A 72,089-nucleotide genomic window follows, 5' to 3' on the forward strand; every position below is an offset into this window, starting at 1 on the left:
CAACTGATCCCATATTAATACCTTCCTTTTATAGCTACCTGTCTGATACTTATTACTCAAAGCTTACTTTGGCATTTCATGTGCAGAATTACCAAGAGATCTTCAAGGAGTATATGAACCAGAAAAAATAAAAATAAGAAAATAAAAAAAAACTTCTAAATTTTTGATTTACATGTCAATAAATATTTCAAACAGATCAGAGGATCCATTGAAAGGACAAATTCTATGCATATTCATTGGCTCTGGTTTTCTACATATGATGTGGTGCAAAACTCTCCTCTTCTTGCATTTAATAAATCCATCATACGTTTGGAGTTTCTCTCAGACTCTTCTATGTGCTTTTACTTCAAAGAAAAGAACCCTAAAAACAGCCTTAATTTCTTCCCAAACTGACATGACAGGAATGAGGAAGAGGTTTAGGTATTCTTTTCTGGAGATTATACAGGTTGCAAAGAGAGGAAAAGTTTGAATAGAAACCTGGGAAAGAACATTTGTACAATAATTTACTTTCTTAATTTTTTGAAGTTCTCTGATTCTCTATGTCCATGCTCTATATTTGTTCATGCCTTTAACATTTGTTGAACAAACACTGTGAACTTGATACTGTGATAGACAATGAGGATAGAGCACAGTAGAGAATGAGAAACAAAGATGCTAAAACAGATGCTTCAGGGAACTCATGTTCTAATGGGAGAGAAAGATAAGTGACTACAAAAGTTTGTAGTTAAATTTATTTTATGGTTAAAAAACATAAAACCATGGGGTGACATAATTGGGGTTCTGATCCAGTCTTCCTTGAGTGAATAATATTTGAACAAACCTCTAGAAGACAAGTGGAAGGTAAATAGGGGACTGGAGAGGAGAGTTTTCTTGACAGAGTTGTGGTGTATAAATGGCCTGAAGAAGGAAGGTCCATAACTCTTTCATAACAAACCTGGAGCAAATTTCTCTCCCAAGTAGATTTGTCAGATCTAGAAGCAGGTAAAGGACTTCTTCTACATTTTATACCCAAGAAAATATAAAGAGTGGAATACTTAGATAATGGGAGGTAAAAGGAGAAAAAAAAAACCTGCAGAAAATCAAAAAGAATGAGAAGGATTTTGGAAAGATAGTCCAAACCTCAACAGCTTGTCTTTATTAGCTTTTCATTCTCCAGTAGAAAAATACAGCACACCTTTTCAAGATTGTGCCACACCTGGAGGTGCATCTCCTCTCTGGTCTAGTTCACATTTTAAAAAGTATAATAAGATAAAAATTTCACAACACCAAGGGACAGACAATTCACAGGTCTTTTTCCACACACGTCTTCCCATTGAATTCCACTACTCATATCGCATTAACTCCTACTTGAATGTTGGAATCTTCATCACCCCTGAAGCCTAGAGCTGCTTTAGCTGGTTGATTGTTTGTGGAGAGAGAGTGTGATGTACACCACGGATGGACCACTGTTTCAGCAAAGGGTGTCGTCTGAAGCTACTACCTATCATGGGAGAGACTGTGGGTCAATAGTGCCTTCGTGGTATAATCACATTTCATTTCCAACTATAGAGATCCTCCATTACTGTTTTATTTTGTGTCATTTAGTAACAAAAAGAACCTCAAGCAAGCACTTTGAATGCTATTTAATCTCTTTTGGTGCAGATCCTTGGATATTTTATCGAAATAGTGTCGTGACCCTGGTTGGCTTACTTGGCTCAAGAACAGTACTACAATTTTATTAAAACTTTTTGTTTTCTTAAGAAGGAAAATTTTTGTAAAGCAGGTGCCAGGAGATTCAGAACCACGTGGAGATTTTGCCAAGATCTCCCAAAGCAAGTTATCTTTCTTTGTTCCTCTTATTTCATTATTAGAAATAATCTTTATAATGGATTCTTTAGAGTCCACATTCCCATGCATAAAGGTAATAGCCTTGAGAGAGGGGTCAATCTGTCACATGCTTTCCTTTTTTAAGTCTGTGAAAGCATTTATGTTATAAAAGCCATAGCAGGGTCATAAATTGCTCCTAGGTTTAGGGAAATTGAAAAAAATATCTATTAGTTGAATCCTCCTTAGCACAACACAATCTTTATTCTTTCAATTTCTCTTCTATTTAAGTCCTCAATAAACAGAGCAAATTATGTATTATTTAAAAGCAACTATTCTTTGATATAAATCTATTATATCCTAAACAATTAAAAGCAGTAAGATTAAATGTGTCAGTTGAGGGAATTACAAAATAGTCAAGCGTATTTTCCTAAAATTTCTACTATAGACAACTGTATAACAATATTCTCTTCTGTTTATTACCGAATTAATATACAATTCCCAAAAACCTACCTCTAAATTGCTGGGCTTTTATGTTTTATATAAGGTGTAAAAAAAATCTGAATTACAGAAATATATGCTTTAAGTTAAAACAAATATGTCATCAGTTACTTTCCTTATCTAAAGAGTGGAAGAAATAAATGAAATAGGCAAATATTCCAGCATCACGATCAGTAAGGAGCTAAGATGAAGATGTCTAATACATGGGCCTTGCTCTCAACGATCTTGATCATATATTCTTGGACTATGAAAAAGAAATGATTTATTGCATTTTAGAATAATTAAACATTCTACCAGTTTAAATATGTTTTAAGTGAAACATATAAGAATATTTTAATGTAACAAAATAAATTGGTCTGAGAACTTCTACCATAAGGATGGTTTGTATAAATGAATTAATTAGTTGCCTAAATTTAGCAAAAAGGAGAACGTACAAAAAATTCATAGGTGGGGCTAGCTTCAGGGACTTGGTTCAAAGGCTCAAACGATGTCAGATGTGCCTGATATATAAGGTTTGCTTCCTCTGGGCCTGTTTCATTTCAAGACTTTTCACTGTAGCCTCTGGCAGCTTCAGGCTTGTGTCAGCAGAACAGCAAGTCCAAGTTAGTCCTCGTTGCAGGTTTAGGGGACTCTAGTCACTGACTGGACACCCGGAGCTCCAGATGAGCTTCTGAGCTACCAGATCTGTGCCAATGCTCAGGCCTGTGAGCAGCCGCAGAGAAGCCTGTCAGGAAAGGGTGGAGGGCACTGCCTGGGACACTGGGCCAGGATGTGTGCATCGTTTGATCCATAACTTTTACTGTTTAGACATATGGCATGTGAACCTCTGTTTGTATTCTTACTCCAAGTTCTTCAAATGTTAGAGGCAGGCCTTCTACAGGCAATTTTGGTCTTTAACCTGAGATCAGGAAGAAAAAGCCATCTGGAGTTTAAGTAGGAAAGAGACAAGATAAGATTTAGATCTTTAAAAATAGTTTTACCATGGCATAATTGCACCCATTTAATTTGTACACCTGATACATTGTTTTTTTGTAAAATTTTATTTATTTATTTATTATTTTTGGGGGTACACCAAGTTCAATCATCTGTTTTTATACACATATCCCCGTATTCCCTCCCTCCTTCGAGTCCCCCCCCACCCTCCCTGTCCCAGTCCTCTAAGGCATCTTCCATCCTCAGTTGAACTCCCTTTGTTATACAACAACTTCCCACTGGCTATCTATTTTACAGTTGGTAGTATACATATGTCTGTGCTACTCTCTCGCTTTGTCTCAGCTTCCCCTTCATCCCCCGCCCCCTCCCATACCTCGAGTTCTCCAGTCCATTCTCTGCACCTGCGTCCTTGTTCTTGTCACTGAGTTCATCAGTACCATTTTTAGATTCCGTATATGTGAGTTAGCATACAATATTTGTCCTTCTCTTTCTGACTTACTTCACTCTGTATGACAGACTCTAGGTCTATCCACCTCATGACATATAGCTCCATCTCATCCCTTTTTATAGCTGAGTAATATTCCATTGCATATATATGCCACATCTTCTGTATCCATTCATTTGTTGATGGGCATTTCGGTTGCTTCCATGTCCAGGCTATTGTAAATAGTGCTGCAATAAACATTACAGTACATGTTTCTTTTGGGATTATGGTTTCTTTGGGTATATGCCCAGGAGTGGGATTACTGGATCATATGGTAGTTCTATTTGTAGTTTTTTAAGGAACCTCCAAATTGTTTTCCATAGTGGCTGTACCAACTTACAGTCCCACCAACAGTGCAGGAGAGTTCCCTTTTCTCCACACCCTCTCCAACATTTGTTGTTTCCAGATTTTGTGATGATGGCCATTCTGATTGTGTACACCTGATAAATTTTGACACACTAATGAAACCATTATCACAATCAAGAAAATGAAAAGAAAAAAAAGTTAAACAACACTTTTTCTTCCTATTTTATTGAGATATAATTGACATACAGCACTGTAAAAGTTTGTGTACAACATAATGATTTGACCTACATACAAGATGAAATGATTATCACAGTAAGTTTAGTGAACATCCATCATCTCATATAAAATTAAAGAAATAGAAAAAATATTTTTTTCCTTGCAATGAGAACTCTTGGGATTTACTCTCTTAACAGCTTTCTCATATAACACACAGCAGTGTCAATTATATTTATCATGTTGTACATTATATCCCTAGTACTTATTCATCTTATAACTGGAAGTTTGTTCATTTTGAGCAGCCTTTATCCCATCCCCTCTTCTCCTACCCTCTGCCTCTGGTAACAACAAATCTGACCTCTTTTCCTAAGTCTGTTCATTTGTTTTTGAAATACATGTGACCTACAACACTGTGTTCATTCGTTCCTATTACACAACACAATGATTTGGTATTTCTATACATTTCAAAATGATCACGATGATAGGTCTAGTTACGACATGTCACATACAAAGATATTACATAGTTATTGATTATATTCCCCACACGGTACATTTCATACTTGTGACATTTATTTTGCAATGTTAGTACCTCTTAATCTCCCTCACTTATTTCTTTCCTCCCTCCAATCCCCCTCCCCTTTGGCAACCACCTTTTTGTTCTCTGTATGTATAACTCTGAACAGAACAAAAGTTTTGAAGAATACATTCAACTAACGACTTTTATATAGAATATATAAAGGACTCTTACAATTCAGTAGACAGAAACAATCCAATTGAAAATAGACAAAAGATTTGAAGGTATATTAACAGCAGAGAAGCAGCTGAAAAGGTACTCAGAACAATTAGTCACTAGAAGATGCAGATTTGTATTTTCAAAGGTCACTCAGGCTTCAGAGCAGTGAAAGGCCAGAGATCAGGCATGGCTGCAGGAAGACCAGTTAAGAGGCTGTTGCCTTAGGACTAGCAAAAGACAGTGGTTGCTTGAATTAAGAAGGTAGCTGTGGGGACAGGGGGAACATGACAAATTAGGGAAATATTCAGGAAGCAAAATAAATAGGCCCTGACACAGACTTTGATTTAGAGGGTAAAATGTTGGAAAGGATTTCAAGTTTCCTGGCTTGTGCAGTTGGGTGGATGATGGTTCCTTTCACAAACATGGTGAAAACCGGAAGAATATGGGAAAGATTGAGTTTATGCTTTGAGGTACCTCTGAGATACCAGAGTAGAATCACAGGGCTGACAGTTGGAGTACGATGGATTCTGAGCCCTGTCTCTTGTATTTGGACCGAAACTGAAAGGCAGTGGGCTGAGGTTGAAATGGGAAGAGAAAGAGAGAAGAGCAGGGATTACCCAGTCAGAGTCCCCTGATCTGTTCCCATGAAAGGGTGGGAACCTGCTTTTCATCAGTGGTCTACACTAGTCAAGCTGGAAGAAACTCTGGGTAAACGGTAAAGGCGGGGTCTGAGTCCTCCTTTAAGTATGGTACTTAGAACCCTGGAGGATCTTGCCGTTCTTGAGATGCTCTAAGTCAGGATGAACTGAAGCCAAAGTCTTCTGATTCCCACCGCTGCTCCAATTCTTGCCCTCCCTCCCTCATTGCTAACACAACTAGTATACCGATGTAGATGTGGCCTCAGGAAATTACAAGGTTTTATAGTGCAGGTCGTTTAAAAGCTTACCAAATGAGCTTCGGTCCAGTTTTTCCGCATGGATTCTACAATCTGTTGAAGGAGTGGGGAAAAGAGAGCGGTCGGCTTTATTTTTGTAGCTCATTAGTGAATCTTACCATACTCTCCCTTAGGTCCCTTTTCTATCTCAGCTTGGTTCTCATATCCTTAGAAAGAAAAATGGGATCTTTAAATTCACTCAGTTTGTGAAAGGCCAAAATTAGTGTCCTATTAGTACTCAGCCCGAGTAGCCTTGCAGCAGTACAATCCAGGGAGGGCATTTACCCCTCCTCCCCCTCCTCGTTCCCTAGTTTGGCATATTCTAGCTCGTGTTTTGCTCTCCCTATAAATATGAGAGAAAATAAAAGACACTATTCAGCCTCCTTTGTCTGAAAAGTCTGGCATTTCAGAGGTTTTCTTTAAGGGGGCGGAGGGGGTCCTCATTTGTAACTAGCTTTGTCATGAACGGAAATCAATCTGAATGTCCCGTTGTGCGTTTTTTTTCTTTCCTCACAGTCTGAAATGGCCTTTGCCAAGTTTTCAAGCTGAACCTGAAAGACTCTCTCATTATACTTTCCCTGCCTCCAGCTTCATTGAATCTTTGCAGAGATTTCTCTGGCAGAAGGGCTGCAATGTGAGGATTGGAGGGAACACGACCTACTCCGCTAACCCAGTGGCCTGAGCCAATCACAAAGAGGATTGGAACCTCGCTGAACGCACCCCCCTCGCCCCCCCCCCCCCCCCCCCCGCCATCCCCTCTCCCTGCAATAGCCTCCTGGGAATAGGGACGCTGGAGGGGTGTGTTTGCAATTCAAATCCTTGGCTTTCTGCCCGCTTCTTTTCTAAATAAGAAGGCAGGAGCTGCTGGGAGGTGCAAAGGGGTCTTCCGAATTGCAGTGGCCCTAAGATCCGAAGATCCTTGCCTCTGCCTCTTTTATCTGATTCTGAAGCTAACGGGAAAAGGGCAAGGATGGTGGAGGCTTTCTGTGCTACATGGAAGCTGACGGACAGTCAGAACTTTGATGAGTACATGAAGGTTCTAGGTAGGTAAAATAAGATGTGCTATTCTCTTCTTAACCTGAAGTTTCAGATACTTGCAGATTCCTTTTTCACCCATCAGATTAGCAAGAGACAAAGATCCCTTTCTCATAATTGGGTGCTAAACTGTGCGTTTTCACAGAATGGATATTTAAATGTGGCGTTTGCCTGCTTTCTTGCCTAGGGCCAAAAAAAGAAGCAGAAGCGACTGCGCCTTTTCCGCTTTTTTCTCCATTATCCTATTATTATTTATGCTTCCAAATGAACATCCACTTATTATTACAGCTCAGTAGTTGTCTTACATAATTGATTGGCTAAACATACTCTAATGAAACTTACACTTTAGGAAATGGATGCCAGAATAGGAAAGTAGATTCCTGCTTTGCGAGCTATTTTGGAAGTTGCAGCCACACTGTATTGCTTCCTTTTTTGCTATTTTAGGTGTGGGCTTTGCCACTAGGCAGGTGGGAAATGTGACTAAACCAACAGTGATCATCAGTCAGGAGGGGGACAAAGTGGTGATTAGGACTCAAAGCACATTCAAGAACACAGAGATTAGTTTCCATTTGGGAGAAGAGTTTGATGAAACCACTGCAGATGACAGAAACTGTAAGGTAAGGAGTTTCTCCTTCTCTGGGATGAGGATGGGAAAGAGAGACAATCTCAATGTTTCTTTTTTTTTTCTAGATGATGGGAAGTGAAAAATGTTCTTAGTATTTTACTTCAGAGAGAAGGACCCAGAGTTAATTTTGCATTCTAGTGTTCACAACTTATATTCTGAACAATGGGCACCTACTATAGCTCAAATCTCAAATCTGTTTCTTTAACATGTGTTTTTCTCATTTTGTATCAAACCTGTATTTCAGAAAGTGTTAATAGTGTTTATTTAAAAAAAAGATTGCATTTTGTTTAATCTCTCTTTTGCCTCAGATTGACTAAATCAATAGCTTGCCTCATTCTAAGGCTTTGTTTAAAGGAGTAGGGTGATTATTCAGAAAGCACTAGTTCAGAATTTTTATTTCTGATACATAAATTTTTGCATCTAGATGTACACATTTCAGTCAAATTATGAATTACTAGAGTTTTCATAATAATGACTCTGGAAGCAACAGAGGAAATGGTACTAATATGGTAATTAGTTGATTACTATTTATTCAATTATTACTCTTTTAAAAATCAATTCATTTGGCTTCTGTATCAGAAACCTGATCTGTACCTGTTGATATATTCTGCATTTTGTTGTTGGTTTCAGTCTGTTGTTAGCCTTGATGGAGACAAGCTTGTTCATGTACAGAAATGGGATGGCAAAGAAACAAATTTTGTAAGAGAGATTAAGGATGGCAAAATGGTCATGGTAAGTAAGAGCAGTTTCCCCTTCCTGGGTCTTTGCCCCCCAGCACTTTCCTGCATTCCCTCCCTCCCTCCTTTTCTCCCATCCTTCTTTAATAATATTAAGTCACGAGCAAGGTTCTTTAATCATGTGTAAAACAGGAGAAATAAAAATATCTTAGCTAATTGTTCCTTCTACTCTGCTTCTTTAATTATAGAAAAAGAGAAAAATTCTACTTAAGTGTAGTTTTAAAAAGTTGCTGTTGGTTTAGCTAAAATTGTGTTAAAAGAGCAGTTTTTGATGCACTACCATAATATCTAATCCTCAAATGAAATCTAAATATAAAACCAATCATCATGAAAATAGAGATGATATTACTATGTTATCATTTGCTGAATCTCAGAAAAATTACTTTATAGCTCCTGTAATAAATAAGAGAGCTTTAAACATTTTATATTTTAGCTTATAAAGGTTACACAAGTTCAGTGCAGATAATTTAGAATATAACAGGGAAGTGTAACAAAAATATAAAAATCCTTTCTAATGTCCCCTCAGCGAGAACAATTTGGTATTACTTCCTTCTAGTCTTTCTTTTTAATGCATAAGATAGCTTTGAAACATGTCTATTTAATACTGGATAGTCATGTAAAAATATAAAATAAAAAATAATTTACAAATAATTTCTCTAATGATGGAGTAGCATCATAAACTGGGAAAAATGTTGCATCTTAATCTAGCACCCCAGATGCTTTTTTTGGTGAGTTTAGTAATGGTATTTGGATGACATCGAAGTAATCAATACATCATTTTGGGGTTTTGGGGGGGATGGAGGGAGGGTTGCTTTACATATTCCTTCTAAGATAATAGCAGGAAGGGTTTTTTGGTTTTGTTATTTAAGACTATTGACTAGTTTTCTTTCCTTCCCTTGACTACCAGCTGTTCTAGGTTGAGATAAAGGGCTTACATATTCATACTTCTTTTCCTGGGTGGAAGTGGGGGTGGGGGGCAGAGGGACAGTTTTCCTTTCATGTTGACAAATATTTGCCCACATTTTCCTCAAGTGATCATCATCAAACAAACAAACAGAAAGATTCATTTGTAAGGGATTCAGTCTGAAGTTCTCCTTTATGTTTTTCTCTTTATTTTTTTCCTGGATACAGAAAAGTGGATAGCTCAGCTTTGCCATGTATGACTGGGATCAGGCAAGACTGAGTTCAAAAAAGGAAATGAAAGTAATGGATAACAAGGGCATACTGCACTCTTGAAAATCACAGGACTCATGAAAATCATGAACACTAAAAAATACTAAATTTTGTAAAGAGGATTTATAGTAATTCTTCAAGTTGGATTAGATACAAGAGCCCATGGTGCACATTACAGCCACATAACCACCAAGGTTCACATAGGCTAAAGCATGACGGCCAAAGCAGTGAGAACATTTGTACATTTACATTTTCCTGCTGATTTTGGAACAAATCATTGCAAATACCATCTGTCCAAATAATTTGGGTTTTCTAAAAACTCTTCACAGTTTATCTAGTTCATGAATTATAAACTATTATGAAAACCTACCATAAACTTTATACACTTTTAAAGCAGATAGCTAATCTGCTCCAATTACTCTAATAATTTAAGGCAAAAGAAATTCTTTTGACTTGAATCTAGATAATCTCAGTTTTTGCTTCATATTTCTTTTAGAGACCTGAACTATGTATGCATGTTATTTACTCAATAAATGTAAGGGTTTCTTTTTATAAAATGAAGAGCTTTCACAGGGTTTGTAAATGCCATTATTCTTTTGTATAATACTTAAATCATATGTAAGATAATCTTTAAAATTTTCAACTACTGATGTACCTGTGTAAAAAGATTTGGTTATCTTTTGAATCTTTCAGACTCTTACTTTTGGTGATGTGGTTGCTGTTCGCCACTATGAGAAGGCATAGAAAACATCTTGATCTGGGGCTGGAGAAGCTCTACAATCTCTGTTTACTCAAGTCTGAATGCTATACTGCCATTACAGCACGATGATCGCTAATTAGAAGGTTATCCTTGGTGTGGAGGTGGAAAATGATGACTTCAAAACTTGTTTTTAAAACTTGTTACTGCAGGCAGTCAAAGCCATTTTTGATCTGCAAATTTATCACATTTTATAATTCACGTTAAAATTTTAGGCTACTTTTAAAAAAAATAAAGGGAATACATTCTATAATTTCCATTGGAATCCAAATCAAATTGGAATAAAACTCTTACACCCATAAGAAATTTGTTGTTGTTGTTAATATCACTAATCCAGCTGGGGATTGTATATTAGAGAGTTTTAAATAAAATAGCCTGTTTTTTTAAAATGATGATGGTAAAATTCACTTATTTATTTAACACAATCCATTTGAAAAAGATTTGGACCCACCCTTTGGTTAGTGGCCTGAAAACCTTGGAATTCCTACTCAACCACCTCCCTCAATGTCACTGTTAAGTCATTTACTAGCCATGCATGCCATTACATGAACAATTAGGCAAAGCAAGTTATATTCATGATTTTTGACACTCCCGATGGATGGAGAAATAAAATAGCTTTTTTTTTTTTAGGCATAAAGTTAGGCTGGGGAAGCTAGCACTTTGTTTAAAATACTAATTTAAAAAATAAGCAGAAGTGTAGGGAAATATGGAAAAATTTAGGTTGGTATTTCCATAGAGAATTTGGGATGATGAAGTTCATTTAGCCAGGATCCAAAGGAGCTTTGTTATGGTGGGCTGGGCTGCACAAATGACCTCTTGCTACTAGAAGCAGGTAGTCTGGAGAAGCAAGCCGATACACATGAAAATGTCTGTTAAAAAGGAAATATAATCAAACTGTCATGTAATTCAAGCTTCTTATTGAAAGGTAAATAGGAACAGGCAGTGATTTTATTCTGGATGATTGTAACCAAGCAGGACCCTATGCAGCCTTCCTGGGACAGACCTTCCCCCACAGCCTCTGCTTTAGCTCCTCTCTGAAGTACCTAAGTAACAGTATTTTTTTTGCTTTTAAATTTTATTTATTTATTTATTATTTTTGGGGGGTACACCAAGTTCAATCATCTGTTTTTATACACATATCCCCGTATTCCCTCCCTCCCTTGACTCCCCCCCGCCATCCTCCCACGAGTCCCTCCCACCCTCCCCGTCCCAGTCCTCTAAGCATCTTCCATCCTCGAGTTGAACTCCCTTTGTTATACAACAACTTCCCACTGGCTATCTATTTTACAGTTGGTAGTATATATATGTCTGTGCTACTCTCTCGCTTTAAGTAACAGTATTTGATGCACAGTTCTGGAGTTGTTTTCTAGATGTGAAAGCCCCCCACCAAATGGAAGATATTGACTACCTGATGACCATGAGCACATAGCCCCAGGCCTCCTGGAGCCTAAGGACCGATAATATTAACCCCTGAGACAGCACCCTGTTACCTCACTGTCAGCCAATCAGAGAACTGTGCATGTGCTGATCACATAAGCTGCGACCCTCCCCCCCCAGCCCCCCACCTGGCTTTGAGAAATGCTTTGCCAAAACCCTTTGGGAATCTCGGGGCTTTTAGGGGAGGAGCCACCCGTCTCCTTGCATGGCCCTGCAATACATCTTTCTCTGCTCCAAACTCTGAGGTTTCAGTTTGTTTGGCCTCACTGTGCACTGGGCACACGAACTTGCACTGACACTGTAAAGATGTGTCTCCAGACAAGTACATTGAGCTGAACTAAGTCTACAAGTGCTAAAACGGATAAAATGGAGTGTGCAGAGGGCATCTGAATTCCTGTGTGTGTGCGGGTGGGGTGGGGACGCAGAGGGGTGGGAGGTTGGTGGAACTGAGTTGACCAAAGGGAAGTAAATATCTGTTTATGACTGGCTAAGATTTACATTTGTAAAGCACAAACAAATGTTATTTCTTATTTCATTGTTTACAAGATGATTTTTGTAACAGGGTGAATCAAAAATTATCTACACTCTGGATGTAGAATTTATAGAAGTTTTAACATAACCCGAGTGTGGATAACGTTTGACTCACCTTCATACATTTTCTCAAACCCACAATATGAAGCAGGCAAGGCAGATATTATTATTTTTACTTTACCACCGAGGATGAAACTGAAGAGTTGATTAACATGTGCAAGTTCTCTTGACTAGTGAATAACACTGAGAACTGCACACCCTGCAATTTTCCCACTTATTTCCTCTCAAAAATTAATACTCAGGCTAAATTTTCTTCTGAAACAAAAACGTAAGATTTTATTTTCCCTGAATCACTCCTTAGGAAAACTATCCTCTGTTAGCCTCTGTGAAGGGTGGGGGTGGAGCAGGGAATAGGTTAAATATTTCTCAGGAGAAATATTTAGTATTCATTTTCAATCCACCCAGTATTTTCAGTAAGTTTCTACAAGTTAATTCAAGGTGAAAGTGTGCACCTCAGATTGGGACTTGAACCCCTGTGCCAGGAACCTGGCCAAAACTCACGGTCTACCAACTGAGATCACACTCCTGGTTTCAAGACTTGATGAAGCTCAGGTTCTTGGTGTCTCATGGCAGAAAGAATTCAGTGAGAGACAAACTGTTAGGTAAGAAGTGGATTTATTTAGAGAGAAACACACTCCACAGCGTGTGGGCCATCTCAGAAAGTGAGAAAGGTGCCAGGGTGTGGGGTTGTCCGTTTTTATAGGGGTGGGTAATTTCACAGGCTGAGTGGAAGGAGTATTCCAGCTATTTTGGAGAAGGGATGGAGATTTCCAGGAAGTGGGCCACCGTCCACTTTTTGATCCTTACTGTCTGTCAGGGCGCCTGTGGGTATGTCACTTGGTTGCTAATGAGTTACAGTGAGCAGTACACTGAGGCTAAAGGTCTAGTGGAAGTCAACGTGTCCACCGTCTTAGACCCATTTGGTTCTAATCAGTTTATGTCATGTCCTTGGGCTGTGTCGTTCTTTCAAAGGTTGTGCCCTGCCCCCTTCCTTCCTATTTCAAAAGTCCAATTAATTTACAGATATAAATATGAGGAAACTTCCTTTAACTTACACCATTCAACACAATGATACTATTACCTGACTACTGTGTTACTTTAACTACTATAATAAAGAGTTGAAAAACCTAAAGTGCAGCTATAGGATTTAACGTGTGAATGTACAATTATTACTGAATGTCAGGATAAGATGGTCTGGCTCAGGTTACCATTACTAAAACTAGAGTCTACCTTTGTCTTTAAAAGCATGAAACAAAACACAGAGAGGATGTTTGCTCCAATTGCTCTGCAAGCCTTCATCTCTGCTTCTGGAGGAAGACTGCTTTCTCTTGGTGATTTCAGCCTATGCTCTAATAGAAGCATAGCTTCTGACGTCTCTATTCTTAAGGTACAAGGGCAAGGATAAGGATTTAGCTTCATCTCATTATAATTAGGTCAAGTAACATCCTGGCATTCATTTCCATAACAACTGTCTGAAAAATGGAAAGGTTTTGGGATGGCCTAGTGGGGAGCAAACTTACTGGGTTAAAAGATCAAGAGTTGCAGCGGTGGATCAAATACAGTTTTCTAGGAAGATAACCAACAAATATTTCTACTTCCTAAACATTTACAAGGTAGTTGCAAATCATTTTCCTTCAAGCTATATTCTATCTCATACAGAAATCTGCCAAGGTACTAACTTTTCTGGTTTGCCTTTTTTTGTGTATCAACGCACTTAAAAAGGAAAAACTACTGAGCCCAAAGGCAATTTGACCAATTGGCCCTGGAAGAACACCTCTGAAATTCCAAGATCTCATAGATACTATGCTAAAGGCTGTCTTGTGAAATCCAGTCATGAACCCCTGACGGTGAGTAAGGAGCAGCTTCTACGATGTCACTGGTGCTGTCTCTCACCCAGATATACACCCCCACAACAAATTACATGTACACCCACCTGGAACACGGGGACCTACAAATACATGTGCAGGTGTGAGGTGTACACCCAGAGATGTTAAGGCACTGTAGCTTTGTGCTTCTCAGAGAGGGTATAAAAGAAAAAAGAAGAAAGCAGAGGGAGTTGAAGGGAGGATAGTGTTTCTACCCATTAACTCAATATATTACCTTCTTAAAATTGCAAGCATTTCTTAGGTTTCAAAATGTGTATGCCATATTTTATGCTTACTTAAGAAGAATTATTTCACAACCAATTTACTTCCAGTAAAGTGGATTAAAAATTGGCAAAAGAAAAAGAGTGAGAATTCATATGTTTACAATTTTAAAAATCCTCTTTCTACCTTTCAAAATGTTTGTCCTAGAAACATGCAAGTTATTTTGCTGTCTTAAAATTGTTCTCTCACATCCATTTTCCAGTTTTGTTTTTTTGTTGTTGGTGGTGGTGTTTTTTTTTTTTTTTTATCCTGCTCCCTTTTCCTTCACACCCTTGAGGTTGTGGACTGAGAAACTCCAAGGACCATTTTTTTTTTTCCACAATAGGAAAGCACTTTGGTTCTGCAAAGGCTTTTGGATCATCCTAAAGCTGAGGCAGAACTTGAATAGCCCTGGCAGGACATGAAATAGAAAATGGAGGCACCCTAATTCCTATTTCAAAACCCCTTTCATGACACACTTTCCCATTAAATTACACAGCATACAAAGCAAGGTTTTCTCTGTCTGGAAACAAATACACTTTACAACATCTTTTATGAAGTTAGCTATTCTGGAGGATTTTTTTCTTTTTCAAAGGAATTCCATGCCCTACAAATTTAAACTAATTTATCTTAAAGAAGTCAGCATCTTCATACATGGTAATAGAAGGAACACAGAAGCCAAGGAAATTTCAGGATCTTGGCTCCTTTGTCAAACTGAGTATCTACAAATTCCTTGAAGACTAAAATCAACCAGTTATACATATGATTTTCGTGTATCTCTGGAATGCATAGAACAAGGTTCTGAGACATTGTTCTAACTCAGCTGCAAAACAAAAAAAACAAAGAAAAACAAACAAAAACCTGAAACCTAGTGTTTCTGAGCAGTGGTTCTCAAACATCACCATCACTTTAGCATCACGTGGAGGACGTGTACACACAAACGACTAGGCTTCCCCTCCAGAGTTTGTGGCTCAATAGGTTTGGGGCAGGCCTGGGAATTGTCACTTCTAACTAGACTTCCTAGGTAGTGCTGACACTGCTGAGTGAGGGACCATACTCAGATTCACTGTATCCAAAATCTCTGCTAACCTTGGTTCAAATCAAGACACTTCGAGGTCCTCTGCATCACTTCTGCAGAGGAGCCCCATGCAGTTAGGGCCGGGTGGCACTTAGGGAACCTGATCTGCGCGGGGTTGCTCCAAGCACATTCCTTCCCAGGCTAGTCACTGACGCTGAGACACAAACAAACAGAAGAAAAAAAAAAAAAAAAAAAAAAACCCCACCAGATAATCGCAGACAGCTATTGAAGGTCAAGTAAACCTACTCGTTTAGAAACCTGCCTTCTCACGTGACCACTGGGTGTCAACACCCGCATAGGTCTTCTGCCTCCTCGCCAGCCCGGGGCCCCAGGGTGGAGTGGAGCCCCAGATCAGCGATAGTCTCCCAGGGCCTGGGGCCGCGACCCGCGATGGCGCCGCTGGCCGCGCTCGTCTGCTGCCTGCTGGGCGCCTGGCACTGCCGCCCCGGCCTCGGACTGCCTCTGGCTCCCGCTCCGGCGGTGGGTGAGTCGTCTGTACCCTCTCCCTGCTGGGAGCTGCCCAGGAGCGGCGGCCAAAGCGCCTGCGCAAAGCCGAGCACTGTGCGCGGGGGCAGCGGTGCGCCCCGGGCAAGGCTCTGGGCTCTGGGCTGTGCCTCCCCCTGCGGGGCGCGGGGAGGCCGAGGGCGGCCGAGGCACAGGAGCGCCAGCTCGGCTCGGCGGGGAGGTCGGGACTGCCTGGGGACAGTGGGGGCGCAGCAAGGGCGCTGCTCCTCCCGTGCAGTTGTTTTCGCTTTGTGTCTCCAGGTGTGTTTCGCTCCCGAGGGAAAGGAAGGAAAAACTGGCTGTCTCAAGGGAAAGAGGAGCTGGGGGCTGAGGGTCCCGCATTCGCAGAGGCCCCGGATCTGAGCGGAGGGGGCGCTGCGGGGTTTCAGCTTCTCAGCAGTGTACATTTCAGTGGCACTCGGAGTTTCTTCTGTCCCGCTCGCCAAGTTTGGTGGCCCTTTCTTCCCACTCCCCCAACCACAGCCGGTCGCAGTCCTGGCGCTCCCCACTCGTCAGTCTGCGTTAGAACGCACGGGGCCTTCACTTCACTTTACCTGGACGCCGTTGGGCTCCCTGCGGGCAGGGCCCATTGTATTCGCTCCCAACGCTCACCCCAGCGCCTGTACAGAAGTGGTCCTCAAAGTGGGGTCCGGGACCAGGAGCACTAGCATCACCTAAACGTGTTAAAAATGCAAGTTTTTAGCCCCACCCCAGACCTACCAAATCCGAAACTCGGAGAATGGAGCTACAACAGTCAGTTTAACCAATCGTCCACGTGATTCTGATAGGTGCTAGAGTTTGAGAACCACTGGTCCAGAATAGATAAAGGTTGGATGAGAGATTTTATGATGCCACCTGAGCCTTCAGTGTCAGAAAGTTCAAGGTACCCCCACCTCCAAGTCTCAACTTGAAGTATAACTGCTCTGTTACCTAGAGTGGAGGAAATGAAATAGGTGGAGCTGTGTTTTGTGGTTTGGGCATAGCTGTCTCTGAAACAGCGCAGTGCTTAGCGGTGAAAACTCCTCTCTTCTCTGTCACTTTACTCTCTCACATGAGTTCGGAAATGCTCTGGGGAAAAAAAATGTCCAAGAGCCAAGTCCTCATGACTCAGCTGTCACGCAGCTGAAAGCAAGAACTGTCAATCTGGTTTCCCAACTGTTAGTCATAATAAGAAATTGTTCCCAAATACTTATGTATGCTGGTTTCTGCTTTCATTAAAGCTGTTTTTCTTTCATTATGTGGCCGTTTAGGATTTTGAGATATAATGTCCCAGATTGCAGGAGGCCAACCCATGGCAAATTCGCCTTTTGGTTTTAAGGATCTGATTGCTGAAGGCCTCAGTGACAGCTTTCTGGGGTCTGGTGAATCGCCACTTCACACCTCCCTGTTTCTGTAGGAAAGCTACACTGTGGAGTCACATGGGGAGGAGGGAGGGAGAGGGGGAACCAACGTTCAAAGACTGCTGAAGTGCCCACTCAGCAGGTTCATATTGAATATATTAGTTTATATGCTTTCCGCTTGATGGGACCTTGCCTCTCCCGCTGCTTCCACTGCTAATGCTTGGACTTCTTTACACCGTGGCGTGTGCGTGTGTACGCATGCACGCACTCTCTCAAATTCCCTGTCTTCAGCTTTCTGACCTGTCAAGTCCCAGTGGTCAGAGGACAACAGCCCGGGGAGGCTTCACCTTGGGCGTTTGGCCACAGTTTTTTAGATTTAGTAGGTCAGGACCTGCTGGGGTATTTGGTAGGAACTGACTGTAAACAAATGAAAAAAAACCCACCTATTTTAAACCACAACCATCTGTCCAAACTTCTGAATTATGGTTTACTAGTTTCTTTGGGATAAATTAAAACTTTTAGATAAGATTTTTTGAGCATTTATCTAGATATGTTGACAACACACACACGTATACATGTATACATTTATGGGAATCTTTTTAAAGATTATCTGTAGAACAAGAAAGTAATTGTTGTGTAGTGAAAAGAACATTGGACTGTGAACCAGAGAATCTGAAGTGTGGGCTCTGCCACACCCGAGGTCTATGGCCTTGAACAGACACACACATAAACACCACCCCCCCCGTCCCCCCCCCCCACACAGAGTATTCTGTATAAATTTCATTAGAGGCAGGAGGTGAGGCCTCCAGAGGTTCATTACTCATAAATCTCAGGTTAGGAACCTGTCAGGGCTCCATTCTTGGTTTCTATTTAAAGACACCCTTCCTGCATCTAAATAATTACTCCTCACTTATCTGTCTAGCAATGCAATGTAGTGGAAAGAGCTCTAGACTGCAAGTCTGGAGAGACTGGTTCAACTTCAGCTTTCATTGCTGAGTCACCATGTGATCTAGAGGAAATTCTGAATCTGCCTGTGCCTAATTAAAGAGCATTTGTTGAGGACCTACTATAGGGGATATATAAATCCAGGTTACATCAGAGGAATGTGTCCCTAATGGGTTTCAGTTTTGTTTTACAAAAGTTTAATATATTAATAATTTCACATCCCTTACTTGTCACAGTATCTCCTTTAGGTGTAGTTGTTATCTATTTCATGTGAGGCAAGTGAGACAGAAGGACTTTTTTTTTTCTGGAAGGACATTTGAATGTGAGCACACAGAGAGAGGTACTGTGTGCAGTGGTTAAGAGCAATGTGGACTCTGGAGTCAGATTTCCTGAATCGCTGTCTTGGTTCTGCTGCATACGACATATATGACTTGGACTTAATCTCTGAGTGCTGCAGTTCCTTATCTGTAAAATGGAAATAATGATAGGTTAACACGTGTAAAGCATAAGAAACAGTTTTAAACTTACAGTAAGTACTCAGTGCATTTCAGCTATTACTTGGAAATGAGGAAATTCAATCTCAAATGCAAGCTTAACATTACAAATGAATAACAACATAACCAATGCTGTTTACCAGATACCAGGCTCTCACTTCTGCTAAATCACTTAAACCCTCATTCACTAGACAATAATATTATTCCCATTTTACAGATGAAACAGATCATACAACTAGATTAGGAAGAGGAGCTTGGATTTGAAGTCAGGCAGATTCTGGAGCCCCCATTCTTAACCATAACACTATACTGTTCTATGTATAGTTTACTACATACCTGAACATTCTATGAATAATAATATACATATTTACATAAAACTGAGATGCAGTATATATTTATACCTCAAGGAAGGGCAGCCTCCAGGGTGATTCTGAGCTATCTGTTAATTCAGTTTATGTGCTGTGTAAAGTATGTCCAAGCTGGAAAAAAAGTTGGTGTACTTTCTGCATTATGGAATAAAATAAATTACTCTTGGCAAATGTTTTCAAATGCAGACTGAATGCCAAGTAATTGACCATAAGGACTATTTAATGACTACTTTGTTCTGAATCTTTTGTCTACTACTTCTTAGCAGTGAACTTAAATGTGTTATAACATTATAACAGCGTTGTGAAGAAACAAGATCCCAAATATAACACACCTTTTGCACCTTAAATTAACTGCTTTCTATTTTCTGCTTCATTTTCCAGCTTTGGGTTTTATTCAAGTATTTGGTCAGGTGCACACTTAGCTTTTATCATGCTTAGCTTTTATCATTTGTGTATATAAAAGTTTGCATTCTACTTGTTTGCTCCATTCTTCTGGTGTAGTAGTGTGTATTGTTAAGTCACTTCTGACGTGTTTCTTATTGTAAGTTAGTCATAACCAGAGTGAGATCCAAATTCAAAGTGTGAAAAAGTCTCAATATTAAAACAATTTGTTGGTTGCATATGAGAAGGCAGCAAAATCATTGAAGATATATGTATAAGCAAACTTGAGAGCCCTTCAAAATGGGGGTTCAGATTTTGACTCTGCTATTTATTAAGCTGTATATACTAGAGAAAATTTTCTAATTGATCCAGCATTACTTTCTTAACTCTGAAATAAGAACAGTGATTCCTACTTCAGAGAGTCGTTTTGAGAATGAAATGACATAGTATATTTTAATTGCTTATCACAATGTCTGGCACACAGTAAATACTTAAAAAAGAGAGACACTACTATGATTATTAGTACTAGTGTTTCTTTCGATGAAAGAATCTTTCTCAAGATGATTTCCCATCTGGGATGCTATCAAATGGGTCCTGGGCTTCTCCCTGAAAACCCAATGGAAGCATCTTCCTTAACAAATATCAATACTTCCCTTAATATTATTAACATTTTATACAAGTGTACGATAGATGTTCCTCTATTAAATAGCTTTTAAGAACCTCTGGCAATGGCTATTTTTGACTAAAAGCTAGAATAAAGACTGTTTTTCCATAAATGTTGAGAGGCAAGATTTTCTAAGAAATTAGGAGTGAGATTTATTAGTTACAGGTTCTACAATCTATTCACTGGGTAACCCTAACACAACACATCATATTTTTATGTCCATTTTTCTATAAGAAGAAAACAAATTCTAAAACCTTAAATTCTACATGGAAGGAGACATGCTATTAAGATACAATATGGGATTATTGTTGACTTCCTAGAAGGATGTCTCCATGTATATCACTGTGCAAACTTTGTTATGTAGTCTTTGTTAAGGTAGTCATGCTGTCACTGACCTCATCAGTTCTGATGTGTGTCAATAGTAAATTCTAGTAAAGTCTTCCTGCTGTTTTTAGAATCCTTATTTTTGACAAGGAAAGATTGTGTTTAACTTCAGGGCATATGAATATTTAAATTACTAAGGCTTTCCTCTATCACAGGGTGGAGCAACTGTTTCCTCTTATTATAAATATTTGTGTGGGAGTTCCAAAAGAGAAGTAGATTTAACACCATTTGTTTTCTCATCAACAGGACAGTTTTGGCATGTGACTGACTTACACTTAGACCCCACTTACCACATCACAGATGACCACACAAAAGTGTGCGCTTCCTCCAAAGGCGCAAATGCCTCCAATCCTGGCCCTTTTGGAGATGTTCTATGTGATTCTCCTTATCACCTCATTTTGTCAGCATTTGATTTTATTAAAAATTCAGGACAAGAAGCATCTTTTATGATATGGACAGGGTGAGTGATTATATAAATACCATTAGTTACTCAGTGTGTGTGTACAGTGTCCTAAGCTTCATTCGAATGCTGAATTTCATGACTATTAATTATGTTTTAAGAATTATTTGGATTTAAAAAAATAGGTCAAATTAATCAACATTATTAGGGATAAGAAAAACTTTAAAAGACCCAATTTTGTTTGTTTGTTTGTTTGTTTAGAATACAGGCTCTAGAAATATGTCCATGTTAACTAAGAGATGAATCCATGAACAGCATATTTGTGTCAGTGTCTTGAGGTATTTATTAATGTGACAATAGTCTTGATAAATAATCAAAAAACAAAAGGCAACAATGAGAGTTAACCTGTGATAGCCATTTTGCAAACATCATCTTCTGGTGGTGTAATTAACTAATTCCTTCCATCATGACAGAGTGAAGAGGCCTATATTTCCTGGACCTGCAGTCATGACCATGGCACTGTTTTAAGTTATACCTTGTAACTTGTTTAATCTTCACAATAGATATCATTATTCTTCCCATTTTACAGATAAGGAAATGGAGGCACTGAGTGCCTAAGTAACTTGTCCAAGTGCACACAACTAGTAAGTGGCAAACCTGGCACTTTTGGCCCTGGAATCTGTGCTTTTAATTACTAAAAATTTTTGCCTCTTATAAATCTTCAGTCCGGCAGTGGAACAGACTGAGATTTCCAGTTTATCTTTTGCATTTCACAAATTTTCTTTTTCATAGGCTTCTCTGTGGGACAAAGGTAAATGAAGAGAGGTTTATCAGCTCTTTATCATCTGTTGATTTATGGTGGAATTTGACAATGACAGTACAGCAAGGCATTACACAGGAGTCTAGTGACTTTTTATAGAAACTGATTTTGTTCTCTATGATTCTGTCTCCTTTTCAGGGATAGCCCACCTCATGTTCCAGTGCGTGAACTGTCAACAGACACAGTCATAAATGTGATTGCTAATATGACAACCACTGTCCAGACTCTCTTTCCGAATCTCCAGGTTTTCCCTGCACTGGGTAATCATGACTATTGGCCACAGGTACATTCGAACACAGCTTCTAGGAATGCCTAAAGGATTTTTCCCATCAGTAGTGTCAAAATTATGCTGATAACTAGCTGATGATAGGGCATGGTGGGGGCCTCATGGAGGTAGAGTGTGCTCTTGACGCTAACCATCGAGGAAGGCAAGACAAGTGCTTTGAGGACTTGAAAGTGACTCTTAATAGTTACATCCATAGTGAGGTTTTGGAAGCAAATCACGTAGTTTCTGAGTTACTAATTCTTGATTTCCTTTGTATTCTTCTCAGTTTCTCCTTTCTTTTGAATAATTTTGTTCATTTGAATTTCCATGTTCAGGTTAGCAAAAGTGGTTAATGTTGACAAATGTTTACATTTTTCAGAATTTCTATTAGGCATACTAAGCTACCCATACTCTGATCTAAGTTGGATTGAGATTAAAAACAAAAGTATAGCAAATTATCATAAGAACCAAAAAGGGAGGTCCATGTTCAACATGTGATTCAAGGCAGAGAACATGTAGAGAATATTTTTAATGCCTAATACAGCCCACGCTTAAACCTACTAGAGTGAATGTTTATTACAGCCTGTGCATAACAGTCAGATAGGAGCCCTGGTTACAGATATCTGCTGTACCAGTGTAGACTCTTAGATTTGTTCAGATTCGAGAGATCTTAGAGTTTGCTGTTTAGTTCAAGACTTGGAAAACTGGGGGCTGTGGTCCAAATGTGGCTTGACACTTGTTTTTGTAAGTAAAGTTTTATTAGAACTCAACCATGGCTATTCTTTCTGTTTTGTGGTGTGGCCACTTTTCCACTGTAACGGCAGAATAGAATGGTTGTCGCATTGACTGTATGGCCCAGAAGCCTAAAGTATTTATTTGACCCTTTATAGAAAAAAGTTTGCTGACTCCTGGTCTAGATCAACTCTTCATTTTATAAATGAGAAAACCGAGGCCCAGAAATTTTAAATTGCTTGTTTAAGGTCTCACAATCACTTAGTGGCAGAGACCACATCCTGGATTTTTTGTGTTCAGTTAAAAACATCCTTTCGTTTTTAGTTTTTTAAGGAGCCTCCAAACTGTTTTCCATAGTGGCTGTACCAACTTACATTCCCACCAACAGTGCAGGAGAATTCCCTCTTCTCCACACCCTCTCCAACATTTATTGTTTCTAGATTTTTTGATGATGGCCATTCTGACCAGTGTGAGGTGATACCTCATTGTGGCTTTGACTTGCATTTCTCTAATGATTAGTGATGTTGAGCATCTTTTCATGTGTTTGTTAGCCATCTGCATGTCTTCTTTGGAGAAATGTCTATATATATTTGGAGGTTCCTTAAAAAACTAAAAATGGAACTACCATATGACCCAGTAATCCCACTACTGGGCATATACCCAGAGAAAACCATAATTCAAAAAGATACATGTACCCCAATGTTCATCACAGCACTATTTACAATAGCCAGGACATGGAAGCAACCTAAATGCCCATCAACAGATGAATGGATAAAGAAGATGTGGCACATATATACAATGGAATATTACTCAGCCATAAAAAGGAATGAAATGGAACTATATGTAATGAAGTGGATAGACCTAGAGACTGTCATACAGAGGGAAGTAAGCCAGAAAGAGAAAAACAAATACCATATGCTAACTCATATATATGGGATCTAAAAAAATGGTACTGATGAACCCAGTGACAGGGCAAGAATAAAAATGCAGATGTAGAGAATGGATTTGAGGACATGGGGTTGGGGGAGGGGGGCAAAGGGGAAGCCAGGACGAAGTGAGAGAGTAGCATAGACATATATACACTACCAACTGTAAAATAGATAGCTAGTGGGAAGTTGCTGTATAACAAAGGGAGATCAACTCGATGATGGGTGATGCCTTAGAGGGTCAGGACAGGGAGGGTGGGAAGGAGTCACGGGAGGGAGGGGATATGGGGATATATGTATAAATACAGCTGACTCTCTTTGGTGTACCTCAAAAACTGGTACAAGAGTGTAAAGCAATTATATTCCAATAAAGAGCTTAAAAAAATTACTTCTGAGGTTTAACATTTAAAAAAACAAAACAAAGCAAAAAAAATCCTTTCACACATCCTTTGCTCTTGCTTGACTAACATATCAATATTTCCTGAACATAATTTACTTTCACGCCTTTCTTTGTCTACATTTTTCTTTTGGTTTAGAATATCTTTTCCATCTCATGTCAAAAGACTGCTTAATGAGGGTTTTGATTATGTTAGTTAACTAATCTGAATAATGTGACTTTGAAAAGTTGCACTCTAGGATGAGCTTAAGTTTCAGGTGACTTCTTGGACCCAGCCTGCAGTCTTGAGATGAACAATATGTGAGTTTTTGTGAGTCAGCCTCTCAACCAGTGGCCAGCTTTTGTTACTGTTGAGATGTTAGACCACACAGGGCAGAGGCTTGGGAATGGACAATCTCCAGGAATCAGAGGTTACACACACTGTTTTTGTATGCTTTTGGTGACAGGCAGACTGTTGTAATGGGAAGCATGTGGGGTTTAGAGTCACATTCACTAGAATTTATAAACCTGTCCTATCCTGCTTCTAATAGCTTCAGCAACTTGGATAATGCACATAATTGTCCCTGATCATTTGTAAACAAGAGCAATAATACCTACTTTGCAAAGTTTTGGGGAGAATTAGTGATACTGTATGGAAAGGGCCTAGTTTCCTACCTGGCACATAATAAGCCCTCAGTAAGTAGAGTGATGGTTTTGTAGCATGAAGCAGTGACATGGGACACATGTTTCCTAACTCCTCTGAGGGTTGGTTTCATTTTACTTTTACCTCTGCCTTCTTTTTGCAAAGCCAAATCTTATAATAACTCAAAGATATAGATACTATCCAACTTCTAAAATATATGCTATTATATATTCAGCGAGGATAAACTGGGTAGCCTTTATATCTTAAACAGTTAATGTTTTTTCTCATCCTAGCTTATGACCTTATACCTGAAAATCTTCTATTATTCTACTGCCATCCTTCCATCTCAGTTTCAGGAATGTCAAATGTAACGTGAAAGCCTCACAACAAATTCTCCTAGGGACTACTCTTTTCTGAGATCAAATCCTGGTAAATGTTGGTAACAAATAAATGGGATGTGTTATTTCTCCATTAAAACCCGTACACATATATATAAACACAGCTACATAAACATACAAATACAGATGCAAGTCCCCACCCATTACATCAGAAGTCGATATTCATGCAGACAGCCCAGGGATTTCTTCCCATTGCCACTCAAGGAAGCAGTCTGGGCCCGGGTCCTCATGCACTCCTACACTGGCGAGGCTGGTGCCACCAGACTGGTGGGCGGGTCACTTCTATTGTGTGATAGATAATTGGATGTAAGAGTGTTGGTATAAAGACCTGAGATTTAGACCCAGCTCTGGGACTGACCAGTGCTCCCTGGATAAATCATCTAACTTCTCTGGTGCTCATATTTCTCATATTTAAAATAGAGAGGAACGTCTAGAGTCATGTTTATATAATTTTGATTCTACATGGCCATACCAGTATCTTGGCATCCATCCCAAAGTAAACAAATGGCTAAGATGTCAGGTTTTTAATGATGGTCATGATAATGATGTTGATGATTACCAGTTTTTAATCAGAATTTAGATTGGCCCAAGCCATTGTGTAAATTTTCAGACAGGTGACTCTGATATCTGACACAAACTAAAAATACACTTTGGATGATTAATTTCAGTTAAAAGAAGTCATTTGCTTATTACTTGCCCTGAATATATTTATATTTTCATTATATATTAGGTATATGTATTAGGAATTAATGTGACTTGGGTGTCATCTTAAAAAAACTAAGCATTTTAATTAATGATAACAGAGAAACTCCTTTAAGAAATAGGTCTGTGTCACCAATATACAGAAGCAAGTGAGGAGAGTAAAGAAAATGGCTCCAGTTTTTTAATATAATTTTTGAAATAAAAAATAGGAATAGTTGCCCAATTTCACAAATGATTTCTTGGTTTTTATTCAGTATCTACTTTCTTGACATTTTTTTTTTCTTCCCTAGAGCTTATGTCACCATAAAGATATTTTATTATAATATGACAAAATAGGATGACAAAAATACTGTAAAATGTATTATACTACTTAAAAAAATAATATGATTTAGGCTGACATGAAGAGACTTCAAATAAAAAACATGTGGTTATAAGTCTTCATTCAAGTTCAAAAGCTGTATACTGGTGTTAACATTTCAGAGGACTTAATTCTAAAATCATGACATTTTCCCCATTTTCTAGGCATGCTGCACTAGGCCTTACATTTTCAGCTGAAACTGCCTTCAGTGTCTCTTTAATGAACACACTCCCACATCCATTCTATACCCTGTTCACGCCAAACAAGGGCTTGTTTCTGTATATGGTACTGTGTTGGTGTCTGGGCCATTTGTTTTTACTTTGATTCCCTTTCTTGTCAACTCAATGAAATCATTATTCAAGGTCCAGTTCTAATGCTCTTTTCACTCTCCCTGCTGCCTCTCTGGGCCAGACTTGATTGTTCTTGCTTCTCCACTCCCAGAACCCTTGTGGTGGTCCCTAGGTACATTGTCTTACAGATGATTGCATTTTGTCCTCCATCTCCCCAGCTAAGTTATGTATTCCTTGAAAATTAAGTCTATCGGGTATTCCTGCATCTCCAGGTGCTAACATAGTAGTAATCACTCAAGTAATGTTTAAATTAATTCATCCACATATCTTTAGAGTTTCAATGGTGGATTATATTGTTTGTGGCCAGGATCAACTGCCTGTGGTCACCAGCAAGGTGTACAATGCAGTAGCAAGCCTCTGGAAACCATGGCTGGATGAGGAAGCTATTAGTACTTTAAGGAAAGGTAAGTGAAGGATTGACTCATACCTGTTTAGTCTCTGTTTTTATTCAGTTCATGTTGTTTAGACTTAGATCTTTAAGGTTTGCTGGGGTGTGCCAATTCTGAACAGTCTCTGTGCCCACTTTTTCTGGCGGCCTTATCGTGTTTGAATGCCAAGGAGTGGCATGGATGGTGAGTGAGCCCAAGACAAAGAAAGCAGGGCCAAGATCCCAGTGGCTGAAAGCACCATGGCAGCAGGGTGCTCTGTCACTGCTGGTTCACAGGTGTGAGTGGGGTTATGCTTTTAAGCCTCGCCTCACCTGAGATTGTAGCAGCTCTGGTTTATCTGCCGTTTCTTCCTCAGGATTCTCTGGCAAGATTCATGTGTGTTCCCATTGTCTGGATTTTAGATTTCACAATATCTCTTAACTCCCCAAACTTAACAAAAGTAGAAGTTGTTTTATTAATCTTTCTTTGATAAAATTCAATACTTCATCGCCTAGTGCCGAAACATTTAGTTATATTTTCATGTGAATGTTGGATACCTGTTGTTACCTCAATATGTGGAACTGGCAGTGTTGGACCTGGAACATAGTAGGTTTTCAGTGTTTGTTAAATCTGATTCTTATCCAATGACAACCTATGTTAGTGCAAACTAAACAGTGAGAAACCTTCCTAAATGGCTTGTGAACCTTAATTAAGATTTACTTTCACAGTGTCTATATATATTTGTGTATTATTATAGAATGTGTTTAAAATTTGTTTTTATAGGTGGCTTTTATTCACAGAGAGTTTCCACTAATCTGAACCTTAGGATCATCAGTCTCAACACAAACCTGTACTATGGCCCAAATATCATGACCCTGAATAAGACTGACCCAGCAAATCAGTTTGAATGGCTAGAAAATACACTGAACATCTCTCAGCAAAACAAGGAGAAGGTAGATGTCATAGACCAACATCATTAGGGGTTAAACAGAGGATTAAACTTTTGTATTTATTAGACTTGGGAGGGGTCAGGTATTAACAAAAGTATCAAAATTGAAAGGTGTTCTTACATGAAACACCTTATGAATTGCCTCTGTTGTTGTTGCTTGTTTTATTTTGTTTTGCTTTTAATGCTCTGAGAGTTGATTGACATCTGTTGATATTAAAAAAAGATTTTTGAGCAAGGTCACAGTTACCTTATAAACCATGTAGTTTAAGTAGACAAGTGCAAATATAGGGCCATTAGTAGTTTCATAATTTCATCTTTTTTTGGTAAATAGGAGAGATGGTATATTTGCTTTCTAAAATTTAATTAACATATTTTCAATCTTGGGTATCTAAATATCATTTTGTTATGATAAATGTGCAAAAAGATTCTCATCAGCCCTCTTTGTATGTTTCTTTCTCCAGGTGTACATCATAGCTCATGTTCCAGTGGGGTACCTGCCTTCTTCAAGTAGCATCACAGCAATAAGAGAATACTATAATGAGAGATTGATAGATATTTTTAGAAAATACAGTAGCATTATTGCAGGACAATTTTATGGACACACTCATAGAGATAGTATTATGGTTCTTTCAGATAAAAAAGGTAATATAATGTTCTATTTGCATTTCCCCAATCCAAGATGCTAGAGCAAAATAGTGACTATCTATTAATAAATTTACTGATCCAGTAAATTAAAAGTTTTATTAAATCTACTTGCCAGCACCTGCTTTTTCTCAGTTACCTTCTATGAGTGTATGGCGACTGTCCAAATCATGTTTAGTTCTGCACCTGGGTTTCTTCCTGTTAGCTCCACAAGGCCATCATCATCTGATTGCTGTTGCCACAAAAGCCTCTGAAACCTCAGCTCACTCAAATGTTCTTTTAGATCCTCAAGTTTAGAGAATCACTGTTTTTTATTTACCTGCTAGACTCAAGTTTCTTTTGATATGACTATTTTTACTTCTCAGATTTTAAAGAGCGAAGCACAACTTACTGTTGGTTTAAAATAAAATATATTAAGCTCTTACTTTTAAGTGTTTATTGACACTGTCATCACTCAACATTAAAAGAAAAAAAAAAAGAAGAAGCTCTAGCATCAAGACAATGATTATCTATTTTTAAAGATAACATGTATGAGGGCAGAAAACTGAGGGTTAACAAAATAAGAGTTCTGATTTTTTAGTAGTCAGCCAGGAGAAAAATCAATATGTATTTTTTTTTTCAATAACTGGGTAACATTTTTGAAATGCTTTACCTTTTCATCTAGAAAGAGTGGGCTTGGTAAAAATGACCATTTTCCAGCATTTGATAGCTTTTTTACTCAGAAAGAAATTTAGTTCTATAATAGATATATATAAAATATGGTGACACTTTAATCAAATTCTTGTTATGCAATTATCAGAATATTGTTACAGGTAGAGTACAAAACAAACCCAGCTTTGTATATTTTATGTGTCTGTATTTGTAGTAATTTGGATTTTTTATTATGAAAAATTTCAATATATATAAAGGCAGAGAGAATTATAAAGCAAACCCCCTTGTACCATCACTTATATTCAATATCTATCAAGATTTTGCCACATTTATTTTACCTTTGATTCTTTATTCTTTTTTTTTCTGAAGTATTTGAAAGTGAATCTCAAACATCAAATGTATGTCAGTTCTAAATGCTTCTGTCTTCATTGCTAAAATATAACTTACATAATTTACATAATAATTATAGCATTAACTTACCTAACAAAATCAGCAATAATTCTTTTAATTTCTTCATAATAAAACTTCCCCTATTTTCTCAAAAGTGTCTCTTTACTGTTGTTTCAAATCAGGACCCATCAAGCATTACACGTTGTTTGGTTGTTACGACTGCTAACCTCCTAATCTGGAACTTGTTCATATTTTTAATATAGTTAAACTCAGTTATTAAAAAATGTATGGTTATGTACATATGTTTTGTCCAGGAAATCCAATAAATTCTTTGTTTGTGGCTCCTGCTGTTACTCCAGTGAAGAGTGTTTCAGAAAAACAGACCAACAATCCTGGTGTCAGACTGTTTCAGTATGATCCTCGTGATTATAAGTTATTGGTAAGTTGGTACAATTTTAGAATTGACCCCATATTTATGCATCTTTGTAGTGTTCATTACTTTAGTTGAATGTTTTCAGCACAGCTCTTGTGAGCTGTACTTTATGTTGAAATTTCAAGATGTCTTTCTTTTTATATTTTGAATATCAGCACTTTCTAAGTGTGGGTTTTTGAGGTTAGCTTTTGGGAAGCTCTTTCTCTCTTCTAAGGACTTCATATTTATTTAGATAAGGGGTTCATTGGGTAGCACCTTGTTTGTGGACTTACATACATTTGAAACTTTTCCCTATGTCACATTTGTTACCAATTATTCTTCTCCAGAACATAGCTATGAAGAGGAACGTAGGCTCTGAAACCAAACTGTCTCATGAGTGGTCTTATCATACTTCTCTGTGTTCCAATCTATTCCCCCTAAAACTGGGATTAAACTATTACTGACTTCACTGAGTTGCTGTGAGGACTACATGAACAAATATTTGAGCACTTGGGAAAATGCTTGGCTTATAGTAAGCACTCAATAAATGTTGGCAAAAAATCTTTTTGTGAAGAAAATAAATTGAGTTGGACCTTTGAAGCAAAAGTTCTCTGGAGTTGGTACATGACTCTATGCTTTATATCAATTCATACTCAAAAAGCTGAACATTTAGCTTATGGGTACTGCGCCTTTCAACAAATATAATTTGAAAAGAATTTCCCAATTAAAGTCTCTATTGATGTAACTGTATTTTTCTCCTAGGTAAATTTAGTAGGAGATAGCTCTGTTATTCCCTAAAAAAGATAGGGCAGGAGAAATCTGGTTTAATCCATAAACATTAAGTTAAATGAGGAAATAAAACAATTGACTGATAAAATAGTCCAAAGAACATTTTTTACAACTATTAGTTGCCTATTTGGATCTGAATCTCAGATATACACACACATTTGTGTGTATGTGTGTATAGTAATACAGAAAGATGTACCTGATATAATATTATATCATTTTTTAAAGTGCAGAACAGTTTGTGTAGATTGATTTCATTTTTTGAAAAAGCCAAGAAGATAGTAAATAGGTATATATATATATATTCTAAATACTTATATTTCTTTTGTGCATAATAAAATCTAGAATAGCACACATACACCGGAGTACTGGTAAATATTTAACAGCTGGTTCACCGGGGGAAAGAGTGCTTTGATTTGCAGTGTTTGCTGATTTCCATGGCATGAATACTCTCATCATGACCAATTTCAAGCTGCCAAAGTGATATCAGCTCACTCGCAGGATTCCTGAATATTTGACAGTCAGCATTTGTGGACAAGTACAAGCCACCTCCAGCCTACAAATGATTAATACACAACTATTAGCAGTGGTTACTTCTGAGGGTGTGAATTGAAGGCTTTTTATTTTGTATATCTCTGTATAGTTGGATTATTTTCTATTATGTTCTTTCATTATTTTTTAAATAAAAAAATATAGATTTTTCTATTGAGACTCTTTTTCTTTAAAAGCAATTCTCACTTTTTAAAATGACTACACTTTAAATTAAGAATGTCACATAAATCCTAATAAGAATTCTTCGTACTATGTAGTACTTTATATGCCAATAAATGAACCAGGCTTTGTTACTCTTTTTAACTACAGGATATGCTGCAGTATTACTTGAACCTAACAGATGCTAATCTAAAGGGAGAATCCAATTGGAAGCTGGAGTATAACCTGATCCAGGCCTATGACATTGAAGATTTGCAGCCAAAAAGTTTGTATCAATTAGCCAAACAATTTGCGATCCTAGCCAGTAAACAGTTTATAAAATACTACAATTACTTCTTTGTGAGTTATGACAGCAGTGTAATTTGTGATGGGAAATGTAAAGCCTTTCAGATTTGTGCAATTATGAATCTTGATGTTATTTCTTATACAGATTGCCTCAAGCAATATTATATAAAGCACAATCTGTAGTATTTCACAGTTTGTATTCATAGAAAATGTAACATTGCTCTGTTTCTGAGATCAGTTTGTGGAAATTGTTATGCAAATCTTTGTGAGTTACTGAGTGGGAAAGAAAAATTCCTGTCTTTGCTTTTTTATGGTCCCAAATATAGATATTTTTAACAGTTTAAATTTTTATTGTATCGAATATATTTAAACTGCCCATTACTAGAATGATGTTTGGATGTAAATACCATATCTTCCAATTTATATAATTATATCTAATTTATACTCTTGTTGAAATTGTCATTTATACAATAAAACAAATTACTTTTCCCTAAGTATGATGCATTATTTTTAATATAGTAATTTTCAGTCTTTTAATTCACTCTTGTGGGAACTTCATGTGAAAACTGAGCTTCAGACTGTTTTAAGTATCATGAGGTTATCACTGTTTATGCACTATCTATACCCTTGGGAAAACACCAAGGTCACATTAGGGCCATCTCTGAGTGTATGAAACGTCATAGGACATGACCTCATTACCTGTCTTCATTGTGAGTGAAGGGGAGTCCTCTTTAGTACTGCTGAGTTTTAAGAAAGAGAGGAGGATGGCTAAATGAAATATTTTATCAAACTTTAAGAACGCAGAAATAGTATATATTTCTTAGAGATATATGTAATAGATTCCCCCCAAAAAAGGTGTATTGGTAAAATAAACATCAAATACAGGAATGTCAGAAGTTAATGAATGGGAAAGTTGATTGGGGAGAGATATATAAGGGGATTTAAATATGTTGGTAAAGTTTTATTTCCTAATTCAATCAATTTCCTAGTAGCTGTGTTGATGTTAGCTCCATTTTTCTTTATATATGTTTAAATATATTAAATACTATAGATAGAGATCCAGCCTTTAAAGTTGATTATTGTGGCTCTTCTACAGAGAATGATTCATAATGCAAGCATGGAGACAGTGGGAGGGTTTGAAGTAGTCTAGTAGAAAAGGGATTGTGGGTATGCTAAGGTGGTGGCAGTGGAAAGTAGCCTTTAGTGATAATTTTGTAGGTAGAAGCAGCGGGACCTGTTGATGGCAAGGATATAAGAGATAAAGTACAGAGAGAAATAAAGGATAACTTCTAGGTTTTTGGCTGGAGAAACTGGTAGATGGTTGTGTCATGAGAGAATTGGGATTACTATATGAGGAGAGGGGAGTGGGGATGGGGAACAGAACAACAGATTGAGTCCTATAGTATATTATAGCTGATACAGGCTACCCAAGAATTCCTCTAGTCCTTTAAACATTTTGCTATTCTAATCACCACTAAAATGAGAACTTTAGGATTTCTTTTTAGAAATAAATTAGTATCCTAAGAAAGCAACCAAACCAACTCAGACTCCACTACTATGATTGTTTCTACAATATTTAAAATTGAATAGGAACAAACACGACTTACTTAAAGGGATGTATCATCTGCCTGCCCCCCTACTGGTACTGCCTAAATCATTCTAGACAAACACTGAGGACACTTATGGAAAGGAAAAATAGTATTAATTCAGTTACTGATGAGATATCTATTCTTTTGGTAGAGAATGGATTTCCTCAAACTACAACATACACTACTTGGGTTGCTTCTCCTTGGGCCAATTGTGTGCATAAGCACAATGTAGGCAACCCTTCCATGAACATTGAAAGAAATAAGATAAGGATCATATTTACTTATTTTTTAAAGTGTACAATTTGATTTTTTTTTCTTATTAGTAATGTATATATAGCAATCCCAATCTCCCAATGCATCCCACCCCAACCCCCCCTCCACCCCTGCTTTCCCCACTTGGTGTCCATATGTTTATTCTCTACATCTGTGTATCTACTTCTGCCTTGCAAGCCAGTTGATTTATACCATTTTTCTATATTCCGCATATATGTGTTGATATATGATATTTGTTTTTCTCTTTCTGACTCACTTCACTCTGTATGACCGTCTCTAGGTCCATCCATGTCTCTAAAAATTTCCCAATTTCGTTCCTTTTTACAGCAGAATAATATTCCATTGTATATATATACCACATCTTTTTTATCCATTCATCTCTTGATGGACATTTAGGTTGCTTTCATGTCCTGGCTATTGTAAATAGTGTTGCAATGAACAGTGGGGTACATGTGTCTTTTTGAACTATGGTTTTCTCTGGGTATATGCCCAGTAGTGGGATTGCTGGATCATACGGTAGTTCTATTTTTAGTTTTCAAGGAATCTCCATACTGTTCTCCATAGTGGCTGTATCAACTTACATTCCCACCAACAGTGCAAGAGCGTTCCCTTTGCTCCACACCCTCTCCAGCATTTACTGTTTGTAGATTTTCTGATGATGGCCATTCTGACTGGTGTGAGGTGATACCTCATTGTGGTTTTGACTTGCATTTCTCTAATAATTAGTGATATTGAGCAGCTTTTCATATGACTCTTGGCCATCTGTATATCTTCTTTGGAAAAATGCCTATTTAGGTCTTCTGCCCATTTTTTGATTGGGTTGTTTGTTTTTTTGCTATTAAGCTGCATGAACTGTTTATATATTTTGGACGTTAATCCTTTGTCTGTTGATTTGTTTGCAAATATTTTCTCCCATTCTGAGAGTTGTCTTTTTGTCTTGCTTATAGTTTCCTTTGCTGTGCAGAAGCTTCTGTTTCGTTAGGTCCCACTTATTTATTTTTGTTTTTATTTCCATTACTCTAGACGGTGGGTCAAAAAAGATCTTGCTGTGATTTATGTCAAAGAGTGTTCTACCTATGTTTTCCTCTAGGAGTTTTATAGTGTCTGACCTTACATTTAGGTCTTTAATCCATTTTGAGTTTATTTTTGTATGTGATGTTAGGGAGTGCTCCTATTTCATTCTTTTACATGTAGCTGTCCAGTTTTCCCAGCACCACTTATTGAAGAGGCTGTCTATTCTCCATTGTATATCCTTGCCTCCTTTGTCATAGATTAGTTGACCATAGTTTATCTCTGGGCTGTCTATCCTGTTCCATTGATCTATATTTCTGTTTTTGTGCCAGTACCATATTGTCTTGATTACTGTATCTCTGTAGTATACTCTGAAGTCAGGGAGTCCAGCTCCATTTTTTCCCTTAAGATTGCTTTGGCTATTCCAGGTCTTTTGTGTCTCCATACAAATTTTAGGATTTTTTTTTCTAGTTCTTTGAAAAATGCCATTGGTAATTTGACAGGGATTGCATTGAATCTGTAGATTGCGTTAGGTAGTATAGTCATTTTCACAATGTTGATTCTTCCAATACAAGAACATGGTATATCTCTCCTTCTGTTTGTGTCATCTTTGATTTCTTTTGTTAGTGTCTTATAGTTTTCTGAGTACAGGTCTTTTACCTCCTTAGTTAGGTTTATTCCTAGGTATTTTATTCTTTTTGTTGCAATGGTGAATGGGAGAGTTTCCTTAATTTCTCTTTCTGATCTTTCATTGTTAGTGCATAGAAATGCAAGAGATTTCTGTGTGTTAATTTTGTATCCTGCAACTGTACCAAATTCATTGATTAGCTCAAGTAGTTTTCTGGTGGCATCTTTAGGATTTTCTATATATAGTATCATGTCATGTGCGAATGGGGACAGTTTTACTTCTTCTTTTCCAATTTGGATTCCTTTTATTTCTTTGTCTTCTCTGATTGCTGTGGCAAGGACTTTCAAAACTATGTTGAATAGTAGTGGCGAGAGTGGACATCCTTGTCTTGTTCCTGATCTTAGAGGGAATGCTTTCAGTTTTTCACCATTGAGAATGACGTTTGCTGTGTGTTTGTTGTATATGGCCTTTATTATGTTGAGGTAGTTTCCCTCTATGCCCACCTTCTGGTGAGTTTTTATTACAAATGGGTGTTGAATTTTGTCAAAAGCTTTTTCTGCATCTATGGAGATGATCATGTGGTTTTTATCCTTCAATTTGTTAATATGGTGTATCACATTGATTGATTTGCATATATGGAAGAATTCTTGCATTCCAGGGATAAATTCCACTTAATCATGGTGTATGATCCTTTTAATGTGTTGTTGGATTCTGTTGGCTAGTATTTTGTTGAGGATTTTTGCATCTTAATTCATCGGTGATATTGGTCTGTAGTTTTCTTTTTTTGTAGTATCTTTGTCTGGTTTTGGTATCAGGGTGATGGTGGCCTCATAGAATGAGTTTGGCAGTGTCCCCAGTTTTGGAAGAGTTTGAGAAGGATGGGGGTTAGCTCTTCTCTAAATGTTTGATAGAATTCAACTGTGAAGCCATCTGGTCCTGGACTTTTGTTTGTTGGAAGATTTTTGATCACAGTTTCAGTTTCATTACTTGTGATTGGTCTGTTTGTGTTTTCTATTTCTTCTTGGTTCAGTCTTGGAAGGTTATACCTTTCTAAGAATCTGTCCACTTCATCCAGGTTGTCCATTTTATTGGCATATAGTTGCTTGTAGTAGTCTCTTATGGTGCTTTTTATTTCTGTGGTGTTCATTGTAACTTCTCCTGTTTCATTTCTAATTTTATTGATTTGAGTCCTCTCCCTCTTTTTCTTGATGAGTCTTGCTAGAGGTTTATCAATTTTGTTTATCTTCTCAAAGAACGAGCTTTTAATTTTATTGATTTTTTTAATGGTTTTCTTTGTTTCTATTTCATTTATTTCTGCTCTGATTTTATGATTTCTCTCCTTCTACTAACTTTGGGTTTTGTTTATTCTTCTTTCTCTAGTTTCTTTAGGTGTAAGGTTAGATTGTTTATTTGGGGTTTTTCTTGTTTCCTGAGGTAGGATTGTATAGCTATAAACTTCCCTCTTAGAACTGCTTCTGCTGCACCCCATAGGTTTTGGATTGTTGTGTTTTCATTGTCATTTGTCTCTAGGTATTTTTTGATTTCCTCTTTGATTTCTTCAGTGATCTCTTGGTTGTTTAGCAGCATATTGTTTAGCCTCCATGTGTTTTTGTTTTTTACAGCTTTTTTCCTATAATTGATTTCTAATCTCATAGTATTGTGGTCTGAAAAGATGCTTGATATGATTTCAATTTTCTTAAATTTACCAAGGCTTGATTTGTGACCCAAAATGTGATCTATCCTGGAGACTGTTCCATGTGCATCTGAGAAGAATGTGTAATCTGCTGTTTTTGGATGTAATGTCCTATAGATATCTATTAAATAAAGCTGGTTTACTGTGTCATTTAAAGCTTGTGTTTCCTTATTAATTTTCTGTCTGGATAATCTGTCCATTGGTGTAAGTGGGGTGTTAAAGTCCCCCACTATTATTGTGTTACTGTTGATTTCCCCTTTTATACTTCTTAGCATTTGCCTTGTGTATTGAGGGGCTCCTATATTGGGTGCATATATATTTATAATTGTTATCTCCTCTTCTTGGATTGATCCCTTGATTATTACGTGGTGTCCTTTCTTGTCTCTTGTAACATTTTTTTTTTAAGTCTACTTTATCTGATATGAGTATCGCTACTCCAGCTTTCTTTTGATTTCCATTTTCATGGAATACCTTTTTCTATGCCCTCAATTTCAGTCTGTATGTGTCCCTAGGTCTGAAGTGGGTCTCTTGTAGACAGCATATATGTGGGTCTTGTTTATGTATCCATTCAGTCAGTTTGTGTCTTTTGGTTGAAGCATTCAGTTCATTTACATTCAAGGTAATTATCGATATGTATGTTCCTATTACCATTTTCTAAATTGTTTTCTTTTTGTTTTTGTAGGTCCTTTTCTTCTCTAGTGTTTCCCACTTAGAGAATTTCCTTTAGCATTTGTTGTAGGGCTGGTTTGGGGGTGCTGAATTCTCTTAGCTGTTGCTTGTCTGTAAAGCTTTTGATTTCTCCATCACATCTGGATGAGATCCTTGCCGGGCAGGGTATTCTTGGTTGTAGGCTCTTCCCTTTCATCACTTTAAATATATCGTGCCACTCCTTTCTGGCTTGCAGTTTCTGCTGAGAAATCAGCTGTTACCCTGATGGGAGTTTCCTTGTATGTTATTTGTCCTTTTTCCCTTGTTGCTTTTAATAACTTTTCTTTGTCTTTAGTTTTTGTCAGTTTGACTACTATGTGTCTTGGTGTGTTTCTCCTTGGGTTTATCCTGCCTGGGACTCTCTGTGCTTCCTGGACTAGGGTGGCTATTTCCTTTCCCATGTTGGGGACGTTTTCAACTATAATCTCTTCCAGTATTTTCTCGGGTCCTTTCTCTCTCTCTTCTCCTCCTGGGACCCCTATGATGCAAATGTTGCATTTAACATTGTCCCAGTGGCCTCTTAGGCTGTCTTCATTTCTTTTCATTCTTTTTTCTTAATTCTTTTCCGCATCAGTGATTTTCACCATTTGTCTTCCAGGTCACCTATCCATTCTGTGGCCTCAGTTAATCTGCTATTGGTTCCTTCTAGTGTATTTTTCATTTCAGTTATTGTGTTGCATATCTCTGCTTGTTTGCTCTTTAATTCTTCTAGGTCTTTGGTAAACTTTTCTTGCATCTTTTCAATCTTTGCATCCAGTCTTTTTTCAAAGTCCTGGATCATCTTCACTATCATTATTCTGAATTGTTTTTCTGAGGTGGTGCCTATCTCCCCTTCATTTAGTTGTTTTTCTGGGGTTTTATCCTGTCCCTTCATCTGGTACAAAGTCCTCTGCCTTTTCATTTTCTCTGTCTTTCTGTGGCTGTGGTTTTCAGTTCCACAGAATGAAATATTGATGATACTGCTTAATATTACTGTCTGCCCTATTGTGGAGGAAGCTGTCCAAGAGGCTTGTGAGTGCTTCCTGATGGAAGGGACTGGTGGTGGGTAGGGCTGGGTGTTGCTTTGGTGGGTGGAGCTCAGTAAAACTTTAATCCGCTTGTCTGTCAATGGGTGGGGCTGCTTTCCCACCCTGTTGGTTGTTTGACCTGAGGCTAGCCAGCACTGGAGCTTACAGGCTCTTTATCGGGCATAATGGCAGACTCCAGGAGGGTTCATGCCAATGAACACCTCCCAGAACCCCTGCCACCAGCGTCCCTATCTCCACAGTGAGCCATAGGTGCCCCCCACCTCTGGGGGCAACCCTCCAGCACCAGCAGGTAGGCCTGGTTCAGTTTCCTATGGGGTCACGGCTCCTTCCCCCTGGGTCCTGGTGCACACACTACTTTTTGTGTGCCCTCCAAGAGTGGAGTCTCTGTTTCCCCCAGTCCTGTGGAGGTCCTGCAGTCAAATCCCACTGGACTTCAAAGTCTGATTCTCTGGGAATTCCTCCTCCTGTTGCCGGACCCCCAGGTTGTGAAGCCTGACATGGGGCTCAGAACCCTTACTCCAGTGGGTGGGCTTCTGTGGTATAACTGTTCTCCAGTTTGTGAGTTGCCCACCCAGCAGTTATGGGATTTGGTTTTATCCTGATTGCACCCCTCCTACCATTTCATTGCATCTTCTCCTTTGTCTCTGGTTGTGGGGTGTCTTTTTTGATGAGTTGCAGTGTCTTTCTGTTAATGATTGTTCAGCAGTTAGTTGTAATTCTGGTGCTCTTGCAAGAGAGAGCGAGCACACGTCCTTCTAATCCACCATCTTCAGGATCATATTTATTTTATAATTAGTTTTTCAAAACACACCCAAAGTTCCTGTTTTACAAAATTCTCCTCATTAAAATTTAGTGTGATTCATCATCCTTAACTTTTTAAAAAATTTTATTAATTAATTTGTTTATTTATGTATTTAGATTATTTTATTTCATTTTATTTTATTATGCTGCATCAGGTCTCTGTTGCTGCATTGGGTCTCTGTTGCTGCACACAAGCTTTTTCTAGTTGCTGTGGGGGGGGGGCTACTCTTTGTTGCAGTACTCGTGCTTCTTCTTTTGCTGCGGAGCACAGGCTCCAGTAGTTGTGGTGCATGGGCTTAGTTGCTCTGCAGCATGTGGTATCTTCCTGGATCAGGAATCAAACCCTTGTTCCCTGCATTGGCAGGTGGATTCTTAACCATTGCACCACAAGGGAAGTCCCCACCATCCTTAACTTTTAATAAAACAAATTTCTTTCTACAATCTGTTCTTTAATTTTAAACAAATCAGTATAAAGCTCCTCTCTTTTACTGTAAAAATTCAGGTCTTTTGCATCTATGCTATACATAGTACATTCCCTTTTGAAAATTTTATGTCCCCAAACTGGTGATTTAGGAAGATGGCTATGAGTGTCCCCTGACCATTGCTTGGAGGACTATTCTTTATACAGGACTAGGGACCAAGTGGTCCTATTGGTTTCTATAGCCTTTGTTCCTGCCTCAATGAAGACTCCTACCTCCCATCACCACCCCATATTCTAATTAAAATAGATTATGAATTTCTAAACACAAATGTAATTATCCATTTCAAAAGATTTTCAATACATATATTCAATAAACTACTTGTATTCAAAATAAACAAATAACTCAAAACTCAATACTAAGCAAATGACCCAATTTTTTAAAATGTCAAAAGATCCAAGTGCTTCACCAATAAAGAGGTACAAATGGCAAACAAGCATGTAAAAAGATACTCTACAACATTAATCATTAAAAAAATGTAAATTTAAAAGTAAAAAAAAATTTTTTTAAGTGAATAAATTACTACTACAAAGTGATTAGAAATGTTTTTTTAAAAAATTGACAGTATCAAGAGCTGGTGAAGACAGAACTGAAATGCTTACATATTGCTTTTTTACCCCCTTTTAAAGTAGTACAGTTTATGGGATTAATTTCTATTCTTTCATTAGCTTCAGATATAGCATATATTTCAATTTCCTAATTTATTATCAATTTGGGACTTATTTATTTAATTTTCATTTTTAATGACATTTATTGTTTTCTTTCTAATTTTACAAGTGATGCATGTTCATTGCAGACAGCTAGGAATATTTAAAAGGATAAAGTAGGGACTTCCCTGATGGTGCAGTGGTTAAGACTCTGAGCTCCCAATGGAGGGGGCCTGGGTTTAATCTCTGGTCGGGGAACTAGATCCCACATGCCACAACTAAGAGTTTGCATGCTGCAACTAAGGAGCCTACCTGTCACGACTAAGACTGGTGCAATGAAATAAATAAATAAATGTTTAAAGAAAAAAAAAAAGGTAAAGTAAAAAGTAACAATCACCCATAATCCCCACCCCTCAGAGGTAATGATCATGAGCATTTTGATGCATTTACTCTCCATATCTACATATACATATATTTTTAATAATTCAAGTATATTTGACCTACAACACTATGTTAGTTTCAGGTGCACAACATAGTAATTGGATATTTCTTTACGTTACAAGATCATCACGATGAAAAGTCTAGCTACCATGTGTCACCATACACAGATATTACAACATAATTGACTGTATTCCTCATGTTGTACATTTCATCTCCATGACTCATTTATTTTATAATTGGAAGTTTGTACCTCGTAATCTTCCTCATTTATTTCATCCATAACCCCACCTGCATCCCCTCTGACAACCACCTGTTTGTTCTCAGTATCTATAACTCTGTTTCAATTGAGTTATACGAGTTCATTTGTTTTGTTTTTTAGATTCCACATATAAGTAAAATCATATAGTAGTCATCTTTCTCTGTCTGCCATTTCACTTAGCATAATACCCTCTAGGTCCATTCATGCAATTACCCATTTCTTCACCTTTGCTCACCTTGTTCCTTTTCCCATTCTTAAGTCCTCCATTTCTTGCTCTCTCTAATATTAATTTTTCTAAGACCTAACATAAAAACTACCTTTGTTGTCAAAACTTATCTAACCTCTTCAGGCTGACTTAATCTTTTCTCCTTGGGGCCAATATCGTACCTTATTTAAAACCATCAATGCCATTACCACACCTCCTTTTCTCTCCATCCCTCTCTTCCTTTAGTTCTGAGAGGACAGGGCCCTGCTTTACTCAACTTTGTATCCCCCATTGCCTAACACAATGCTTAGCAAATAGGTAAGTAAGCTTTATAATGAACAGTATCCAATGAAATTTTATCTACTTTGGGAGGTATTTTTCTCCATTTCTTGCTGATGCCCAAATTTCTTAATGAATAGATAAAATCACCTATTATTATCATTAAACAGCAGAGATTAAAGATTGAAGATGGAAATTCTTGGCTTTGGCAATACACTGGTAGAAACTTATTTACACTAATGGGTAATGAGTTGATTAGTCAGCCATCCTACATGGCTGAGAGCATCCTCATTCCAGTTGAGGCAGAGAAGATGGATTCTGGCATTGGCATTGGTGGGTAGGGGAAGGAAACTGAGAAGGGAAGTAGGGATTTTGAGACATGAGAAAAGAAGTGTAGTCTGTCCTCTCACATGGTGGTAGGGAAAAGGGCTCAGTGAGCAGAACATCGCTGGGAGGCGCTATAATAAGTTGATGGGGCCAGGGATTCTAGTCTGGGGTATTTGTGATCTGGTCCCAGCTCCTCCTTTCATTTTGAATGTAGTTCAAGGTACTTACCTCTCTCTAATTCAATTTGTCTTATCTATTAAATGAGAGTTATAATATCACCTGATTTATAACATTGTTGTGGGAATTAAAATGCAAAGTGCACAGCTGGGTTTCTGGACATGGTAAGCTTTATGTGAAAGTTATAATTATTAATATGATTTTTGACATTGTTAGATGCCTAAAGGGAACAGAGTAGATTTGATAGGGACTTGGAAGTATAGAAGATGGAAGATGAAATTAAGAAAACAGAGCCTCACACTTTTCAGTGTTGTTCTGGGAAACGTTCAGTTTATATACACACAAAGCCATAAGCACTGTGTTTTGTATGGCACAATTCTCTCCACAAATATCTATGAGGTTCCTGTAATGTTCCAGGCACTGTTCTAGGTTCTAGGTATACATCAGTGAACAATACAGGTGAAGATTCCTTCCTTTTTGGAGCTCATTATAGCAAGTGCATTAGTGTGACGTGTGTGTATGTGTGTGTGTGCGCAGTTTATTAGCAGCACTGATTGCCTTTGAACCACATTGCATGTAACTACAACTGATTTAACAATTAAAATATGCTAAATATTTTTTAACAGCATCACCTTCATTACAATTGACTTCATTCCCAGGAACCAATTAATAGTGGCTGTGACTGTCACGTCACAAAACAAGAGTGTCAGAAATACTGACAGCTATATTACAAAGATGTCCACTTAAGTCTTTGCTATTTGGGAAGAATGATGAGAAGTTGCTAAAACGATTGCTTTGTCTAAAACCATATAATTGCAAAAACATGGAAATGGCTGTCACAACATAGAAGAAAAACCTATGATCTGATCAGTCTGTCAGCAGGTTTTGTTATTTTGCAGATTAATGTTGAGGTTACTGCAGGATACTACTTACGCAATCCCTTTTCATGTGTGTGTCTTGAAAGCATTTATTCTCAGATCACCCAGACAGCAATGGAATTGTGCTTGGAACAAGGACTGGAGTTACAGGGAGCATTGTGCTATAGTCTTCATTTGTCTTCTTTCCTGGTAAGTCTGCACATTACTGCCGAGTGGTATCAAAGCACCATAGCAGCAGCCCAAGGCAGTTTTTATTCATGTGAAAATTAATTAATCACTAGTCCCCTTAAAATCTAGCTGGAATTTTTAGCCGAAATATATGTAGTTTCTTTTAATTCTTTATTTGTTTGGCAAGAGTTGGTAGCATTGATTTTAGATATATAAGGATATTAAAATCCTTTGAAAATAAAAGAAGTCACTTAAAAATTTTAAATACTGTCTACTCATTATTATATTTTAATGGATATGTTTGCTGCAGAAGACAGAACAAAATCTTTCGTTTGGAATCTTTGTGCTTTAGAGGCAAAACAAGATCTTTTCAATAAGAGTACATTTAAGATGTTATTTACCTTCTATGTTTGAGAGTGATAGGCCACAGAATATCAAATTGGAGTCTCCTTTGTTTAGAAGCCATATGTGTTTCCTTAAGTTACTCATATGTTCAGTAATTATTTTATGGAAAAGGGAGAAGTAGATTCATATATTTATTCATCAAACATTTTCTTAATGCCTATTATGTACAGGGCCTGTGTTAGATTCTGAACTTATACACAAAACAGAAGTAGACACGCAGACAGAAAACAAACTTATGGTTACCAAAGGGGAAAGGGGGGAGAGAGAGGGATAAATTGGAAGTTTGGGATTAACAGATACCCACTGCTATGTATAAATAGATAAACAACAAGGACCTACAGGATAGCACAGGGAACTATATTCAATTTCTTGCGTTAACCTATAATGGAAAAGAACCTGGAAAAGAAATATATATATATATATATATATATATAACCAAATCACTTTGTTGTACACCTGAAACCAATACAACCTTGTAAATCAACTATATTTCAATTAAAAAAAATTTGGCTAGATTAAAACATAAAAAAAGAAATTCTGAAATCCAGTATGCTAATTAGCAAAGTAACAGATTCCTGATTAGAATTTGCACTGACCACTCTCAGGCCTTTCATTCTTGATAGTAAGTGAGTTGAACACCCAGCCCGAGAACTTTTAAGTATAACAGTGGACTAGCCTGGGAACCAAAGCTTACACGCACTTGCACATAAATAACACAGTATCTCTGATGGGGCATTTTTAAGTAAGTCACAGGCTGTGAAACACTGAGTTTTAGTCAACATGTTCTTCGACTTCAAGTTAGATGGGGTATTGCTGTTTACCTCGTAGGCTAATATAAGTAAATACCAGACGCACAGTAAATGGAATTCTGCTTGACTTGAGCTGATATCTTATTTTGTCTCTACTGTTTGGTTGTCTGAGATGCTAAAACATCAGAATTATGGCAAAATCCATACTTTTCCACATGCAGTAGTATTTTGGGTTCATCCTAGCTCCATTCTTCCATAATATTTTATCTATGAGGACTATATCTCCCAGAGCTCTACAAATATTTCTCCTCCTTATTTTTTGCCTATTTATTTTCTGGGGAGGTCTTAGTCTAATTTTTCACACAATGAGATAGACTAATTAAGAGAAGGGAAACCAATTCTCAGGTTGCTGCACTGAGGCTGGAGGGAGGTATGTGTCTTGATTTCCAGTTGGTGAATGTTTTGTTCTTCTGAGTAAGTGGCAGACGTGGGGTAAGGGTAAAGGTTTCTCTTTTCCTTTCAAACCAGCAAATTTGCATTGCTTGATTGTATATTATGCAGAGATCAGTAATTGTTACTCCCATCAAGTTATCAGTTCAGATTCTTTCTGGATTCTGACAACAGGATGACTTCTAGTCCTGGTTAATTAATTTATTCTTTCATGAAATATTTATGGAATTCCTCCTACATGCTAGGTGCTGTTTAGGCACTGGGGATACAGTGTAAAATATCCCTGCCTTTATGGAGCTTAAAGTATTGTTGTGCCTTTTGATCTTACTCTGTGAATTCCTGGAGTGGCAATATGATGAGCTGCCAGACAGATGTCATTTGACACTGAAGTTCAACCGAAGACACATAGGCATATCTAGTGAACTTTAATTTTTGAAGTCATTGTCAGTTCAACCTATTTTAATATCCATAAATTGCTCATTGAGGAAATTACATTTTTAAAATAAAACCATACATCTTTGTGTATATTTCCTACATGAACTTTCAAAATAATAATTCCTTTAGTTCTTTAGTATTTCAAAAGCATTTTAGCCCATCTACCACATTATTTATGGGCACAGTTGACTCAGAAAGATTAAGTAAACTGCTCAAGGGATATACCCAAGTAAGTAAAGAAGCTGAAACTCAACCCACGCCTTCTGACTCCAAGCTTAGTACTCTTTCCATTATACTAGTCAAATTTGCAGTTTCCAGCACTTTCTACATTGATGTGTAATTCATCAGGTTCATAGGGCAACAGATAATAAACTCTTCTACTAAAGCAATTTCAATTATGTGCTTCACAATTGAGTTAGACGATGGATTGTTTCCAAGACTGCCTGTCAGTATTTCAAAATGTTGTGTTTATTCACTAACCTCCTGCCTCCTTTCCTGTTAGAGTCGGCCTGTTCTGAGATCTCAGAATCAATATTCTTTCAAAGCTACATGCCTCCTTATGAGGAAGCACTCACTTGATTATTGTCGATAAGTTGAAAACACAACGAAGGCTACATGATGTCTTGACCTACTTCTATTAAATTAAAACTTCTGTTTCATATTTTGGTTTCTTTTTTCTCCTGACAGATACAATTTAGGAACCTTGTAAGAAAGAGTTTATCCTTTTTCTCATACTTCAGAGTAGGTAAAATGTAACTTTTCAAGTCTGAGATCTTTTTTTTAATCTGGATTTTTACTTAAGAAATGCATCATCACTTTCACTGCGTTGCTAGAAAACTTTCTTTTATCTTTTAGTTCTAACAGCTCATTATGTATTTAATGGGCTCAGTCAGTTACCTATCTAACATGACCTACTGAGCATCCATTTTATACAAGGTAAAAATTTAGTTCCTATACACCTGATTACTCCAGTTTATGGAATGGTTTTCAAGTTTCTGCACTGGTTCTAGGTCCTCAGAGCATCTGATATTGAAAGGTGATCTATCCCTTGGACATGTATCCAGCAATCCCTTTGTTCACAAGCGAGAAATCCTACAACTACATTTGAGAAAACACACCAATGTATAGCAAAGTTAATTCAAGAAAAACTTCCAAGCTAAAAACTGAAACAAAACAAAGCGAAAGTAAGTGAAAGTTATTGAAGCAACAATACTTGTTTTTCCTGCAGTCTGTGGCTTGAAAAATAATGGAATACTTAAACCAAGTCATACAGATTAGGGGCAAAATGGTGAGGTTTGTTTTATTTTACACTCTTCTTACTCTCTAACATGTCCATTTTTTTGCTTTAGTGTCATAAACTTTTTTGTGTTTTAAGTAGCATATAAAATTTTACATAAAATGTGACACATATGTTTTCTTGAGCTTTTTTCCCCCTCTTGCTATACTCACTGTTTAGCAGACTATTTTGTTGCTATAAAACAAGGAACCATTGGATTTCATACCACACCATCCCTGGTTCCTTTATGTAATCTCCGTTCACACTGCATGTTTAGCATTGCCTGTAATGAGGCTGCCTGAACCATGGTAACCCCTCGTAACTGAGTAAACAATGGAAAATAGATGGATCATTCTTTCCAGTGGTATGTTATGGCGTAATTGGCTTTCATTACAGCCTTTCTTATGGAGGGGATGGGGATTAAATGCTGTAAACACAGGGCAGAATATATCTGTTCTCTCAAAAGGCCAAGTTCAAGGGCTGTATGAATCATTCTTACTTTCTCACAGCCATTTTCAGTTTCTTTCTGAGCCTTTAAAATGGATAGCCATTTTTAGCATGGCTCCTTTCTATATTCAGATCTCTGTAAGGGATTCTCATCCCTCTATTTAAATGGTCCTGAAATAAATATTTCTTTCTTTTACGTATTAACCATCAGTGAGTAGCCAGAAGCTATATGACAATAAGTTACAGTTTCCTGGGAAAAGGGGATTGATTTTTTTCACGTTTTCCTCTGAAGCTTAGCAGAAACACAAAGCTTTCTTTTGTGTATGTGGTTGTGATTACCTAATGTCTTATGCAAAATCGATCAAATACAACAATTTATATTTTGAATATAATTTTTTTACTGACTAAAAACTGTCAGGTTATAATGAAGGAATTTACACAGCACCACTGTAAACAGTATTTTCATGTTCTCAGTGACCTGGATTATTTTCATCATTTCCTGGTGCTTCTTGTTGCCATGAAGTCATTTTCTCTCAAAGAAATGCAGTCTTTGACAGCAAGGACACATGAGCTAGAAAAATACATTATTGATTTAGTCACTGAGTTTTGGGGTGCCAACAGCAATTGCTAACGAAAACAAATATTTAATAATTAGTAATGTACTTTTGTAATAGTGATCAGTTGCTTACTATTACTAATGGAATAAGAATAAAATCCATTAAGACATGTTTTAATACTTTGAGCATCATGGCCACAGGTTATAAAAATAATTTATGAATTTATTTCAGTTGAGGAGAAGTATGATTGAGTGATCAATAGTTGGGTAAAATGTAAAAGTAGTACATTTGTGTTAAAATGGGATGGAAATATGAATTCAAGGAATGAAATAAATGATGTAACCGTCTGACTGTTCAAGAAGAGATGGATCATGTGTTTTTAAAATGAATAATGAAGGGAAACAAGTCACTATGGTGTTTGTATATTAGGGTTTAATCAGAACCATTGGGTGGGGGCATCTGTCTATCCATCTACCTTCCATCTCTTTATATCAATTTCTCTATTTTTACAGAACAAGAGATTTGCCACAAGGATTTGAGCTAATATGGTTTTGGGAACTGGCTAACCAGTCCCTGGAAAGTGGCAGCCTTTGCCTCTGACACTGGAGCTTGAAGTCAACAAAGCAGACCATTGGGAAGAGGAAACGGATGTAGAGTTGGGAGGAACGAGAACAAGCATCCCTTCATGATGAACTCAAGCAAGAAGAGCCTGGAATCCATGTCAGTTCTCGCTGCCTCCAGTCTTGACCTGGGTGTCCTATGGGAGAGGGTGGTGCCTGGACCAAAATGCGAAACACACACTTGTCCCAGGAGCTGGAGGAGCTGAAGGAGCAGGTGAAACAGTTGCAGATGGGGCTGCAGATCCTCTCCAACAACGTGAGCCAGCAGGGAAGCAAGGACCACATGAGCCACAAAATGGTTGCTGCTTCACTGTTTATTCTCCAAATTCCCCACAAGACTCTTTCCTGTGGCCCACCCTTACCAGAAGCATACAGGAAAGAGAATTCTGGGGAAAACAGTGCCACCTAGCCTAGTCACCATGTTATGGAGCCATCACACTTTGGGTACTTTCCCAAGAGTTTTTAACAGATTTATTTTAAAATGTCAAATTTGGAATACATCAGAATTTATATTCTTTGCAATTATTTAAACTTAAGCTGAGTAGTTTTCCCTGTGAACTTAAAAATGTGTGCGAGAGTACACAGTTTTATCAATTACTTTAGAAAGCATCTAAGTAAAAATGTTTGAAGATCCCTGAGATAGTGCTTAATTTACAGAAATTGTTAAGAAAGGAGAAACAAGTTGGGCATCATTCCCTAAGGTGGGATGCTGGCTGCAGATGCAGGTACAGATGGGGAGATTTCTGACCAGCCCAAAAAGCCAGCCCAAGAAAGCAGATGTCCCATTGCCTGAGGGGTCACTCTCCAGATATAATCATGATGTTACTAACTGGTGCCCTCTTCTTCCTAATCTTCTGTGCCTATCTTCTTCAGACTCCTGAGGCTGGACAGTTTCTACATGTGGACTCAGACCCTGATCAGACAGAGCTCCAAGCAGTTGCTTTGCATTCCTCTGGACTCAGCCTCATTCCTCAGCTCCTTGGTGAGGGTTCTGCTCCAGGCAGACAGATTTCCCAAGAAGTGACCCCATGTTGTATGCCTGGCTCTGGAATAGCCAAATACTGCATGGATTCCTAATGCCATGCCTATCCTTAATTGCATCCCTAGATACCAATAGCTTGCGCATTCACGACTGAGAAATGCGCTACTTTGCTCCTTCCTGAGGGGTGTGGAGGAGGGGAGGACACCTGAGAGGTTAGGGATTGGAACCAGATTGTGCAACACGATATTTTGAGGAGTGAGATGCAGATCTGAGGCACTGTGGAAAACTAGAGAGGAAAGTGATGAGGCAGCAACCTGAGAGACGGAGTCAGGTGGGACTCAGTTCACAAAGCTGAGTCCAGCCCACTCAGCACGGAGCTCTGGGAGAATAATTGACACACTCTCTTGAGGGAGTTCGGTAGAGTGAATGTCCCCTGAAACCTGGGTAATCATTGGCCTGGCACTTAAAATGAATAATATAACCAATAATGTAACCATTCACTCAATAGTAGAAATTTAGGGTATTTCCAGTGTTTTGTCATTATAAATAATGCTGTGAGGGATATTCTTATGTATCAATCTTTAAGCAGAGTTTCATTTTCCTAGCATTCATTTATAAAACAGTAATTAATGGATCAAATGATATGAAAAATTTTAAGGCTGTTGATGCCATTTTTTCTTCATATGAGATGGTATATTCCAGTTTATACTCTCAATAGCAAAACAGAGAACACACACTTTACCAATGATTATAACCTTTTTTAAGACTTTCAACCATGTGATTAGTGATATCTTATTATGCACTTCTTTGAATAAATCACTTTTGTTACTGAGTAGTATCAAAACTTGTAAAAAACAAAGTAAGGGTCAAGACTACTCTGTATTGTACTAGTATGTTTTGCAAAGTGTCTCTCCATGTCAGTTTCATATACAAACTAGTAGATGGGTTGTACCTGGTGACTATATTAGATTGTGTGATAGGATTACAGATTTTAAGTCCTGAGCTACCCTCTTCCCCCACCCTCCATTCCTCAAATGCACACAAAATGTCTAATCCATTTGTAACACACTCAGTTGACTGCAGTATTATAGGTACAACTCTCTGAAACAGAGTTGATGCACTATCTAGATTCAACTCCTACTTCTCAGGAATAACAATATATGATCATTGATATTTTTGTTGGATTTCAATGATAACCTCAGGCTTTTAATGTCATTTAAATTGGTCTCATAAAACATAAACAATTTTGAGATTATTTTCATGGCATTTAAAATTGTAGCCCATACTGCTTGAAATTGTTCTTTGGTATGTTCTTAATTTGCCCTGAATTTCCTCTTTGTTGTCACTCTAGACCTGAATATATATCCTGCCTTCTTTGGTTGTATGGTGGCCCCCAAATGAATATATGAACATTTGATGAAAAGTGCGGTTACCTTTAAAAAGGCTAGTATGTGAAATGTCTCTATCCAAAACCAGAAGATAAGTTTGACTCCTCAAGGTCAGCTCTTGAAAAGACTCTTGAGTCAGATGAGCACAAGGCTTGATTCCACCTTTGGTGGAGATGCATGCAGTAGGACATCAGGACCTGATGCTGCTCTATGTTTGAATCACATGGTGTTTTGGATTGAATGTTTGCGTCCCCTTAAAATCCATGTTGAAATCCTAATGCCCAATGTGATGCAATGTGCTGATATGAAGAAGTGGGGATTCTGGAAAGTAATCAGATTGTGAAGATGAAGCCCTAATGAATTGGATTAGTACCCTCATAAGAAGAGATAGGAGAGTTTGCTCTCTCTGTTCTCCCATATGTGAGGATACAAGGAGAGGATGGCCATCTGCAAACAGGAAGTGTTACCACCAGGCACTGGATCTGGGACTTCCCAGCTCCAGAATTGAGAGAAATAAGTGTTTGTTGTTTAAGCCACCCAATCTATAGTACTTTTGTGATCACAGCCCCAACTGACTAAGGCTTGTAGTGAATTCCTTTTATTCTCATCCCTTCCTTATCAAGCATTCCTCTCATGTTTTGATTTCCCAAGTAGCAGGAATTACATGCTGGCTAAGCTGATACAAAAAGTTTGATCTGCTTAATGACCTGTCCACATTTATTTTTGCAAGTTAATAAATTGAAATTTATTTTTCATTTAGAAAATTAGGTGCCAGAATTCCTTGATAGGGGCTGATTTAATCGTAATATGATTTAACATGAAGACTGCTTAGCAGAGAGGTTAAAAGGTCAGCTTCTGGATCATGACTGCTGGGATTCAAATTTTATCTCTACTGCTTATTAGCTGTATGTCCCTCACAAATTTCTGGGCCTTGGTTTCCTGATCTATAAATTATGATGAATAATAGGATTTATATGAGAAAATTACAGTATGTATTAAAGGAATTAATACTTGTTAAGTGCTTAGAATAGCATCTGGCAAAAAAAGCACTATATATGTTAATATCATTAAATAAATGGGGTAAGTTATGCATACCTGTGAACTGATCTCTTAGTTTTCTTTTTCATTCCATATCTAATTCTAAACCTTGTATATCTCCCATTCAATTTTTTTACAATCAATTTTTAGTAGGCTCAACCTCTTGATTATTTTGCTTAGCTCAATTAGAAAGAAATTAACATTTGCATGTTAATAACCTGGAATTAAACATTTCCCACATACCGATCTTATCAAATGTCTCTCTGAGTCTATCAAAAGAGGATGTATGGTAAGTCCCCTACATACTAACCTTCAAGTTGCGAACTTTCAAAGATGTGAACATGCATTCACATGTCCAATCATGTAAGTTAGTTCACGTGTTTGGCGTACATTGTCACGTGCGTGCATCTTCTACACGTGGTTGTGCTTTTGTATACTTTACTGTACAGTACTGTATAGAGTATAGTAGTACAGTATCTTTATTTCAAGCCCAAGATGTCCAGAAGCAAACGCAAAAGCAGTGGTGATGTAGCTGGTACTACTGTACTTTTCAAGGTACTGTACTATAAGATTAAAAATGTTTTCCTTATTTTTTGTGTATTCTTTGTGTGAAAAGTATTATAAACCTATTACAGTACAGTACTATATAGCCAATTGTATTAGTTGGGTACCTAGGCTAACTTTGTTGGACTTATGAATAAATTGAACTTATGAACGTGCTCTTGGAACAGAACTTGTTCATATGTAGGGGACTTATTGGGGCATTGGGGCCTTCCCTGGTGCTCCAGTGGTTAAGAGTCTGTGCTTCCACTGAAGCGTGGCTAGGCCAGAAAAAAAAAAAAAAAAAAAAGGATGTAACTTGGTATTGTGGAAGTCTCTCTGGAAGAGAAGAGTGATGACATGACAAAGAGGGAAATACAGCCAAGCAGTATGTGAGCTGTTTGGTGAGTGTTGGATGCATGACAGTATACATAGGTAGAGACAGGCAGACAAATGTGTAGGTAATGTAGGTAAATAAATAGATGCAGTATCCTGTAAGAAGTAGTTCAGCTCTCAGGGCCAGAGTAAGTGAAAGCTGGTACATTTCTTCTGGTTCATCTCATCTCTAACATCACCAATAATGTGATTGTAAATAATTTATAAAGTATTAACAATCTCTGCTCAGGAAGAACAGACTTACCATACTTAAACTGTATTTTAGATGTCACTTGATGATCTTTGGTCAGTGTTATAATTTTTCAGAGTGTTTCTTGCAAAAAAAATTTGAGCTTTCAAGGAATGACTTTCTTCTCAATGTTTATGTTAGAAAATAAATGGCATGCAAAGTGTATGCAATTCACAAAATTTCTGCTTATGAATAATTAATTGGGTTCACTGGAAGCTTAAGATGCAACAAACATCATCAGTTCTGGGTGTTACCATAGGACACTGCATTTCCTTCTTATTCTTTTCTCCTCTTATTTATTTGTTTATTCTATATCTTGACACTTCTCCCTCACTCCTGATGTTGAACTTGCAGCTTTTTCCAAGTGTGAACTTCAGATGGTATTCCATCAGTCACGCTCCCTCTGGAGTCTGCACAATGCCCAACAGAGTGGGGATTAATGTTGGAAGCTTCTCCCTCCAGCAGCCTCAGGGTCTCCTTTTCTTTCATGCTTTAGGGATGCTTTGTCAACCTTTGAATGCTGCCTCTTTGGTTGCCTTTGTGGAGACAGCTTGTGCTCAGAGGTGATTTAGTTGTAAGCTGATTGCCGCTGCATGTGTGAAGAGAGCATGACCAGTTTGCAGGCAGCCAGTCAGGGCACCCCCAGCTCATTACATCAGCATCGCATGATGGGGAACCTGGCAGCACCAAACAGTCTCTCCTTGTTGCTTTTTTTTTTTTTTTTTGTCTTTCAAGGAAAGAGAAGAAAGCCTGGGAAAAGAGCAAGAGATGCCTGCTTTTCCTTGAGAATCACTGAATGCTCTTCACTGTAAAGCCAACCAAAAACATTTTTAATTGATGTTCTATAACAGGAGATGGGGAGCAAAGGGACACAGAAGACTGAGGGGGGAAAAGAGTACAGTTTAGTGAGACTTTGGTCCAGGATACAAGCTTTATCTGTTTTGGTACTTTATTGAACCCTCCCCCATAACTCCCTCCCCATTTTTCTAGTGGGTATATGAATGTTTATCGAGAAATGTGTATGTGCATTAGCAGGGCAGAGACAAAGAAAACACTTCTGTTTGTTTTGGTTTGGATCAAATTATGTAGATGGTTTCTTTCTGTTTCTTCCTGTTTTGGATTGTGTTTCATTGCTTACAGCAGGCTCTTTGCTTTAAATAAAAAGTGAGCTAGTCCCCATTCCCTCATGTCAGTCATTTCCCATCAATGCCACATACTGGTCAGGGAGTCACGGCACATGAAAGTCCTGTGACACACTAGTTACTGATCCTGTCATCTGCGGACAGTAACATTTGTGGCAGTTCCTCCTTCCCAGATATGCGGAGCAAGAATATGCCCTACGTCCTGCTGAACTGTAGTCAATACTGATGACTCAGGCCCACAGTTGGTTTTGTGGCCATCAACAGTGTTCTGAATCTGAGTTTGAACAATTGACCAAGAGGGTTTTTAAAATAAGGAGCTTGGTTCCGCTGAGGTTCACTAACGTCTCCATAATACGTGAATCAAACTCCTGAAGGCGATTCTTGCTCCTTATCTACGATAAAATCGATAAAATCACAGAATTATCTGAAAGCTCACATGGGACTAACAATGGTGTCCTTGCTGATAACACTCTTCATAAATTTAAGAAGGAAACATTTGTGTTAAAAATAGTGAAGTATGCTTTTTTATACTTCTGGGAAGAGAGATTACTGTTTCTGAGAAAACTCATTCCAGTTATGAAGCAGAGGCAGCAAATCACGAACCCCAAACCTTTCTGTCAATTTTAATAAAGTTCATTTATAATATTATTTTATGCCTGTCTCCTTTCCCTTGGCAAAGGAAACTCCTAACTTTATCTTTAGTGGCTGAAGTGTTAATGAGAATATGTTTTATGTATTATTTAATAAATTTTGTTAATTTGATTACATACGTCAAATAGCATCCTCATTACAAAAAATTAGAAAATGTAGAAAACATAAAGGAGAAAAACATTTCATCATTCCACTACTTAAAGGAAATCTCTCTTAATGTTTACTGTACTGGTTGGCTGACAGATGATTTGTGAAGGGGACCTGGGAAGACATCCAACCATCCAAGTTGATCCTGGCATGTTTCCTTTGTTGCACTTGTCACAGCTGAAATGATCTTGTCCTTTGTGTAATTTTTATTTTTTGGCTCTCTCTCCCCCAATAATACAGAGGAGCTCCATGAGGACAGGTGCTTTTTTGTTATGTTCACTGTTGTATCCCCACCACCAAGAATGAAGCCTGACATTCAAGGCACTCACTTATTATTATTTTTTCTCTCTCTCTTTTTTAAGCTCTTTATTGGAGTATAATTGCTTTACACTGTTGTGCCAGTTTTTGCTGTACAACAAAGTGAATCAGCTGTATTTATACATATATCCCCATATTCCCTCCCTCTTGAGCCTCCCTCCCGCCCTCCCAATCCCACCCCCTAAGTCCTCACCCATCCTCGAGTGGATCTCCCTGTGTTAGGCAGCAGCTTCCCACTAGCTATCTATTTTACATTTGGTAGTGTATATATGTCAATGCTACTCTCTCACTTTATTTCAGCTTCCCTTTACTCCCCATCCCATGTCCTCAAGTCCATTCTCTACGTATGAATCTTTATTCTTGCCCTGTCCCTGGGTTCATCAGTACCATTTTTTTAATTCTTTTCCACATCAGTGATTTTCACCGTTCTGTCTTCCAGGTCTCTTATTCACCCTTCTGCCTCAGTTAATCTGCTATTGTTTCCTTCTAGTGTATTTTTCCTTTCAGTTATTGTGTTGTTTATCTCTGTTTGTTTGTTCTTTAATTCTTCTAGGTCTTTGTTAAACTTTTCTTGCATCTTTTCAATCTTTGCATCTAGTCTTTTTTCAAAGTCCTGGATCATCTTCACCATCATTATTCTGAATTCTTTTTCTGGGAGGGTGCCTATCTCCCCTTCATTTAGTTGTTTTTCTGGGGTTTTATCTTATCCCTTCATCTGGTACAAAGCCCTCTGCCTTTTCATTTTCTCTATTTTTCTGTGGCTGTGGTTTTCAGTTCCACAGAATGGAATACTACTGATACTGCTTGATACTGCTGTCTCAGTACCATTTTTTTAGATTCCATATATATGAGTTGGCATATGGTATTTGTTTTTCTTTCCTGGCTTACTTTGCTCTGTATGACAGACTCTAGGTCCATCCACCTCACTACTCACTTATTATTGTTAAATAATGTTTTCATGAAGAAACATGAATTTTGTCTTATTCCCCTGAATAGTGCTTGCTTAGTTGAATTCATCCTATCTAAGGAATTTTATATCTTGATATTTAAATAACATTACATATGTAGTATCTCCCCAAGCTTTTATGATGGAATCTTACTGTAATGCTGTAAAATTGGATGCTGAGTATTGAACACCATGCCTTTGAGAAAGTAGGACAGGATTTCTTTGTGTTCATTCTTAGATGGTTGTTCTGTAACTGAAACCGGGCAGGGCCCTGTGGGGCTCCTGGGCACGGAAGCCTTTCAAACAGTTGCTGAGCAGGGAAGGGAAGGGGTGCAGAGACAAGGGAGGAATAGTCAAGAAACCATAGTTCAGCCTTGGGGCAGGGTCTTGGTTCCCCCTCAAGGGATACACGTAACAATATCTTTAAGCTCCTCTGCAGAACTAAAACCCCCACCAAATGGAAGATGTTCCAGAGAGAAGGTCACAGTTTGATAACCTCAAATTTCATTAGAAGACCACCTGAAGCCACATTAAAGGAACCACAGAGGCTCATCAGGAAACCTCCTGAGGCCAGATTAAAGGAATGCAAGCCCTACACACACCCTGATCCTTGTCAGAACCCCGCTCTTGAACCACTGCTATAAAACTTCTTTGGAGAAATGCGTATTTAGGTCTTCTGCCCATTTTTTGATTGGATTGTCTTTTTTTTGATATTGAGCTGCATGAACTGTTTATATATTTTGGAGATTAATCCTTTGTCTGTTGATTCATTTGCAAATATTTTCTCCCATTCTGAGGGTTGTCTTTTCGTCTTGCTTATAGCTTCTTTGGATGTGCAAAAGCTTTTAAGTTTCATTAGGTCCCACTTGTTTATTTTTGTTTTTATTTCCATTACTCTAGGTGGGTCAAAAAAGATCTTGCTGTGATTTATGTCACAGAGTGTTCTACCTATGTTTTCCTCTAACAGTTTTATAGTGTCTGGTCTTACATTTAGGTCTTTAATCCATTTTGAGTTTATTTTTGTGTATGGTGTTAGGGACTGTTCTAATTTCATTCTTTTACATGTAGCTGTCCAGTTTTCCCAGCACCATTTACTGAAGAGGCTGTCTTTTCTCCATTGTATATCCTTGCCTTCTTTGTCATAGGTTAGTTGACCATAGTTTATCTCTGGGCTTTCTATCCTCTTCCATTGATCTATATTTCCGCAATAACGCTATTCTTTTTCACTTTTTTGAAAACTCTGTCTCCAAGATTCAATTCAGCACCTGTGCACAGAGGCTGAGTTTTCAGCATTGTTACTGCATTCCCTGTGTCAGTCTTTTCATGCTGCTTTTCTTCAGTCTCCAGTGCAGAGAATGGTAAAGGTGGATGGCTATGCCTTCCTTCTGCCACTCCCGGCCTCACTGACCTTTTGAACCAGCCAAACTCCTGTGCAGGGCCTTTTCACAAGAAACTGCCTTGCTTAGGAGACTCTTCTGTGCTTTTCAGAGGACGACTAGTACCTTTGGCCCCGCACTTTGCTGTTAGTGACTTTCTTGAAATGCTGCAGGAGTCTATCTACACTGATCACTGTCTGATATTTTAATTACTCATGCATATGTATCTGTTATCTCTGTTGCCCCACCTCCTGCTAGAATGTTTTCATGAGGGCATGAAACTTGTTTTGTTCACTATGGCACCTGGTAAAGAGAGTAAATAAATTAGACAACACTTTATTTAAGAAATAGTTACTGAATTTACATGCTCTACCATGCTATGGGCTAAGTACTAGGAATTTGAAGCTGATATGAGACCATCCTTGTCCTTGGGGCTTATAATCTAGAAGAATTTATGGAGCCCCTGCTATAGGAACAGGCCTGTGAGCATTGCTAGAAATACAACCCTGAATAGAGATTTAGCGTGGGGGGGTGGGGTGGGGTGAGGTTGGAGAGTGGTTCAGGTCTAGGTGGTGAAGACCAAAAATAAAACACACAAGTCATTAGATATTTACAGTTTTGATATGTACTACAACAGAAAGTAGAGAACATGGCCAGGATCTAGCTTGGATTGCTTGTTTCATTCCAGGTAAACATTTACCATTCTGTCAGAAAATTAAACGAAAAATCAGCTGTGTTTATTTAGCAATCTTCAGATAAATGGCATGGATTTTTTTCCCCTTATTTCTTTAGCAGCCCCGTATATTTCCAACCAGAGACACTCACATAAATCAATGGAATTAGTCCAAGGGAACCAAGCTCTAGGTTGATTTTGCTTTAACATAATAACCAGTACTAAGAAGTCCAACCTGTGTGTCTCTTTATGTCCTCTTTTTTTGATGAGAAAATAAAATTCTGTGAGGCAGAATTGTGAATTAGACAATCTGAAATAAGGTAAATGCCAGGACTAAGAACAAACTACCCTAGAATAGAATTTAATGCATTTAATCCCATAAAAGGGATGGCTTTTATTAAAGCCACTTAAATATCTGTTTATAAAAAAATGATTCCTCCTGCCTGTGGTAGTGGGCTCCACACTCAACGGTCACATGCAACTTATGGAGTTTTTTATTCTGAGGTGCTATGCTAACTCAGTGACCAAACTCATCTCCACAAATCATTTGATGACACTTCAGTTTCTTCAAACCAAGAAAATGGTGCATGAATTTTATTAGGGGCCAGTAAAACTTAAAAATAAATTAGCCTGAAATATAATTCTTGTTTTGTATGAATACTTTATTGACTAGCAGCTGTGTGTAACTCTTTACTGCCCTCCCCTGTTCAATTTTAGAAATGTTGTCTCTTTCAGAGAAAATTAAACTCTTCCATCAAGAAAATAAATTTAGTCATTTCCTCCGATGGATAAATTTAAATGGCCTCTTTTCCGGGAGACAATAACTTCTATGCTCAAATTTCTCTACATTACCTTATCCCCCAAAGTAACAACCAGGAAAGAAACCATAGCTTTTAATTGACACTATCTCAGAGCCTTGGGATCTCCAGAGTGGTGCTTACTTCTTTCCTTTCAGGAAGTATTACTCCCTCTCATTCAAAAATGAGAGGTGGGAATAAAGAAATTGAGTCAAGCTCATTCTTTGATATAGTTTTTCTATTGAACGTGTGGGTCGTTACTGAATCTCAGTAGCTTGAATACAACTTTATGGGAAATGCATTGCCCTCCCTTCTAGCCTGAACATGAAATTTAAAAAGATGAGGCGGGCATGTGGGGGCTTGTTTGGTTTCAAATGGTGGAATGCTAGGGTTAGAAGTGAATCAGAGTTAAACAAATCTAGTGAATTGAATTAAAGTATGAGGAAACTGAGGTCCAGACAGTGAAGTGATTCTCAAAGTCACACATAAAAAAACAGAGTTTGATTCAACTACCCCTAATTTCCTCTTTTATGCAGCCTCTACCACAGGATCTGGTTTGGAAAAACCTCACCTCACCTCTCATGTGTGAACCAGAGTTTCAGTGTTTCTTCAGCGTCCATCATTAAAACCTCAATGCTCTTGTGCTGCCCTCTGGTGACGGAGGGCATGTACTACAGCTTCCGGGCTTGGTCAACCACACTCTTCCTTTTATTCATTCATTCAACAAATATTTAGGGAGGTCTGCTAAATGCCTGCCATTGCTCTAGACACTGGACTTCCAGCAGTAAAAATGAAAGACAATATTCTCGCCCTCATGGAACTTATGTCCTAGTGGAGACACGACAGTGAACACCTTATATAAAATATGAGGACTGTAGAGATCAAGAAATCAGGGAAGAGGGCAGGTTTGTGTGGGCAGGAAGTTGCAACTTTACATAGTGTGTTCATGGAAGGCTGAAGTGAATAGATGGCATTCGAGAAAAGACTTGAAGGAAGTGAGAGAATAAACCATGTCAATATCTGGGGGAAAATGGCCAAGGCAGAGAAAAGGAGATGGGCCAGAGAGGCGCAAAGATGGAGAAAGGAAGGCACTATGGGGCCTGTTGGCTGTAACAAGGCTGTAACTTTGGGAAGAAGGGAACTACTGGAGCTTGGTGAGTCGAGGTGTGATGGGAAGTGTCATATGTTTTTACAGGATTACTGTGAGTGCTGCGTTGTGAATACACTGCTGTGGTAGAAGCAGAGAGGCCAGTTAGAGGGCTGAGGCAAAATGATGGAGGTGAGCACCTCAGAGATAGCCATGGGGGTGAGATTCTGAACATGTTCTGAAGCTGGAGCCACCAGCACTTGCTGATGCTTTGATGTAGGGTGTGCGCCAAAAAGACAAGTCCATGTTGGTTACAAAATTCTTGACCTTAGGATGGAAGGATGGAGGTGCCATTCACCGAGATAAGGAAAGACTAAGCAAGAAGCAGATGTTGAGGAAAATTTCAGGAGTTCAGTTTGGGTGTTTTAATGTTTATAGCTGTCTACATATTTACCACTTATGGTGTTCTTCACCCCCTTATGTGGAGCTAAGTGAACATTTGTCTGGTGTACTTTTCCTTCTCTCAGAGAACTTCCTTTAATATTTCTTTTTGTGCACATCCGTTGGTGATTCATCTCCTCCGCTTTTTTTTTTTTTTTGGTATGAGACAGTGTTTATTTCCTTTTTATTTTTGAAAGACATTTTCACTGCATATAGAATCATAGGGTGACAGTCTTCACCTTTCCTCCCAATACGTTCACTTGCTTCTTTGTCTTCTGTCTTCCATAATTTCTGACAGTTCTATCATTGTCTTGGTCTTTGTCCTCTGAATTTATTGCACTTTTTTTCCCCTACCTGCTCTTCAATCTTTTTCTTTATCACCAGCTTTCAATAATTTGATTTTGATGTGCATTGGTGTGGTTTCCTTTATGTTTCTTCTCTTCAGGATTCTTTGTGCTTCTTGGATATGTGGGTTTATAGTTTTTGTCACATCTAGAATATTTTTAGTCATTATTTCTTCAAGGACTTTTTCTGTCATTTCCTCTTTCTGGGTTTCCAATTACATTATGTTAGATTGTTTGATATTGCCTCACGGGTCATGAATGCGTTGTTCATTTTTTAAAAAAATCTTTTTCTCTTTGTGCTACATTTTGGGTATTTTTTTTTTCATTTTAAGTTCACTTTGACATCTTTAAATTTACTGATCTTTTTCATGGAGGGTCTAATTTGTAGCTAATCCCTTCCATATTCTTCATTTCTGACATTATATCGCTACACATCAAGTTGATTCTTTTTGTATCTTTCACTTCTTCCCTCATAACCTTCATGCTTTCTTCCATTTCCCCGAGTATCTGGAGTATAAACATAATAGTGTTTGAAATTCATTGTTTGTTCATTTCATCGTCTCTGTAAATTCGGATTCTGTTACTACTGACTGACTTTCCTCCTGGTGATGGGTCATATATTCTGCTTCTTTGATATCTGTTTTTTTGTTTGAAGAGAAACATTATGAGTTTTATGTTGTTGGGTGCTAGATTTTGTTGTAATCACTGAAATAATCCTGGGCATTGTTTCGGCACGCAGTTAACTTACGTAGGATCAGTTTGACCCTTTTGGGGTCTGCCTTAAGCTTTGTTAGGGTGAGTCCAGAGCACCCTTTCGTCCAGGGCTAATTTATCCCCAATACTATGCTGATACTCTTCTGAGGGTTTTGCCCAGTCTTACAAGGTCTTTCTCCTTTGGCTGGTGGAAATACTAATTATTCTCAGCCCTGTGTGTCCTTTTGTATTACAATTATTCTCCTGTTGCTTTTGGAAGTTTCTTTCTCCGGTCTCAAGGAGTTTCCTTTCGCCTGTACTCATATCAGTACTCAGACAAAAACTCAAATTCTCTCTGTGTGGCTCCCTCCTCCCTGGAATCTGCCTCACAAATTCTAGCTGCTTTGGACTCTCTGAACTCAGATCTCTGTCTTCCAACTCAGTGAGATACCTGGGCTCCATTTAGTTTCCTTCTCCTCACTCTGCAGCCTGGAAACTCTCTCTCGGTAGTAAACTGCGGGAGGGGAGGGGGCCCCCTGGTTTGTTTGCCTTCCCTCAGGGATCACTGTCCACACTCCCTGTTGTCCAATGTCTGAAAACTGTTATTTCATAGATTTTGTCTGTTTTGCTAGTTATATAATGTTGGGCTGGTGGTGGCAGTGGTGGTTAAATCCAATCCCTGTTATTCCATCTGGGCAGGAAGCAGAAGCCCTTAGGGCATTTCAATTTTGAGATGTGTCTGTTGAACACGCAAGTGAAGATGTCAAGTAGGCAATTAGATATATGAATTTGGAGTTCAGGAAAGAGATTCAGATTGGAAATATACATTTGTAATATAAATTTATCACCTATTGCCTTGGGAAATTTCTCCCTACCTTTGGCTCCAGCTGTCTTATCAGAACTAAATTGTTCCTTCCATCCTATCAGGTCTCTACTAAGGAAGAAACAGACTAAATAAAATAAGATGGTATCGTGTCATTGAGTTACTCTTTCCAGGTACAAATTTATATGTTAACATTTTTGCCAAGCAAGCACAAGTAGATTTTACCTGAAGTGCCAATTCCTGTCTATTAATAGTAGCTTCCTGAAGTGTTACATACAGAAGGCATCTGAGGCCATGCCCAGGCTCAGGGGGAAAAAGTGCCATGACTGATTACTCATAGCTGTTGTGAGAGCAGGAAAGAGAATAGAAGCAACTGTACCATGTGTTTAACCCACCTGTCTTAGCATAAAATAATAAATGGGTATATTTGGGGCAAGTGACACACAAATGATACAACACAGACTATCCACTTTTCTGCTTTCATTGAGAAAGATACGTTACTATTTCTGAAGAGTAACTCATAAGCATATACCTCCAATCACAAATTAGTCAAGAACACAAATGCCCGTTCCATTTTCTCTAGTACCATGTGATTGGCAAATAGAACATTTCCTTATTTAAACTGTACATGGTTTCATTTGACGTAATGGAGGGTGGTGCCAACCAGCTAAGGAAATCTCTCCTTTCTCCTTTCTATCTTGTAGGACTCATCACTGGGACCTCACTGTCTCTTCTGTATAAGGGGCAATCTAGAAGAACAAACTTCATTCTCTAACCCAAACATTGAGAAAAGATTTACCTGTAACATCAGAGCTCAAACTGCTTTAGATTATATTGAGTTGTATCTTCAAACTTGTTTCGCATATTGTTTGGAAAATAGTAAGCACTCAATGAAAGTTTCATAAATGCATTAATGTGATGTTTCCATTTTCTACCTTGAATGGATACCTCAGCCTATTCTTGAGGATTTTCCTTGGGGCAAAATGTTGACATACTGGGCTCACACACTATCTCAGGAAAGCTGGGAGTCCTCCGCCACATGAACGCTACTAAGTGGGGCAGATCAGCCCTCTTCAAAAATGTGAACTTAAACTAGATATAAGAGCCCCACATGAGACGGGGTTCCCATCATTCCACATGGATCTCCTATCATGATTCCTCTTTAGTTGACTCAAGCAGAGTTAGTTGCAGTTCAGGTTTAGTTCGTTTTGTCAAATACTTAATGAGAACTTACTCTGCAGCAGGGTTTCTCAACCTTAGCACTACTGACATTTTGGGTTGTCTAATTCTTTGTTGTGCTACAGCGCCTGATGCACTGTAGGGTGTTTAGCAGCATCCCTGGCCTCTACCCACCAGAAGCCCTTGGTACTTCCCAATCTCCCCCACCCTCCATTCAGTCTTGATATTGTTTACAGACATTGCCCAATGTCCTCAGGAGTGCTGCTGCTTGAGAATCACTGCTCGGCACCTTCACTTTTGAAGATAAACTCCCTTTGATTTATCCTATTTTGAATATGACATCTGTATCCTGTTGGAATCATGACTGATACACAGTGTGTGCAAAGCTAAATGAACTCAATGCTCATTTTGTAAGGTGCAAGGAGAGATAGTAAGTATCTTGTCTTAGAATATTTGGTTAACTTATAACTTAAAAAAAATTACTTTGGCTAGTAGGACATGTGTTTGAAGTGCTAAATCTGGAATTAGGTAGAATTCCTAGACAGCTACAAAAATATTCAAGACGTGATTATGAAGGCCTAAAATAATGTTTCCCCACTGAATGAATGGGGAAGAGCTATGTAGGGAGATGGATTCCCTCATCCCTGGGGATGGTTGAAGGGGTCCCCAGGCCTGTTATGTCCAGCAACCTACAATTAGATCTGTTTACCTCTGCAGCCTTGGATATAGTTGCTTTTTATTTGTAAATTATGGGAAAAGTATGAGAACACTGGCCTAAACTAATTGACAATAAGGATAGTAAAGAGGTGTTGGATTTCCAAAATAGTGAACAAGCAAAACTGATTAGACTTGTTGGTTAATTAGTGTGAGGGCAAGACATAGTGATGCATCAAGGATGACCCATGCATTTGCTCAGGTGCCAGGAGGTAGAAAGTGGTGATTTTGCAATGGAGGTTGGGAGCACAGAGGGAAGGGCATGTGTTTGCAGCAGTGGTTATCAACGTGTGATTCTGGGACTAGTCTCATCAACATCACCTGAGAACTTGTTAGAGATGCAAACTCTCAAGCCCTAACCCAATCTAATGAATCAGGATCTCTGGAGGTAGGGGCACAGCAACCTGTTTTTAACAAGTCCTCTGGGTGATTCTGACATTTGATAGAATTTGAGAGCCCTTGTTTTGGAGGGAAGGTGGTAATACTTTCCATCTGAGACTCGTGGAATGTTCCAGTAGGACATCCAGGTGGAGATGTTCCAGGGGCAGGTCTACTATTAATCTTATTGTGGTCAGTCATAAGGATGTATTTTTTTGAATGAATGAAGATGTCAGGCTCCTGTTTTTATTCTTTTTCTTGAGGACAGCAGATAGGATCACAGAAACATTTCCTATAGAAAAATGATACAAAAACTTGGATAATGATAGTTATGAAGGTTATATTTCAATCTTAAGGTTATTTTCTTTTTTTTTTAGTTAATTAATTAATTTATTTATTTATTGGCTGCATTGGGTCTTCAGTGCTGCACACGGGCTTTCTCTAGTTGTGGCGAGCAGGGACTACTCTTCGTTGTGGTGCACAGTCTCCTCACTGCAGTGGCTTCTCTTGTTGCAGAGCACAGGCTCTAGGCATGTGGGCTTCAGTAGTTGCAGCACACAGACTCAGTAATTGTGGCACACAGGCTTAGTTGCATGTGGGATCTTCCTGCAGCAGGGATTGAACCCATGTCCCTGCATTGGCAGGCAGGTTCTTAACCACTGCGCCACCAGGGAAGTCCTATCTCTTTCTACTGCTCTGCTTTCTGTGCCCCACTGGTCAGTACTAAATGGTTTGAGTACATCCCGTATGCAACTCTCAAGTGGAAGCAAGGAAGCACACACACATTGGAAGGAACTTTGGTGCCATTTGGACTCATTGCTAGGTGCCAGGACCTACACAAGGGTAAAAGTGGGAAGGGAGAAGTAGAGAGCAGACTTACTGCCTCTTCTTCCTCCCACTAGTTTTCTATGTGGGGGTCAGCAATGGCCCTTGAGCCAAATCCAGCCCATGACTAATTTTTGTGAACAAAATTTTATTGGAACACTGACATGCCCATTAGTTTACAAATTCTCTATGGCTGCTTTTTCATTACACGCAGAGCTGAATAGTTGTGACAGGGACAGTACCAACTGCCAAATCTAAAATACTTGCTCTCAGGCCTTTTACAGAAAAAGCTTGCTGATCTCTGCTTTAGACCAGTGGTTCCCAAAGTTCAGCTTGAAGTGGAACCCCCAGGGGCTTTAAAAACAGGATGTGTGGGCTGTACCCGCAGAGTCTCTGATTCAGTAGGTTAGGGTTGCAGCCTGGGAATTTGCATTTCTAACAAGTTTCCAAGTGCTGCTGCTGCTGCTGGTCCAGGCACCACACTTTGAGAACCTCTGCTTTCATTTAAGCCCTCAAGGTACCCGTGCCTGGATGAAAGCAAAAATTGCCTTAGCTACAAGTTCAAGGAATTATTTCAGGTTCTGCCTTTATGTCAGGTTGAAGTATAATCACTCTTATGAAACTCTGTTTTCATCCTATGGCCTTTCTCCTTGTGTTCTTCCTCTCTGTCCAGGCCTTTAAGATGAAAAATTTATTAGAAAAGTAAACCTGACAGTTTTATTACTGTCCTAAGGCAAAATACATTAAAATTTTGGCATCCAGCTCTTTTTAAGAATTAGCAACTACTGTGATCAATAATATCTTTTCCTTTTGCTTTACTCATATCTATTTACACTATTCCTGTATAATATATCAAATAAACAATTTGAAGCCACAACTTTTGTTTTCCTTATTTGAGTGAAAGCTTCGAAGGAGAGGGAAACTATGCTTTTCTTCAATCAGAGAAGTGTCTACATATATCAGCTTGAAGTTGGATTTAGGGAGAAGTTGAGATTGGATTGAATAGAAGTGGTGGTTACTTTCTTCACCTTGATGAGTTAGGCCTTTACAAGAGTGTTTCATTGTTTTGTTAGAAGTGCTGTGACTTAATTACTAGAGTAACAGACACGACCATATACAAATAAAGGTGAAAGCAGGTTCAATGATAAAAGCTTCTGTTATAGCCATCATTCAGAACTATCCATGCGGCTGCCCCCTTCTTTGCTTACAGAAATGTAAATGTGACTGACTGGGTTTATCGTAGAGGGAAAGCATGGTATAGTTTAATTTTGAATTTTAAGTTTATGAAGTGGGGCTATATTTATTTCATTAGCACCAATAACGTACTATATCCACCCAATTGCTTAATAAATATATGCAATTATATTTCTTTCCCCCCTTTTCTCAGATTATGCTTATTAGGATCAATGGTTCACGGAAGAATCTACCAAGGGCTAAGGAGGGTTTATAAGTCAGTTTATTTTTCCCACCCCCTGCTTTGGAAAAGTGAAACTGGCAGTAGGGAAATCTGAATAACTCACCAACTAACTTTTAAAAAACATGCAACTCAGGCTCTGATTAATTCATCATTCAATTTTTAAAAAACATGAAAATTGATTTACTATTTGAATAAAAAAATATGGAAAACAACTAGCCAATCTATAAATTGCTCAGCTGGAATGAAGTATTACCAGACACATTTTAAATATGAAATGTGCTAGTATTGGTTCTATCCATTTATTATAGATTTTATGCCTCAAATATATTCATAATGGATTACAGTGCTGAAGTTCATTCCTCACACTTTTATATATTTAATATTTCTCCTTCAGAAGATTTGAAAATGGCTAAAGGCAAAGTTATATTTCTCCTTGATAATAATAAAATAATAAAGTGTTACACATAAAGGAAGTTTACTCGGAATTTATGGCTGAAGCTACCCTGTATTTCATGTTGCAGTTATGGTGCTCTTACTCATCTGACATAGTGACCTCTTTCAGCATCATCACTCTTCTGTCCTGGGACCTCGTGCTAAAAAGTCACCTTTTCAAACTTGGCTCTTTCAGATCTTGATAATCCAAGATGACGTACTTTCAGAAAAACAGATACACTGAAGAATATGTTAGGAAAACCAAATGTCTCTAATCACCGTCTTTGATTTAATGTGAAATGGGTAATAATATGACTAAAATAAAATGAGAGATTCGTTTTCATTTAAAAGTGCACTAGCAAAAGCTGTTCTATGGCATTAGAAGGTAGAATAGTTACACCAATTACGTCTGGGAGGAACTTAGTCACTTGAAAATGGCATGAGGAGTCTTTTGAGGTGCTGGGAATATTCTGTTTCCCAATCTCAGTGCTTGTTTCATGAATGCGTTTATTTTGTGAAAATTCATCAAACTATAGACTTATGAATTGGGTCCTTGATGTGTGTTAAACTTTAACAAAAATGTTTATTAAATAGGAAAAAAGACTTAGAAAATCAATTCTGCTTTTTATTACAGTTGAAATTTTCATGTGTAAAAATCCCATGCACACCTTAGTTAGCTTTTAATTCAGAAAATATGTATACATTTTTGTGTGTGTGTTGCCCAATCAATGTGATTGTACCTGGGCATCCCCTTCTTCTATTCATTGCCTCTGAGATTAGGCTATTCCCTCTTGCTGCTGACATGACTTTATTGAGACATGCCCAGGTAGGGCAGCTCTCCATGAAAACACAGGGAGGTACTGTTTTTCCTCTTTATTAAATTTATTATAATCTGAAGTTTCTCAGGAATAACACTGGAAAGAAAGATGTTGATGATATCTATTCCTCCAGCTTACTTCTATTACTTGAAATAACACTTTGGGGGGAGGGGTTGGGGAGGGATGAATTTGGAGATTGGGATTGCCATATATACGTTACTAATAAGAAAAAAATCAAATTGTACCCTTTAAATATATGCAATTTATTGTACGTCAGTTATATCTCAATAAAAGTTCTTTAAAAAAAAGGAATAACACTTTAGGAATAAGAACATTACATACATGTATATCTATTCTATATCTTCATTCTATATATTCCATAATAAGGCATGTAAGCCCGGGAAGGCTAAGAGTATTATCTATTAGCATTTCTATGTAAGAGGTTATCAGATCCTGTTCTATAATCAGACAGCCAGCTGATGGAAACTCCCTGGAAGTTACATAATTGGTTGTTTGGGCTGGAATAGGAAAGTCCAACTCGGGAAGGGTGAGTGAGTATTTGGGTGAGGGGCACGTGTCATATTTTAACTGGAACCTGTGTCCATAACCACACCTTGGCAATCCCTTCAGGAGGGAGATCCAGCAGGTGTGGGGAAGGGAGGTGGGTGGAGGGCTGAGGGGGGGCTCTGGGATGGGCTCTTGCAGGTGCTTTGTCAGCACTGACTAACGAGTGGGATCAACAGCTTCTTTTCAGCACACACAACTGGCCATTCCGGATGCCCTGGCCTGCTGGACCGACAAATGATGACATGATTCAGCCCATAAAGTTAATAAAGCCACCCGATAGTAAATTACATCTACCGCTCTAAATTGAATTTCTACAAATGAGTGTGTCTGTTTGTTTTGAAGGCATTTGTGTACGCATTCGCTCATGATGCTTATAATGCTAAAATCAACATTTCCACAATTTCCGACATAAAATCAAGTAGCCAAGGTTTACATATGAAAACATTGTTAGCATAACTTTTCCTTATTCTGCAAGACTGAAATTTCTAAATGTCACAACCAGAGTTCACATCAGGTCCTTCTTCTTCCTCCTCCATTTTCTCCACTCTAAAAATTCTTGGGTGAAACAAACATCTGCAGAAAATTTTTACTAGCTCTCCTCAGAAAGTAATTTATTTCTTAATAATATAGGAGAGAATAGTTTATCTGATATAAACCCATAGATAACAATTTTTTAAAAAAACTTCTAGAAGCTAAAAAGAATTAAAAAAATAAAACCAAGGGAGTCAATAAATCTTGCAGTCTGCTGCTGAATCGAGCAGAGATTGCATTGGATATCTCTTCGTGAAGAGTGTTTCTTGTTTATAATCCACTGATGAACTTCACACATGAAAAGTGAAGCCCAGAGTATCCTAATTTAACCTGTGGAAGCAGAGTCCACCTGATGGGCTAAGGGGTGAGTGATGTGATGGTGAAGTTGGACCAATTCCTTGAAACTGGTTAAAAGTGTTGGTCCTTAAACTCATTTCAATAAAAGCAAAGGCCAGGAGTTTCTATAGCTAAAAAGAACAGAGTGCCTTGGTTATATCAGGAAAAAGAAAAAAAATTAGAAATCAGAATGTTTGAATCGAGACTCTGCCATTTTCTAGTTCTATGACCAAGCGCATAACCAATCTTAACACTAGTTTTTCCATCTTTAGAATTAGCATAAAGCTGCTTTGCTGACATAAGCCGTATGAATGCAGTTAAAAAAAAAAAAAAAACTTTAGAAGCTATCATTGCAATTGATACAGAAATACTAAGCCCCTACTACGCTTTGTACCCTTGGAGAACCCTGTGAATTATGCTGGGAGGAGGGTGTTTGAGCAATTTGCTAGGTGACTCAGCTTCCTTCATTTGAAAATGGATGGATTTGATAAACTGTTTTTAAGGAGGCATGTACAGCAAGGCTGGGCTTCTTTCAGAAGTTTCAACAAGGGGAGGGGAGGAAAGAATGAGGCATTCTTCAACCCTAACATCTGCCTCTGCAACTTGTTTGCTGATTTGTCGCTATCAGAAAGCAGAGGGTGTCTGCCACTCAGTGCTCCAGGTGAGAAGGGAAAAGTATGACGTCTTTTGTGTTGGTCATTTGGGGCCCAAATGAGGAAATCAAATCTCTTATCAAGGAGGAGAAGCAGGAAAAGAACTTCACTGTGGGTGGTGGTGGGTTAGGGGTGGGAGTTTTCACTGGTCCTCCAGCCTTAAAAGAGGTCAAAGAGCAAACAAAATTTGTGTAATTCTGATTATTACCTAATGTTATCGTGAGTAGAAAGTAAACATTGTTGGAAAACCCTGCAGACTAATATCTGTCTCTTACTGTTTTGAACCTTTTGTTCCTGATGTATAAATGCTTTACTTTGGGACTTGGCAGGCAGAAAGTGATCTTTTTCTGATCCTTGTCAAAAATTCCCTTGAAATATAATTTCTATGTTTATATCTCTGTGCATCCATGTATCTATATATCTCATCTCTACCTCTATCTCTATCCCTATCTCTGTCTCCCATTTGCTCAATATCATCTCTTTCTTCCTTAATCTATTCTCAAATAAGCTGCTAAGTTCTATACTTTCATGCATGAATTGTTACTTATGCTCATTTCCTCACTGCCATGACCATGAACCTTGACTCATACAGAAGTTGGTTGTTGTTTCCTTTCTCTTTTCACTTGCTCTCTCTACATTCTAATACACCCTATATGTTATAGCCTAATCTTCCTCAAGCACTTCTAAAAATCCTTTTATAGCTCCCCAATACCTATGAAATTAGAATCCTTCATTGATATCCCTCTCATTCTAATCTGTCTACTTAGTTTTTTTTTGTTTATTTGTTTTTGTTTGTTTTAATTTTTTGGCTGCATGGGAGATCTTAGTTCCCCAACCAGGGATCAAACCTATGCCCCCTGCAGTGGAAGCACAGAGTCCTAACCATTGGAAGCACAGAGTCCTAGCCAGGGAAGTCCCTCAGTTTACCTAGTTTTAATTCCCCACTGTTCTCGTGCATTTGTCAAACTTGCTGAAGTACTTACTGTTGCCAAATATGTCCTGTGTTCTTCTATTCAGACCTTGATCCACCAGTCAATATCTCTTTACTGGACATGTTTCTCATCTTTCCCTGACCAGAGCAGGTCAGGTGTAAAGTCCTGTCAATACAGCAATTTTAGGGAGAAGAGGGGACCCAGGGGTGACTGAATATCTCCTTCCAGGGTGAAGTGAGAGGAAGAAATCTTACTGCAGAGAAGAAAATCAGGCAGCTCTGGCACAATGAAGCCCTCAACAGTGTCCAATTTTGAGTTTGAACCTGACACTAGTGCTTCATCTTGCCCTATGTTCCACGAATCCCCCATATCTATCCTACTTTCCCTCTGAAAGAGGACAACTCACAGCTCCCTCTCCTCTTTCTCCTTATTTAATTTTGTTTTGAAATTATCATATAAAAATTAGCTTTTCGATACACAGTTCTATGAATTTTAGCACACGTATAGATGCATATATTCACACCACAATCAGAACACAAAGAAATTCCATCACCCCCAAAGTGCCCTCATGCTATCCCTATGAAGTCACATCCTTACATCATCCAGAGCCTCTAGCAACCTCTGATACTTTCTTCATCATCATAGTTTTATCATTTCTTGAATATCATATAAATGGAATCATATGCATGTTACCTTTGTGCCTTTTTCCACTCAGCATAATGCCTTTGAGATTCATCTAAGTTGTTGTTCAGTTTTTATTCCTTTTTACTGCTGAGTAGTATTCCGTGGTGTGATGTACCATGGTTTGTTCATCTATTTATCCACTGAAAGACATTTAGCCTGTTTCTAGTTTTTGGAGATTATAAATAGAATTGTTATAAATGTTTCCGTACAGGTTTTTGTAAGAACATACATTTTCGTTTCTCTAAGGTAAATACGTATGTCTTTAGTCAGTTCAGGCTGCTATGACAGAACATGGTAGACTGGGTGACTTATAAACAATAGAAATTTATTTCTCACAGTTCTGAAGGCTGAAGTCCGAGATCAGTGTGG

The 72,089-nt window shown here is 38.2% G+C and overlaps 2 protein-coding genes and 1 long non-coding RNA gene across 7 annotated transcripts; all 3 read left to right on the forward strand.

Annotated features, from left to right (window-relative positions):
* The first annotated feature begins 6,760 nt into the window (after nucleotides 1-6,760).
* FABP7 (fatty acid binding protein 7) lies at nucleotides 6,761-10,537 on the forward strand. Its single transcript, XM_057739163.1, has 4 exons — nucleotides 6,761-6,953; nucleotides 7,390-7,562; nucleotides 8,201-8,302; nucleotides 10,174-10,537. The coding sequence occupies exons 1-4, from the start codon at nucleotides 6,881-6,883 to the stop codon at nucleotides 10,222-10,224; spliced, it is 399 nt and encodes a 132-aa protein (XP_057595146.1). The 5' UTR covers nucleotides 6,761-6,880; the 3' UTR covers nucleotides 10,225-10,537.
* Nucleotides 10,538-15,720: 5,183 nt separating this feature from the next.
* Nucleotides 15,721-32,207, forward strand: SMPDL3A (sphingomyelin phosphodiesterase acid like 3A). Of its 3 annotated transcripts, none has more exons than XM_057739064.1 (8): nucleotides 15,721-15,953; nucleotides 20,796-21,009; nucleotides 21,908-22,052; nucleotides 26,827-26,923; nucleotides 27,671-27,840; nucleotides 28,298-28,478; nucleotides 29,879-29,958; nucleotides 31,579-32,207. In XM_057739064.1, the coding sequence occupies exons 1-8, from the start codon at nucleotides 15,860-15,862 to the stop codon at nucleotides 31,894-31,896; spliced, it is 1,299 nt and encodes a 432-aa protein (XP_057595047.1). In that variant the 5' UTR covers nucleotides 15,721-15,859; the 3' UTR covers nucleotides 31,897-32,207. The 3 variants fall into 3 exon arrangements, with proteins under 3 accessions (XP_057595047.1, XP_057595046.1, XP_057595048.1); XM_057739063.1 differs by having other exon boundaries at nucleotides 15,724-15,953; nucleotides 29,834-29,958; XM_057739065.1 differs by lacking the exon at nucleotides 20,796-21,009 and having other exon boundaries at nucleotides 15,773-15,953; nucleotides 29,834-29,958.
* Nucleotides 32,208-41,245: 9,038 nt separating this feature from the next.
* On the forward strand, nucleotides 41,246-52,148 carry LOC130854782 (uncharacterized). Of its 3 annotated transcripts, XR_009054180.1 has the most exons (4): nucleotides 41,246-43,325; nucleotides 46,354-46,527; nucleotides 48,136-49,225; nucleotides 50,577-52,148. It is a non-coding gene; the product is annotated as an uncharacterized LOC130854782 (long non-coding RNA). The 3 variants fall into 3 exon arrangements; XR_009054181.1 differs by lacking the exon at nucleotides 46,354-46,527; XR_009054179.1 differs by lacking the exon at nucleotides 41,246-43,325 and having other exon boundaries at nucleotides 43,379-46,527.
* The last annotated feature ends 19,941 nt before the right edge of the window (nucleotides 52,149-72,089 follow it).

This window comes from Hippopotamus amphibius, chromosome 6 (assembly GCF_030028045.1).
Source record: "Hippopotamus amphibius kiboko isolate mHipAmp2 chromosome 6, mHipAmp2.hap2, whole genome shotgun sequence".
Lineage (NCBI taxonomy): Eukaryota > Metazoa > Chordata > Mammalia > Artiodactyla > Hippopotamidae > Hippopotamus > Hippopotamus amphibius.

Bases quoted from the DNA above. Each gene is read 5' to 3' on its own strand.
- FABP7 (XM_057739163.1), top strand. From the start codon at position 6,881: ATGGTGGAGGCTTTCTGTGCTACATGGAAGCTGACGGACAGTCAGAAC. The intron at 6,954-7,389 runs GTAGGTAAAATA...TTGCTATTTTAG, and splicing joins TGAGTACATGAAGGTTCTAG to GTGTGGGCTTTGCCACTAGG. The intron at 8,303-10,173 runs GTAAGTAAGAGC...TGAATCTTTCAG, and splicing joins AGGATGGCAAAATGGTCATG to ACTCTTACTTTTGGTGATGT.
- SMPDL3A (XM_057739063.1), top strand. From the start codon at position 15,860: ATGGCGCCGCTGGCCGCGCTCGTCTGCTGCCTGCTGGGCGCCTGGCAC. The intron at 22,053-26,826 runs GTACATTCGAAC...GTTTGTGGCCAG, and splicing joins ATCATGACTATTGGCCACAG to GATCAACTGCCTGTGGTCAC. The intron at 28,479-29,833 runs GTAATATAATGT...TGTTTTGTCCAG, and splicing joins GGTTCTTTCAGATAAAAAAG to GAAATCCAATAAATTCTTTG.